This window comes from Lonchura striata, chromosome 4 (assembly GCF_046129695.1).
Source record: "Lonchura striata isolate bLonStr1 chromosome 4, bLonStr1.mat, whole genome shotgun sequence".
Lineage (NCBI taxonomy): Eukaryota > Metazoa > Chordata > Aves > Passeriformes > Estrildidae > Lonchura > Lonchura striata.
In genome coordinates, this window is record NC_134606.1 from 66,435,780 (window position 1) to 66,496,690 (window position 60,911).

General features: G+C 40.2%; 5 protein-coding genes across 6 annotated transcripts in view; 2 read left to right on the forward strand and 3 right to left on the reverse strand.

Moving 5' to 3' along the window:
- HPSE (heparanase) overlaps nucleotides 1-1,640 on the reverse strand; it is an 11,618-nt gene extending 9,978 nt beyond the window's left edge. Inside the window, exon 1 of the mRNA XM_021526521.3 lies at nucleotides 1,192-1,640. Coding sequence (XP_021382196.3) covers nucleotides 1,192-1,535 — 344 coding nt within the window. The 5' untranslated portion in view covers nucleotides 1,536-1,640. The remainder of the gene's footprint in view (nucleotides 1-1,191) is intronic.
- Nucleotides 1,641-4,864: 3,224 nt separating this feature from the next.
- On the reverse strand, nucleotides 4,865-22,186 carry HELQ (helicase, POLQ like). 2 transcript variants are annotated; one of them, XM_077783037.1, is made up of 18 exons: nucleotides 21,982-22,186; nucleotides 20,915-21,644; nucleotides 20,398-20,576; nucleotides 19,986-20,186; nucleotides 18,871-18,943; nucleotides 18,269-18,366; nucleotides 17,599-17,697; nucleotides 16,772-16,917; nucleotides 15,866-15,979; nucleotides 15,047-15,188; nucleotides 14,652-14,756; nucleotides 13,921-14,140; nucleotides 13,055-13,212; nucleotides 12,579-12,677; nucleotides 12,119-12,292; nucleotides 11,501-11,614; nucleotides 9,734-9,868; nucleotides 4,865-8,323 (listed from the first exon to the last, which is right to left on the reverse strand). In XM_077783037.1, the coding sequence occupies exons 1-18, from the start codon at nucleotides 22,123-22,125 to the stop codon at nucleotides 8,237-8,239; spliced, it is 3,018 nt and encodes a 1,005-aa protein (XP_077639163.1). In that variant the 5' UTR covers nucleotides 22,126-22,186; the 3' UTR covers nucleotides 4,865-8,236. The 2 variants fall into 2 exon arrangements, with proteins under 2 accessions (XP_077639163.1, XP_021382147.2); XM_021526472.2 differs by having other exon boundaries at nucleotides 15,866-16,105.
- Nucleotides 22,187-22,334: 148 nt separating this feature from the next.
- On the forward strand, nucleotides 22,335-24,684 carry MRPS18C (mitochondrial ribosomal protein S18C). The gene is made up of 6 exons (XM_021526471.3): nucleotides 22,335-22,408; nucleotides 22,533-22,606; nucleotides 23,596-23,679; nucleotides 24,108-24,165; nucleotides 24,425-24,484; nucleotides 24,565-24,684. The coding sequence occupies exons 1-6, from the start codon at nucleotides 22,357-22,359 to the stop codon at nucleotides 24,639-24,641; spliced, it is 405 nt and encodes a 134-aa protein (XP_021382146.1). The 5' UTR covers nucleotides 22,335-22,356; the 3' UTR covers nucleotides 24,642-24,684.
- ABRAXAS1 (abraxas 1, BRCA1 A complex subunit) lies at nucleotides 24,460-31,209 on the reverse strand. The gene is made up of 9 exons (XM_021526470.3): nucleotides 31,088-31,209; nucleotides 29,932-30,022; nucleotides 28,985-29,021; nucleotides 28,493-28,559; nucleotides 27,651-27,844; nucleotides 26,943-27,062; nucleotides 26,545-26,629; nucleotides 25,939-26,047; nucleotides 24,460-25,788 (listed from the first exon to the last, which is right to left on the reverse strand). The coding sequence occupies exons 1-9, from the start codon at nucleotides 31,172-31,174 to the stop codon at nucleotides 25,361-25,363; spliced, it is 1,218 nt and encodes a 405-aa protein (XP_021382145.1). The 5' UTR covers nucleotides 31,175-31,209; the 3' UTR covers nucleotides 24,460-25,360.
- A 412-nt stretch (nucleotides 31,210-31,621) lies between these two features.
- On the forward strand, nucleotides 31,622-51,749 carry LOC110468494 (glycerol-3-phosphate acyltransferase 3). Its single transcript, XM_021526468.3, has 14 exons — nucleotides 31,622-31,794; nucleotides 37,349-37,582; nucleotides 38,464-38,695; nucleotides 45,177-45,249; nucleotides 46,734-47,004; nucleotides 47,394-47,468; nucleotides 47,782-47,871; nucleotides 48,188-48,281; nucleotides 48,564-48,679; nucleotides 49,176-49,231; nucleotides 49,565-49,650; nucleotides 50,299-50,427; nucleotides 50,823-50,902; nucleotides 51,358-51,749. Exons 3-14 carry the CDS (start codon nucleotides 38,540-38,542, stop codon nucleotides 51,470-51,472), a joined length of 1,341 nt encoding a protein of 446 aa, XP_021382143.1. The 5' UTR covers nucleotides 31,622-31,794; nucleotides 37,349-37,582; nucleotides 38,464-38,539; the 3' UTR covers nucleotides 51,473-51,749.
- The last annotated feature ends 9,162 nt before the right edge of the window (nucleotides 51,750-60,911 follow it).

The following is a 60,911-nucleotide window of genomic DNA, read 5'->3' on the forward strand; positions in this document are numbered from 1 at the left end:
TATCATCAGGGAGCCAAATCCTGGAGGCAAAGTAAGGCAAAACTTTAAAACAATCTTGTTTTGTTTTTCACCCTAAATATCCTCCTCCCCTAGATTGTTTTGGTTTTGTTTGTGCAACACCATCATAAATGTCCTATGAGAATTTGGGCACAAAATTGACTTTACATCATCAGCCTCAACTTCCATCACAACAGCCAAAACAATTGCCTTTGTACCCAAGGGAGATTAAGAGTCCCTCCTGGGACAGGTGTTAACTCTTCCAAAGCAGGCATACAAAAGAATGTAACTGTGACTTGCTCACATCCCATGCAGGATGTGCAGCACCGACAGGCAGCCTTCTCTGGGGGAAACTGAAATGCATTGGAGGGTGGACGCTATCTGCTCTGTGGTGACAAACAGCAGATTAGAGGCCACCAAGTACTTCCTACTCCTCATGGTGGCAGGGCTGGCCTCAAGCTGAACCCCAAGGTGTGAAGGTGGGGCTGGATGTTGGACACCTGAGCACTTTCCAGTAAAGATGGTGACACCTTTCTCACCAGCTCAGTGAGGACGAAAACGTGCAGGAAAGCACGTGGGGAAGCAGGACTGGAGGAACCACATGTTTATTGAATGCTTTCATGGACGGTGATCCCACCATCTGCTTCCCTGTGCAACCTGTTCCAATGAATAATTTTTTCTTGATATCCAATCTAAAGCTCCCTTGAGGCTGTTTTCTCTCATCCAGTCTCTTGTCAGCTGTAAGAGACTGACCCACAGCTCACTACAACTTCCCTTCCAGTACTTGCGGAGGGTAATAAGGACACCCTGAAGCCTCAATTTCTCGAGGGCAATCAACCACAATTCCCTCCGTTTCCTTCTCCTTTTTTTTTCTGCTGGCAAAGCAGCTCCTCCACCAGGCTTATTTCCGAACTGAGCTTTTCCCTGCAACCCCGCAGGCCAGCTGCTCCTTCCCCGAGCACAAACGAGCCGGCGCGGCTCGCACCTGCGGAAGGTACCGCCTTCTGCCCTGGGAGGACGGAATTAGTGAACCCCGAAGCAGATGGGCTCCAGCAGCCTCTCCCCGACCCCATTTCTAGGGGTGGGGGGCTCCCCGTTGCCCCCAGCTCGCTCCACAGCGCGTTTGCTGGGATGGCCCGCCCCTTCCCCCGAAGACCCTTTCTCCTTTGCCCAGTGGGGCGAGAGGCGGCTCACCTGAGCAAGGCGACATAGCGCGGGTCCCGGGCGAGGCTGGCATCCAGGGTGAGGGAGAGGAAAGCCGAGCTCACCTCCCCTCGGGGGCTGCCCCGGAGCCCCATCCGCAGCACTGCCGCGCGGTGCCCCTCGGCCAGCGCCGGCAGCAGGAGCGGCAGGAGCGGCAGGAGCGGCAGCAGCATCCTCCACTCCCGGCCCGCCGCGCCGCCGCCGCCGGTCCCACCCCCGAGGAGGGCGGGCCGGGGCTGCAGAGCTCCGCTCCTCGCTGGGAAGAACCGCGCTGGCGTGAGCGCAGCCTTCCTCACCCTCTGGAAGAGCTCCGACAGCATCTTCGAGCCTCCCATCAGCAAGGCACCCGGCGTTACCCAGAGCGCTAACCACTGCAAAATGAACCTGTGTTTACAGCGGCTTCCTTTCCTGCTCACACCTTCGCAGCCTTGCAGCTGCTTCCTCCAGCATCCCGCCCTGCCCGAGCGGCCCTGGGCATTTCCGCGTACAAGCAGCCGGCTGGAACGTGGCTATAGGGCTGAACGCTGCCTCTCCAGGGCTGGATGTCAGCCTGGCACCCCGTCCGCGGCCTCCGCTGCGGGAAACCGGCTCCCAGCAGCGCACAGCGCTGTCAGGCTGGAACCTGACTGTCGCAACAGCCCGTGCTGCTGGAACAAGTGTTTGTCCTAATTGCAGAGGTATGAAGCTTGGAATTACTGTTACAAAATACTTTCAGGCAGGCTCTGGGGCTGTCCCCAGGTGCTCCCTGCAGAGTCCAGTCTGTATGGAAACTCCTTCGGCAGTAACTGGCCTTGCCGGGGAGGCCTGTCAGGGAAGGGCCAGCTGCAGCCACAGAGCAGGTATGGCTTAGTGACATGGAATGGCTTGGGTTGTTCCAAACCCTACACCATAGGCAGGGATGCCCCCCACTAGACCAGGTTGCTCAAAGCCCCATCCAGCCTTGCCATGAACACTTCCAGGAATGAGGTGTCCACAGCTCTGGGCAACATTTGCCAGTGTCTCACCACCCTCACAGTAAAGAGTTTCCTCCTAATATCGAGTCTAAACTGACCCTCCTTCAGCTTAAGGCCATTCCTCTCTTGTCCTACCACTCCATGCCCTTGTAAAAAGTCCTTCTCCAGCTCTCTTGTCATCCCTTCAGGTACTGGAAAGGTCACCCTGGAGCCTTCTTCTCTCCAGGTTGAACAACTCCAGATCTCTCAGCTTTTCTTCAAAGAGCTGTTCCAGCCCTCTGATCACCTTTGTGGCCTCCTAACAGGTCCACATTCTTCTTGTTTTGGGGAGCCCAGGGCTGGATGCAGTACCAGAGATGGAACAGTCTCCTCACCTAACATACTGCCCACTCTCCCTCTGACGCAGCCCAGAATACAGCTTGTTTCCTGGGCCACAAGAATGTTTCTAAGTTTCTATGCACACTACTGAAACATTTGCAGAGTTTTTAAACAACTAAATTTAACACCACCATTACATTTCCCACCTGCACCAATTCATCCTGAAGCATCCAAGTTTCTCAGGAAGTTTTGAAAATGGCTGTCTGCTGGAACAGGCTGTGAATCTGTTACTTTATTTGGGTGCAGTGCTTCCCACATGCACTGAAGTTGGGGCATTAATCTGTGGCTCAAGTGCTCGCCTGCCTGGCCCTTCCTGTTCCTGCTTGCTCTACATTTTTGTACTATTAAGTAACTCTCCACCGGAACTATAAGAACTTGACCAAATTAACTCTGGTTTTGATAAGCACATCCATGGCCCTGCCAAAAAGGAAACATCAGTGACACTTCTGACTGTCTCAGTATCTTTGTCAGGAAAATGCTTCCCATTTTGGGGGTGCAGCACCAATTATATGCCTACGCCCCAGGAAGGGCTGGGGTGACTATCTGCCAGAGGAATAACTCATCCATCAGCTGATGACTGAAGCACCAAACAAACCTCTCAGCCCCATGACTGATATCCTTATAACTAATGATATAAGAATGTAGTTCAGTGTGTGAAAAATCATCGCTGCAAATCTAGCCAAGGTTGTTACCACAGGTGCAGGAGGAAAGGTCAGAAGCTGTCAGGCAAGATGCAGCCTGTGCACAATTTCTTTCTGTTGGAATTCCCTACTTCTGCCTTTATTTCCTCCATGTTATTCTTTGAGAGGATGCATTTTGGGTAACTTGCTGCTGTGTGGTATTTCTCACAGCAAAGGCGCAAGGTGTGTATTTCAAATGGTCAAGGCTGTGTTTTGGGATCAGCTGCTGTGCACAGATATGTGTACATGAAGTCTGGCACGTGTTGTGTTTTTAGCAGCCTGTGAAGCCTTGTAGCTGGAAAACGGTGCCTTCCAGCATTAGCTTAAGGTACTAAATGAGAAGTGGCAGCTTTTGCCCGGGCATTTTTCATATGGTTTTATACATATTTTTAAATACTGCAGAGTAGGGGAGCTCAGTATAGATGAATTTGACTTATGGAAATTAGGGCAGAATTTGGGTGATGCCCTGTGAGCTACAAGGGGAACACTTAAGAACTAGGACTAGGCTTAAGTCCACTTGAGTGTTACTTGAAGCCAGCTCCAAACAAGTGTCCCATCCCTCTTCCTCACTTCAAACAAAACCTATCCCGTGCCTTGTGACATTCAAATGCTTTGGTCTTGCACTCCCTATCAGACAGTTCTGCTTCTCCCAGTAATGCCATTAGACACCCTGTGATGACTAAGGTTTTTTTAACTCAAAAGAACTAAAAATAAAACTTTCCAGGAATTTCAACTATCTAGCAGCAGCAGCAACATGCTATTGCTAGCAGGGGCACCTCTGCTGTACCTGGGCAAGCACCAACTGATACCTTTATACCTGTATCTATATATATGTCAGTGCTTTATCTTGTGTATATTGAGGGAATTCAGAAGGGAAGAGCTGCCTTTGCAAAAGGCAAACAATTCTTATGACACAGATATCTGGGCAGATGAACAGAGCTGACCTGTATCAGAATACTGTTTCTACATAAGAAGCCTCAGGAAGATGAAACGAAGGCTAAGCTGATGCCAAGAAAGCATGGAAACTGTAAAAACAGAGATGCCTGTCAGAGTGGTTTTGTGAGCTATCCTTCCTCCCTGCGCCAAGCCTGCAGCCAGACCTTGTCCTGACACAGCACACAGCTCTTGGTACTCCCTGCTGGTTTTATTTCTGAACCCAGATGGTTATGGGTGGCTGAGATGGCACACCCTGTTTATTCAGAGATGGAAATGACACCTTGGGTCTAGATTTTAGCAGCTCTCTTTGATATGCAGAGATGAAATGAAGCTTTAAAAGGAAGGACAAAGTGAAAGCTAGGAGGGATTAACTCATATGGAAATGGCTTTCCAGAACATAGGAATGCAGTAAGTTTCATTCACACAATGAAAATTAATAGCTAAATGTTATGCTAAGCCTGACTCTCTTACTAGTCCTTCCAGGGAGACAGTTTTCAGTAAGTTATGTACAGGGGTTCACGGAATCATGACTCAGAGGAAGAAAGGGAATCACACAAACACAAGAACTGGTCTATGTGGGCAAGCTGGAAAGTGGAGTGAATAGAAATAAACACTAAGAAATCTGCTCTGAGGTTTTAGGTCAGAACATTTCTCTGCACCTGAACAGACTTGCACACACAATAGCTCTCATCCAATTTACTGTGGGTTATGAAGATATTGGCAGGAACATCCAACAGAGTATATTTTTATGACCTACTTAGCTTTGAATCATCTACCATTATATCACATGGAAATAAGATAAATTCATCAATGTTGCTTCTTTTCCTTTAACACAGGCCTTAGGATACAAACATCCCATTGAAGCAAGTGAGAAATGTTTGGTTTCCAAAATATCTTGAATCCCTCCTCAGTATAAGTTTTCTCATAGCACATTCACCCATAACAGATCTTTACCAAACTAATGCATACCCATTACAACACCTGCATGTTTTATATATATATATAAGCACACTGAAGCATTGAGCATCATCTGGCAGTACAAAAATACCATGAGCAGCATCTGTTGTATTCCCTTTTTTCTCCTCTCCCATCTCCACCCAGGTGAAAAGCCCAGGTAAGAAAGCTTTATATGAAAAGCATTTAATCACACATTAATACAAGCAGTATGAAATACATGTACTGCTTTGCCTGGTAAGCTTGATTTCAGGAAAATAAGACAAGGTACATATAGGAAAGTTTCAGTGTAAATTAGTGCAGCTTCATTTAATTTCTGATCCTCTCTAAGGTCACAGAGAAAGCCTTAAGGGAATTGCACTCATCCATCAAGGCAGAGCACAGTCTGTGTGAATAGAACAGCAGAGACAACAATTGCCAATCTCTTTTTCTTTCCAGATCAGCTTTATGCAGATTTAAAACCACTGTCTTGTTTCAAACCAGGTTTTCCTACCATTTTCACAGGAGCTCTAGCATTTGTAGGGAATATTTGACTTTTTTCCTAAATGTGTATCTCATCAAAACCTAATTCCACAGCAGTGCTGGGTGTTATGTCATGTATAGTGTGAGGGTGCATTTAGCAAGTGACAGGAATAGTATTTTTCTGCTGTTCCCCTCTGGTATATAAATACATCAAATGTACACTTTAATTAGCACACAAGTACAAGTATCATGCAAAGATACCAGATGTTACTGGCTCATTAACTATTCTGTAATAAATGCAGCAATTAATGGATTATTTCCATAACATCTGGTATTGCAGTAACTCACTACTCAGAGTGAATAATTTTATAGTAACTTCCTGGGGTTCTTTTTCTTTCCCCCACCAAATCCACACAAAACTGTACCAAACTTTGGAAAAGCACCATCAAGTACCAATAAACATATAAAGTAGCTGTGTTTTCTTATGTGGGTGCTACATCTCCTGCCTAGATACGTATTCACAGTTAGGCTAGAGTGAGCATCATCTGCCTTTTGAATGTAACACAAACCAATAGAGAATTTAATGTTATCTATCATTTGGTCAAAAATAGATCTTAATTAAAAGGGCAAGGCATTAAGAGACAGACTTACATATAGCCTCAAGTCATGGCAAATATTGCTTCTACTCTTGAGGACCAACTTCACATTTTTTCATGTTTCCAAATCCAATTGTGCCTTAGGCAGTTAAATATCAGTAACAGAATTCCCTTGTGACCACTCAGTGTACCAGTGGAAATGAATCATGCTGCCTCTTAAAACTGCTGGTTTTAAATTCCTGACCGGTTTAATGCTGAATGCAGTCAAATATTGCATTTATCCAAACCATGTAAGCCAATATGAAATATTACAAGTATGGGTTTAGAGGCATGTTTATGCCAAATAAAGGCTTATAAAGAATTCAATTGCTACCTATGATTTCCCTAATGCAACAGAATGAGAAGTAGAATATTAGCATTTTCATCAGTTTTTCACCATAACCACTTTCTCTCAAGCATTCAACTCCTCACTTATTAAATTATTAAATCCTCACTGGATTTAAAAACCATTCTGTTTATTTCTAGAACCTCAACATAATTAACCTGACTATCAAGCCCCCAGTTTAACTAAGGTTTATCTTACTTTTTCTTTACTGAGAAGAGACCAAATTTTACACAGAAATGCCATGTTTAGGTGTGCCACTACCCTGGCTACCATAATTCAAAACTACTTTCATGCCCTCATGAGACCCCACCTGGAACACTGCATCCAGATCCTGCACAAGAAAGCCATGGGCGCTGTTGGAGCAGGTTCAGAAGTGGTCATGGAGATGCTCAGAGGGGTGGAGCACCTCTCCTGCTAACACAGGCCGAGAGAGCTGGGGTTGTTCAGCACAGAGAAGGCTCCAGGTGTTACAACAAATGAGGAAGAGAGACTTTTTAGAAGGGCAGGTAGTGATGGGACAAGACAGAATGGCTTTAAACTAGAAGAAGAGATATTTAGATTGGATATTAGGACGAAACTCCTTACTGTGAGGATGATGAAGCACTGGCCCTGGGTACCCAAGGAAGCTGTGGATGCCCCATGCCTTGTGTTCAAGGCCAGGCTGGGTGAGGCTTTCAACAACCTGGTCTAGAGGAAGTGTCCCTGCCCATGGCAGAGGGTTTGGAATGAGATGATCTTTAAGATTTCTTCCAATCCAAATCAGTTTATGATTCTGTAATTTAACACATCAGGCTGCCCCAGCTCTCAAGTCTGTCTTAATGTGCAGGCCATTGTCAAGTACTACACACCACCTTAGAAGTTTACTGTGTCACAGCTGAGGAAGGTTCAGGCTACTGTAAGTTCTAAAGTAGGTTCAAAGCTACTTTAATGAAGCTTAACTTTTTGCTGGAGCAAACAGTATTCAGATGCCTTTAAAAATCCCAACTAGGGTGACTGACACATGCCCATGGACTCTCAGAACTCAACAGGGCTTCTCAAATGCCAGTTCTTTAAGAATTCATCTTTATTTAGTCTTCATATTTAAGTAAGAAATTAAAAATCTTTTTTAAAAAAGGAAACTTTCTGTTTGGAAGACTGCTTCAAAGGCATCCTGTGAAAGAATTATCTCAGGGAACTGCCAGAGGCTGAATATGAATTTGATATCTGCATTTTTTAAAAAGGCTTAAACTAGGCATCCTTTACCATCTCTTGCACAATTCTGGGACAACTTCTTTGTTATGAATTCCAGCTCCTTCCATTAGCTACACTTAGAATACAGAGACTCCTGCAAGCAGGCATTTCTGGGTAGCTCACTCCAGTGCAGGTATCCTAAAGGGAATATCCAAAGATATTATTTAAGTCAGTTGTGAGCATAAGCTACTGGCAGATATACAAACAAAATAGTCAGTCCAATTCCCAAAGCACTCCTAGGGCTATGTCTAAAACCAAAAATGAAGATGATTCTGCCCTATCGCTCAAGAGAAGTTCATAATCCAAACCTTCAAATGAAGTCAACTTCTGAATTCAGAACTCACTCAAAATTGTGGTATACAAAAGACATTGCATATTAAATTACATTAAAAATTAAATTACAGCAGCTTTAAACAGGAGAGTTAAAAACTTGAAAATATCTGAATTCTGGATTCATGACAATCAGTGGGTCCCTGGGATATCTGTTGGCACTTTTAAGAGTTCTTCAACTTCTTCCTGTAAAGCCTCAGCTTTTTCACTCAGCAGCATCTACAAGAAGAAGAAACAAAGGAACAAAAATTAGAAAACAAATACAAGCATTAGCTATAATTCTTAGACAGATTAAAACACCAATGTTTCTTCCCAAACTTGCACCTGGGTCTATAAATGACCGCTGCTGCTGCTCCCAGGACCGCAGCAGCTTTGCCTCAAAGAGCCAGCATTTTTTTTGACAATTAAATTTATACCCATATAGAAAGCAGTCACACAAAAATTCATACAGCACACAGATGGTTTTCTGGATTCTGCTATCACATAATACACCAAATTTACAGAATATGAACAGTTTTGTCTGGAACTGTTAAGGAATATTTTTAACCTTAGACATTCATTTTACATGTTAGAATAATAATTTTTAAGTTGTGCCTGCCAAGCTGACAACTTTTTCCTTTATTTGAAATTTCTTACTACAGCATTTTACACCAGACATACAGGACTCCTGATATCAGCAGTTGTTTAATCCACTGCCCTGAACTGTTTGTTGCTGGCATGGAGAAGAACGGGACCCCACGCAAGCACTCTCCTAACTTCCCAGTTAGAGAAAACTCCATGAATTTAGGAGCTGAATATGAGAGTAGGGGTAGACTGCGAGATTTGTCCTTGATGTAGATAAGCAATCTGCATATATCCCTTTCTTTTGGCTCCCACAGCAGCACACTAAAAAAGCATCAAGAAACCTACAACATTATCTAAACATGACCTATTAAAGTACACAACCCCCAAAGCTGGTATGCTTACTTAATGAGAATGTGCAAACCAAAACTTTCTCATTGACTGCCTTATTTTTAAAACAACCACCCATCCTTTTATTCTAGATATTCCCTTACTTCACCAAGAGCTTGCTCTTTTAGTAGAATCAAACGTGAAGCCAATACCATTGCAGCAGCAGATCATGAATGGAGATACAGAGAGAATACCATCCCTTGATAAAGCACTTCCTGCATTTTTTGTTTAGACACAACTCAGTGTTTGTTATAAAACCCACATATTCAAAATGGAAAAGACAGGAAAGAATAAAAGGGTATGACAAAAGCAACCTAAATAGGTGAAGTCAATCCTGCACCTTGTTGGTTTCCACTTCTACAACCCTACAAATCCTATTCTTTTGTCACAATTACCACTAGAACTTCTGTAAATAAGTCCTGAGATATTGGCAGAACTGAGCATTTCAAGTATCAGATGAGCTGTCAAGCATTTTTGCCCTTTGCTTCCCCTCTGAAAAGCAGCACCACTTGGCTGTACACAACAATTGTTCTTACTACAGATCAGTATTTGGATCACAAATGTCCACTAATGCCTTTACTAGTAAACTGAATCCTTCCCTTTTAATGTTGTTCAAACATCCACTTTTGACACATTGGAGTTTTGAAGAAGTTTTTTATAGCTTTCTTTCTAACTCACCTTTGCAGATGAAATTATTTGTTTGGCTTGACGTCGTGACAAGTGCTCAATCATCCTCACCAAAGTTTCTGGATTTGCATAAGCCAAGTGTGCTAAAGTTTTGTATCCTGCATTGTAAAGCTGTTTTGCTCGTGCCTGAAAGTATAAAATTGTGTTAGATTATCAGAACAGGAAATAAGAATTACTGGTAATTACTGGTGCCAATCTCTGCACCAATCTCAAACATTTCATTCTGCATATCAATCCAATTCTCTTTTTCTAACATGAATACTCACTGAGAATTTTTATAGCCCAAAAGCACAGCTTTGTCACTAAGATTTACCACCCTAGCAATCTTATCCACCTCTTATGAATGCATTTGCCTTTATTTTCTCTGAGCCTAGATGATATGAATGCTGCTGTCTTCTCTTGTTGCCATGTTTTCTTTCATTCACTGTCACTGATAGGAATTACAGTCCCACATTCTTTGGAGGTGCCTGTCTTGTTTAGCTTCTCAGATTAAAACCGCACTGTCACTAAATTCGATGGTTTTCTGACAAACTGGTTCTACAATATGCTGGACAGGCAAGTTAAATCATTTTGCAAAGAGTAGAACCTTGGACTGAAGTCCCAGAAGAGCTTTTATTTTAACAGGAGTCTTTGATTCAGAGACTAGTTAAATTTCTTATTTAAAATACATGCAGTCCCAACATGACTTCACATGTTTCTGTAAGGATCTTCTAAATATGTAAATTCTTATTCTGCCTTACTCCCATGAACTGAAGAATCCTTACCACAAAAGAAACCTGGACTCTGTTTTCCACAGAATTCACAGAATGACTAAGTTGGAAGAGACCTTAAAGGTCATCTAGTCCAACCTATGCCCTAACACCTCAACTAAACCATGGCACTGAGTGCCACATCTAATCTTTTCTTAAACACATCTGGGGATGGTGACTCCACCACCTCCATGGGCAGGCCATTCCAGAACTTTATCACCCTTCTTGTAAAAAACTTCTTCCTAATATCCAACCTAATTTCCCTTGATGCAGCTTGAGACTGTGTCCTCTGATTCTGTCAGTTGTTGCCTGGTGAAAGAGACCAACCCCCACCTGAGTACAACCACCTTTCAAGAAGTTGTAGAGAGTGATAAGTCTCCTTTTCTCCTGGCTAAACACCCCCAGCTCCCTCAGTCGTTCCTCACAGGGTTTGTGTTCCAAGCCCCTCTCCAGCCCCGTTGCCTCCTCTGGATGCACTCAAGCATCTCAATGTCCTTCCCAAACTGAGGGGCCCAAACTGGATACAGCACTCAAGGTGTGGCCTCACCAGTGCCAAGTGCAGGGAAGAATGACCTCCCTGCCCCTGCTGGCCACACTATTCCTGATACAGGCCAGGATACCACTGATCTTCAGTACACTGCTGGCTCATGTTCAACCACCAGAACCCCCAGGTCCCTTTCTGTCCAGCCACAGCCTATAACATTGCAGGGGGTTATTGTGGCCAAAATGCAGAACTCCAACTTCCAACTGAGTATACAGCTAAATTATTGTCCAAAAATACAGTATTTTCACAGTTGCTGTGGCAGAAGCCAGAAGAAAACCATTGGCTCCAGCTCCCATTTCCTAAACAGATCACTTTTCCCCCAACCTCCAGACTGTTGTGAAATATCTGCATTATGCTGAATTCCCAGTAACAAATTACTTGGTTTTCCATATACACTTGAAAGGCACAGGAACATTTAGCACACAAGTTAATATTAAAAGGTTTCATTGAGCCACGTTTACTGACCTCTAGAACCCCTGCTACCTCCATCAGAGGGATGAGTTCTGTCTTAACACAGTATGTCAACTGCTTCGTAAGCTCTGTCAGCAAGGCTTTATAAACCCAGAATTCTTCCAATTCCTGCAGAGACAAAGATTGCTAAAAATCAGCTCCAAAGTTCTGTATTTGGGAAATATGACTGACAAAACTCTACTAAGTCAAAAAGTATCTATTTGTCTTTTAGATGGAGGAAGCACTATTATTTCTCTAAGTCATCCTTTCAGAGATCTGCAGAGGTGTATTCAGCATTCTTCAGCTAAACATCCCAAAGCTGGGGCAATTCTGAAGGATAAGCAGTGCATTATTTCAGTTGTTTCACCAACAGCACTGGCACTGATCAATGCCCTGTACAACTTGTATGTTTTCACAGTGCATAAAGCTTGCTTTTACTATCAGAAATATCATTGTATGAGCATGCTTTGCTCAACAGAAAAAATAACGTAGAACATGAAAGGTGAAGAAATATTTTTGCACAGGAAAGGTGAAATACCACACCCGTATTCAGTTCTAAAGTAAGATAACAAAACTCCAGATTTTGCAAAACCAAGCCACAAAAAAATTATTTACATTCTTTTAACACAGTACCTCACAGAAATGTAGAAGGCAGGATGCAAAGGAGGCAGCAGAATTTAGGAGATTCTGCACATATCCCCGGGACAAGTTAAATTTCTCTGAAACACTCCAAATATTGGTCTCTTTCAATAGTGTATAAAGCACAAACGTCAGGTAGAACCTGTTCACCACAGTGTGGTCCACATTCTAGGAATAAGACAAGCTAGAATTCAGAGCCAGTATAACACTGCAGATGTTCTGTTAGTACTACAAGGGAAATCTTTTCATCTCTATTCCCTTCACAACTTTAAAACATTTCTATATTACACACAAAGACATTAGAAACATTAAGAAAACTAATCAATGAGATTAAAAGAACTTTAATAATCAGAACAGAAATAAACAACACTAGCAGAAAAATAATCTCAAATTTGCAAATAATCAAATGAAATGACTAAACTGTTATCTTAGGTATGACAAATTGTCAACCTACCTTTCTGATGGTTTGACCAGAAGCCATTTTTGTAATAAAGCTTTCAGGTACTCCCACAATATCTGCTACTTTTTGCTCTGCTGCACTTAGCTGGTTGAACTAAAACAAAATTTTAAAGAATTTCCAGATATTTAGTTCTTTCAATATTATAGAAAACACAAGTACATTGTTCACAGTGCAACAGTGTTTTTCAATATCTCTATAGAATCAGTAGAGTAGTACTACAGTCACCAGTCACAGGCAGTTCTGAAGCTTCTTTGCCTACTTGTGTGAATTATCTGTAACTGTTCATCTCTGAATGCCTCATTTTAACAGAATTAAACAGATTTTAGTGCTCTCCAAGTTAAAAAAAAAAAAAAAGCATATTTACCATCAGATTGTTATCCCACTTCATGTACTATGAGTACATACCCACTGCAAATTTAATACAGAGGATTACTGAATACCCCAATGCATGTTTGCTAGCAATTTCTCACCTGTTTCAAGTATATCATCCAATCTGGGCTACAGGTAGAAGTCATATCATAGGGAGTTGACAGATATAGGAGATGAAGACTGCTCTCGAGAACCAGCCCCTCCAAACCCTTTTTCAATTCTCTGTACAGAATATTGCAGTATGCCAAGTCTATTGAACCTAGAATAGGCACACAGGGTAAGAATAAGCACAATTATAAACAGACACACAGAGTTAAATGAAGTACATTTTAACATAGAATCAGTATTGTCCTTACCTTCCACAAAAGCTAGTTATGCCATCTGAACTGGAGAGAAATATCTGTGGCCTGAATTACTGTTCTAACCTAACATGAGTAGTAAAGCAAAGCTGAGGAAAGGCAATCACCTGTTTCCATGTATGTTTATTCTGTGTGGTTTTAGAGTGCTTGCCAAATGTCTTGGCTTTACTGAAATCCCACAATGATTTTGTAAGTTGAGGGAACCCTTCAGACTCATCCCATTTCAACTACATTCCATACCCCAAAATCTTTATGATACAACAGGAAAGCAGAACATCCTGATATCTTTTTTTTAATTACAATCAGTCTACATGTCGTATGCTCCCTTTCCCTCTTCAGCTTTCCAAGAAATCCTTCTGTTTACAATAATCTGTTAATAACAATTAATTGTAAAACAAGGTCCTGAGACACTTAAATATTTAAGTGATTTTTTAAGGGTACAGCTCTGGTTTTGTTCCCAGTGGGATCAATATTATCACTCTTCATTCACATCACATTCAGTCATGTGCTACTTCACGCCCATTTTCAGTCTACATCATATAATAAAACTCTTTCTCAACAGCTTATTTTTCATTGCAGTTTAATAATAAGAATTAAAAAAGCCTTACCCTTATATGTAGCTTTACCCAAGGGTGTGATTGTCAGTGTAGATTTGGAATTGTGGTCCTTCTCAGATATTCTTCCTTTTAGGAGTCCTTTTTCTATCAGATTTTCCAGCCCATCTTTAATTATCTCTGAGAAGCTCTTCTCTTTAGACAGTAGCTGCTGCTGAACACCCAGCAGTGTACAACACATAAAATTGTCCACTTCCTCATGGGTAACTGCTATCTTCACCAGTTTGGGAAATAATTAGCATATTTAAAGTTATAACTTCACATGTTTAATAAGACATAGGAAAAAAATTACTGAACAAAGAGCAACCTTGTGTTTCTATAGAAATACATTCCAACAAATAAAATGACAGATTCTCAGTGGTGGATCTGGTGGACTGCTCTCCATCTGTTCTATTATTCTAGCTACTGCATCATGTTAACTTGTCTCCACTGTTTCTATTTGTATTTTGAATCAAGTATCAGAAATATAAATATTAATATTATATTGTATAATAAGATAGATATAATTTTGCTTTTACACATAAGGTAATTGTTGTGTTGTATGATTACTTATTGAGTTAAATGAGAAGACCTAATCAGATAAGGACAAAAATTTGATTAAAGCTTTTTTGAACTTGCAAGCCTGAATGTTTAAGCAGTTTGGTTTTTTCTACAGAATCAACAGGTGACATTTTCTTGGCATTTCTAAGCACTTAAGTTACTCACAGAGAAGAGTTAACCGATACCTTCAGTCCAACCAAAGACAACAACAGGCTCTGGATTCCCTTGGTCAACTCCAGCAGAAGATTGCTGTTGCAATTCTCCAAAGGACTGTGAACTAAATCCTGGACCTAAAAGGGGCAAGGAATATATTAGTACAGAGGACTATTCATGCATTAATTTTATACTTTCAAAAAATCAAACTGATATGCATGACTTGTCTTATAAAGAAAATAAGGGTAAACATCAAAAGCTTACAGTTCCCATCTGAAAACAAGCCACATAAAGGCAGTTTAAAGGTATTACATAAATCAAATGCTTACAACTTTAAGAGGTGAACAAAAATTAAGCTTGGCTCCTCCTGTTTATTCCACCATCTTAACCCAGCAATTTAAATTACCAACAGCTTTGTAAAAATTACCAAGTGTTTGTCTTTTTCTTGCACTATGAGAATACTTTCCCCAGCACTGTCAATGCCAGCTCGACCAGCTCTGCCCGTCATTTGTTTGTATTGGCTCTTCTTCAGGAAGTCATTGCCAACATAAGGAGCTCTGAGAATCACCCTGCAAAGAAGTCTTGAATAAGTTATGCTTTATATTCAAATTACTAAAGCAGCAATAAAATGTTACAAATTCAAATTAGGTCTTTATATGTGCCCTTTACCTCGTAACTAATAAAAATCAAATGCACCTCTTTGGACAGATGTGTAAATCAATTGTAAAGCATTAAACTATTTAAGGTGCATAAAATGTGCACACAGAAGTGGATTCTTAGCTAACAATCCTTGGTAACACAGAGTACAGCAGCCCTATAATCAGAACTTGCATATGAAAAGGTAAAACATTTTTGTTTTAAAACATTCCAACTGCAACTCCTTAGAAAAGGTTTATTTTATCATTTAAACATTATTCTTAGGAGTGTATCTAAAGAAAGCACCGTTCTTTTGAATAACACTACTAAAAACATTAAAACACTTTTCAATTTATTAAAACTTTCTTTACTCCATTTACATAAGTGCTCTTCAGTGATATACTCCGAGACACTTCCTACTGATTCACATTTCCTACATGAATACTGCAGTCTTGTGTCCCAAATTGAACACAACATCCATTATATTTCCAATTCGCTGGTAAAAGCACAAACACAGTTTAAATAGCACTGGAATTTCCAACTTATTAAAGAATTTTTTATTTTTACAAAGCAAAAATCAATGCAAAAATTAAATGCTTTGGCTCCTAACCTTCTAGCTGGTAGGTTCACTCCAGCAGCTAGAGTGGCTGTGCAAGCAAGCAGACATAGGACACCTGCAGAATAAGCTTCCTCGATGGCTTTTCGTTCATCATTTGTAAGGCCACTGTGGTGATAGGCAATACCAAAAGGGATTATTTGCTTCAAAACAGGACAGACAGTTCCATTTCCAATACTCTTTAGGTTCTTGATGAGATCTTGTTTTTCTTTCTCCTTATGAGCTCTAAATTCTCTTAGAGGAGGAAAAGCATTTCTTTAGACTTTAGACCAATCATTAAATAAAAAGAAAATAAAACCAAGAGACATGCTTACTGTCTACTTCTGTTCACCATTCATTTCTCTAACATCTAAGTTGGAGAAATAGTCATTTCCAGTAACTTTGAAACAGCAATATGCAGGAGGCTGATATAGTTGCAATAGAACTTTTCTTGTTAGGAAACACAGGAACAGAAGAGATAAAATACTAGCTGCTTTAGATTTTACAACTCAGTTTTCCCAAGTAGGAATGGGAACAGAGATATTCAACTGACTGCCAAAGTACATGACCAAATACCAGGGTACAGAGAAAAATGTTTGTTTTCTAGGCTTCCAGAAACCAGTGCCAAAGGGAAACAAAGTTAGATTAATTTAGTATGTTTCTCCTTCTTTTCTTTAGTGCTTTTCCTCTGACAATCATATTTTTCAACTGTTTTGGAATAAAAGTAAGAACTTTAAAAAAACCTTTTATTTATTAAGCCTTTTGCAATTTGCTATCACTTATGCAGTTAGCAACTTTATATGACTCCATGTTCAAAGCATTTACTTTTAATCCCCAGGGGAAAACACTTACAAACTAGATTACAATAAAGTTGTAAGCAATTATTTCATATATAATTTAAAAAAAAAAATAGAAACTTACTTCTTGAGGTATTTGCACACCATTGAAGCCACATTTTCACAATTTTTTTTAGTGGGACAAAAGATTAGGCAGGAATATTTAGGAATAACTTCAGTAACCAGTGCAATGATGTGGTCAGGATCTGCTTTCTCTAGATTACTAGAATACTGTAATAAGCACAGATTGACAAATATGTAAACCTAGGAATTAAGTTATAACCTGAATATTCAACACTTGTTCTCAACCACTGCTTGAATACTCCCATTGGATTTAATGTGACATAATTCCAAGAAGCTGTAGTATAAGCTTTTCTCCCAATCCTCACTTGAAAAACATCTAACTTAAGGGATACATGGATATGCAAATCAAATTCTTTGCTTTTTCCCTTAGTACTTCATTTTCTTTTAGCAACACCTGAGATACTGGCAGTCTACTATTAGACACATTTTCCTTTGTAAAGGTTGAAATTAATCCCTTCAAGGCAGTAGTAAGCTGGCAATATCCCCAAAAGGTGTATTTCAGTTTTGTCTGAGAGTGATGAACTGTTGAGATAATCTACCCCCGAACATAAAATATTGAGTATCTGGAATACTCAAACACATTACTTTTTGCATGTCAAAATACTGAAGAAACCTCTACCTTGAGGAGTCAAAAAGAAGTGAAAATCAAATTAAGCATTCAGTATTTTAAGGCTGTTTTTTTCATTCCCAAAGCCTAACACTTCTTTCTCATGGGTACTACAAATGAATTATCATGTTAATTTCTCTAGTAAAAGGTCTGTAAGTGAATCAGTGTAAAATAATGCATTTCACAACAGTTCTAAGAAGCTATAAGCACTTTGTTTTTACCTTGAAATTAAGGAGATGTGAAAAAGCAAATCCATTTTGTGTTTTGCTGTCCACTGTATAAATGGTGTCTCGTATCTTTATGTATTCCTTTAATTCTACCTAGCAAGACAGAAACCACAAAGAGAAATTTTAGTTAAGTTACTCAGTTTTCTCTAAAGCTATTGATGATGTATAGCTACAGCTTTTCTCTAAGCATCACAGGTCATATACATACTTGCACATAAGCACACGCCTTAGAATTTTTAAGAGAACTTAATTGTTTTAATTATTTGCCTTGATAAAGCATGGAACCATAATGAAGAATGCCAAAATTGTATCCCATGAACTATTTATAAACCATGCTGTCTTCACAGCATAGAAGAACCAGCAGTACGGATTCTAGTGGAATATAGTGATTCATCACAGTAGCTGTAATTTAGGAATTGCTTAAGTTAAAATGAAACAAATGCCTTAGCATTTGTATAATGCTAATGTATAAACATTATCGCATTTATGTATTTAGAAGTGCATGGTGCTATTTACTGGACTGTTAGCAATTAGAGAGCAATAGCAGGCCTTATATTATACTGTGCAATTAAGCACAAAAGCTGTGATACAATTCTAAACAGATTTACTATGATTTTAAAGGCAAATATCTTCTTTACTAGTTCCTGGTATCTTGTATACAGACCGGTCTAAAATTATTAGTGTAGTACTCTGCTTGCAGGAATTTCTGCAGGTCACCAACATTATTTAATGTTGCACTCATGCCAATGATCTGCGTCTTTTCTGTAAAACAAAAGTTGAGATGAATTCATTGTCACATTACCAATTTTTAACATTTCTGTTCAGTATTTAAGTCATGAGACTCCTTCTTCACCATCAATCTTTTCAAAATGCCAAAGTAGCAGGTTTGAAGGGAGATGCCACTACTAAAAAAATACTAAGAAATAATACTAAGCCACAAAATACTAACTGAGACTTAAATGTAAAACAAAAACAAAAACAAAAAAACATTTAATTGGATGCCTAAACAGCTCCTACAAAGAAATGGAAGACATCTGACAATACTCAGGATTTCACAGAGAAGTATTAGAAGAGCTTCAAAAACACCCTAACATCATTAGAGGGTCAATTAACACTTCAATGAGTAAATGCTGTTAATACATGGAGTCATGCCATGTTTTTCAAAAGCAGCCAAAACAGCACAAATCCAGAAAGTGAGCGTGTGACTTCTCTCAGAGATGCCACAACTACAAAATATTAATGACATTAACTGTAGCCATGACTTACTACTGGTGTAAAGAATTTTTGCCAGAGTAATTTCCAGTACTGCACCACGGCTTCCTGCCCCGAGCATATGCAGCTGCAGACAGAAAAGAAAAAGTAAAGGCAAGAATGCTAATGAGTTGAGAGTATTTCTAAAAAGACCTCCAAAATATATAGACATAAAGAAATACTACAGAACTGTTTGTGTTGGACTTCCTAAAGATATCCCTTGTGTAAATTTGGATTGTTAAGTTCAGATGTATTACCTTGCTTAAAAAGCATTTAAGAATCACAGAAAGGCAGGCTCATGGGCAAATGTAGAGAACAAGATTTACCTTCTATTTAGCTAGACCACAACTGACACAAACAGTTAACTCCTGACAGTAAACAGTGTGGAAATCTTTGTATTCACCAGTCTGAGGCAATTTTAAACAAAACTTGGTTTAAACAAGACTTAAAAGTAAAAACATTCCTACCAGCCAGGTTCTAGGAAAAACAGAAGTTAGTGCTTCAGCTGCCCTTTGTTTAGAAGGTACAGTGCTAAAGCATAGTCAGTCAGCCTGATGAATTCCAGGAATTAAAACCACCATTAGATGTTAGACACATTACTCAACCCCACAATCACACCTTGGTAGCACAACTCAGCCCCACCACTGCAACTGGCAATCCCCACAGCCAAATGTTACTTTGTAGTTTTCTTTTTTGTCGGTGTTTCACTGGTCATTAATACCAGACACAAAGTTGCATGGCTTCACAGCTATGAGTTAAGGTGTAGGCTTCAGAAAGTACATTCCATACAATTAAAATTATTTATGCTTCTTTTGCAACCCATTAGAGACTTCTAAGTGACAAGTAGTTACGCAGGAATTCACCATCAACCGCTACCACAGTAGATCTCTCAATATAAATCTATTACTCTGAAATAGCAATAAATGCTTCATTAAAAATAAAAAAAAAAACAAGTTTCAAAATTATAAAATTATGTGCCAATTCAGAACACAGAAAATAAAAGTAATTTTCATTATGAATACTCTAAGCAAAACCAAGCAGGCAAAGAACTGCTCCTTCCTAAATAATTGTTTATTAGAACCCTAAAAGAAACACGCATCTGATAAATCGGAGTACATCTTGTGGCCTACCTCATCTACCACAACCAGGCCGAGGTCACAGATCCTTTCTGTTTCAATTAAGGAGTTCACCAGAGCATGTCCTTTTTCTATAGTAGCAATATAAAGAGATTTTTTTACTCTCCTTTTGATTGGTGGAAATCTTCCTTTACTTCCTGCATATTCTTCAACCAGGAAACCCAATTCTATCCCAAAACTTGATAAACCCCTAACCTATAAAAGAAAAATCAATTAGAGAACAATTTCATGCTCATCGTGGATTTCAGAGCTGCCTCAACAACTCAACAGAAAACCAACCCACACCACAATCAGCTGCTGGAATTAGTGAAACATAGCTAAGAATATCTATTCCAGCTACAAAACTGAGTGTCTACACATATAATTTATATCACAGGAAGCAGTACCAGAAATACTGTATCCAGACCTTTTCCTGGACAATGGCAACATATGGCAGGATCATCAGAACATCCTTCTGCCTGCAGAGTAATTCTTGGAGAATTATTATTTCAGCTACAAGAGTTTTTCCACCACTGGTTGGCAATGAATATATCAAGTTCTTCCTTTGCTGTAGGGATTCTAACATTAAGCAATCATGCTGCCACTCTGCAAAATGAAAATGGAACTATTAGCAACCCCAGGGGTATGTTAGTTTATACAAAAATGCCTGTGTTTCATTCAGAAACTCTCAGCCTTTGAGAGTCTTTCCTCAAAAAAGCACTTAAAGCTTTCAGTGACTTCCAAAGTATTATGTAATCCAGATGAATAGATACCACCCATCCATCTAAAACACCAAAAGAGCCACTTCCTAAAACAGGACAACTACTTTCCAATGTGGTTCATGTTAAGCATTACCTTAAATATTTTTACAGTATAATGGGTGAAACAGACAATACTCCACTAGCAGCTCTTTTTTTTTTCCAACAGACCATTGATTATACTACCATAAAGTGTTTCAATCCCTCGAAGTTGTCTGAATAAATCTTTAACCTTGCTAGGTAATCCATAAAAAGGGCCTATATCAAGAGAAGATGATTCAATAGCTTTCCTAGCCACAAAAATCTCTTCAGATAAAACAGCTTCTTTAAGCTGCTTGGTCTTGGAGACCTGCAGAGTCTGGGCTCTGGCATTTCCAGTCATAGCATTTTTTAGGTGATCTTTGAGACTCTCAGATTTAAATAAAACACACTTGGAGTCTGAGGAAGTGTCAGTAGTTCTGTTCCTGTGTTCAGCACCAGCATAAAAAGACAATGGGTCTCTGATTTTGTCTGAGAAAGAATTCACACATTCATCCCTCCCTTTTGAGATTGGAGATGTTCTAGAAGCAGAAGAAAGTTCATCCATTTTTTCAAAACACAGAAGTTGTGACGATGGCAAGTCATCTAAAGTAGACTCCATTAATTCTTGATTGCCATCAGCTGGATCACTGTCACACATTTGGCAGGTGCTCTCTTTATCACTTTTGAGGACAACCACATTTGAAGCAGAGAAGTTATCTTGCTCTTTCTGGTGAACTCCTGACTGAAGGTTCCCAAGTACGATCTCTCCAGCTGTTTTCACATTTTTATCCTGCAGGTATTTGTGTTCAATATCAGCCACTTGAGCTATCAACGAATCGTTTCCATAAAAGCTATCATAGTCACCAAACATATCCTCCTCGCTATCGTTATTGCACTGCAAAAACAAAACAGGAGTTATGGACACGCTGAGGCAACACCACAGAAGGCAGAATAACTAGCAGAGCGCAAACATCAGAGCCAAGTCACCTAAGTCTGCCCCAACTTAACACAAAAGCATGTTGTGTGATGCCGACTGTGAGGAAAGCCCAGCTTAGGTTCTGAAGGAATGCCTTAACCAAGTGAAACAGATACAAGTAGGAGGATGCATGCGCAGGGAGACGACAGAGATGAATTTTTTTAAAGTTAAAGCCAAAGGGCAGCACACAAAGTCGGCCCTTCCCGACACATGCCATCCTCCCAGGCGGAGCTCCCCGGAACCCGCCATCCCCTACCGGGGCCTCCGCCGGGGGCCCCTCGCCCTCAGAACTCGGCCTCTTGCGAGCCACCGGCGAGCTGGCGGCCACGGGCTGCAATGGGGCCCGGCTCCGCTTGCTGGAGCGGCTCTTCCTGCGCACGGCCAGCTTGGTCTCCGCCATGGCGGGGGCTGCGGGCACCGTCAGGGCTGCGGGCACCGTCAGGGCCGCGGCGGGGCACGGCCGGAGCCCGCCGGGCCGGCCGCGGGCGGCGTGGCCGCCATGGCGGGAGCGGCACTGCCGGCACCGCCCCGCCGGGCAGCACGTGACCGCCTGTGGCCAATCGTCTGTCCCAGCCGGGCAGGCCGCGCTGCTATTGGCCGGCGGGCGGCAGGGAGGCGCGGCGCGGGTGTCATGGCGGCGCGGGCCGTGGCGGCGCGGAGGGGCTGGCCGCGCCTGGCTCTCGGTGCGTCCCTGCCGCTCCCCCTCTGTCTCCAGTGGCTGCGGGGTGTTCGCGTGCGTGCCGCGCCGTGCTGCCGCTAACCTTGTCTCTAATCTTGTCGCTAACCTTGACGCTCTCTCCCTTGCAGCGAAGCTGTGGGTGCGGCCGCGCCGCCTGCAGCATGAAGGACAGCCTGAGGGGCAGGCTGAGCGCTCGGACCAGGTGAGGCTTCCCTGACCTGTCCCGCCCTGCTGTCCCGCTGCTCCCCCGCCGCAGGACAGCAGCGGTGGCTGGAAACGCTTGTGCTGGTCGCTGTGGAGCTCGGGGCTCGTCAGACCCCGAGGACGGGGAGTCATCAGGCGCTGGAAGTTAAGGCCTCACGGATCTGTATTCCAACATCTTAACTAGAGCCTGTTAAACCTGATGTCTCTGTGGCTCAGACATGCAGTCAGCGACAGGACAAGGACCAGTGGCTATAAACTAGAAGCACAAGAAGTTTCACCTCAGCACGAGGAAAAACTTCTTTACACTGAGGGTGGCAGAGCTCTGGAACAGGCTGCCCACGGAGGTCATGGACTTGCCCTCTTTGGAGACATTCCAACCCCACCTGGATGTGTACCTGTGTCACCTGCTGCAGGTGACCCTGCCTTGGCAGGGGGTTGGACTGGATGATCTCCACAGGTCCCTTCAAGCCTGTTCTGTGACTCTGTGAAAAGCGAAAAATCACCTTTCATACCTTGTAAGAATTTGGTGCTGGGTGTATTCAGAAGCTTAAGCAGCCTATTCAGAAATACCTCCCAAGGAAGCTCCTTGGGAGGTATTTCTGAATCTCTTCAGAATATGTGTGAGCACACAGAAGCTTTCTTGGGCCATTTGCTTTGAAATTATTTTTTAAGAACGATTCTTGTGACTTGTCAGACAGAACTACATTTTTACCAGCTTCTGCAGATTTTGACTTCAAGTAGAAGGTGTAAGCGCTATCTTACTGAATGATTTAATAGAGTTGCTAGTGTCATTGTTACTGAAATATAAACGGCTGTTTACTTGTGAGAAGTCTTTGAAGTTGCAAGGTACAAAGAATTGAGTTAATAAAGTTATTGAAAAACTTAAGTGCAACACCAAATATCGCTTCTGGTTTCAAGGATTAAAAGTAACAAATGTTCTCTATATTCTTGAGAAGCTTACAGGTGTTAATCATTCTCTGATTTCAGCCCATACAAATGGAGAACCCCTACAAAGACCCTCCAAAGAGATGTGTCTTATGTGGAGTAAATGTGGACTATAAGAATGTGCAGGTAAGCTTTAAAATTGCTGTCCTTGGATGAAGGGAGCTGCTTTATTGTTTTTAAATGTGTGTGTAGTAAGTCAGAAACGTTTAAAAAAAACCCAATTAAAAATACATTCATATGCATAGGGGTTTAAAACTTATGAGTAGGAATGTGTGTAAGTCAAGGGACAAATAATATAGTCATGCTAAGATGCTTAATGTACTATGTGTGACAACTTTGCTGTTTAACAAATAGAGTCCTTGGTTACAATTTGGCTGCCACGAAGCATAGAAAAGCATAGAATATACTGTCTAGCTCCAAGCTGTACTTTTTTCTTCAGGTAGAACTGAATTCTGAAAAAACAGATGAAAAAATGAAAAATAGATACAAGTAGTAACACAAAGCTCAAAAAAAAAGTTCTTAAACTGACTTTGATTTTTCTTAATTTTAAATAGCTTCTTTCCCAGTTTGTTTCTCCATATACTGGCTCCATTTATGGCAGGCATATCACAGGTATGTGAAGTATTAAATTAAATCATATATGGGTTAATAATAATATTTTTGTGATTCTATGTAACTGTGCATCAGCAGTCTTTCTGGAAAGCAACTTCATACATTTTGTAACAGTATTCCTCTTAGTTGCCTGCATCAAGGAATTAAAATATCCCTTACTTGTATGCATTTTGTATTTAACAGTAAAAGTACACATGCATTTTTCTAGAAAGACTTAATCCTTGACTTGTTTAGTGTTGAAAATAATTCATCTCTTTAGGCTTGTGCAACAAGAAGCAGAAGGAAATTACAAAAGCCATTAAAAGAGCTCATGTATTTGGTAAGTATGATTTTGCTTTTGAATTTTCTAACTCAAGGCTACTTTTCCACTAAGAACACCTCCATCTATTTTTTTAACAGGATTTATGCCAGTTATGTTTAAGACCCCACAATTTCTCACAGACCCCAAGCTATGTAACATCAAGTATCCAGAGTGATATGCTGTACAGAAATAAACAATAAAGCTGTTTTTCATGTTTATATACTTGTTTGCTGGAAATGTGGTTTGCTAGCATTATGTGTGGTTGACTGAGGAGTGGATGTCAGTCATCCTTTTATTTTTCTTAATGAAGTCTCTGAAAGTCATTGTCTGAAGGAAGATTAAAGCAATATTAGAAACTGGCAGCTATATGGACTGTGGACCCCTTCCTCTGCTCAGCCGTCTTGCTAGCAGACTGGTTTTCCAGTGGCTTCAGGTGGCTGGTTTTCCCCTTGCTGGGTTGTAAGATGTGGAGAAGTAAATAAGCACTGGTTTCCTGAGGATAAATTAATGTTTTTAAACTGTGGCAGTTCACATAGACAGCTAATTCTGTAACGTGTTCATTTGATGCTCCCTGCATCAGGAGGGTAGCACTGTTTCTTCACCAGCAGCTTGAAGTTGTATCACTCTGAGGCAGTATGTGATGTGCTTATCTGACTGATAGCATCCTGTGGCATATGATTTCAGCCTTGAGAGAGACAAGACTGGTGGAACTCTGGAAGGCAAAGGGAGGGAATATCATCTTGGATTTATCTTTATGCTGAACAGGATTTGTGCACTAGGGAAAAAAAAACAACCTGCAAAAATGCCCTGTTACATACATCCTTGCAGTGCAAGAGATTGATATATCACTGGAATACACGAGCTGTAGCTTCTGGTGTGAAGTCATCTGACAGATCAGAAAGTAGGAGAGTGTGGGTATTCCTTTCCATCTCTGGTTTTTTCAAACACATCCTCATCTGTTTCAGTGCTACTCAGTATAAGCTTCCTTTCTTGGTCACTGTCCTCTTGGTCTTGAAATGGTTCTTGGTGAAGCTGCAATGATCTGGACTTCTTGGATGACTTTGAAACTGATGTGGTCCCCCTGACCTTACGCTTGTTTAGATGCCTTACTTCAGCTTCAGTGAAGTCCCTTTCCTCTACCATGAGAGTCAGTTTGTCCATGACGTTAATATGATGGTCTGTGTTACAGCAGTTCTTGGCTATTTGTTGGCCTTTGAAGGAAACAATGCATGTCTGAAGTCTGGAATTGGGGAAAAATGTTTGTAGTGCCTGGCAAAGGAGAACATTCTCCTTTGGCTCTGCTGGGTGGTTTTTGTCTTCTCCTGAGGAAAAAAAAAAAAATCAAAGTCAGTGTTGCAGAACCTCTTGCACAACTGCTGTTTTGGCTGCCTCGGGTTCAGAAGTGTTTTCTGCTTCTGCCACTTGAGTCAACTTTGGAAGGGCAAGGCTTGAATCACATTTGATTAACTTACCTGAACAATTTTGTTGCTTTTTCCTCTTTATTTCTTCTTTTAATTGGCTCACCTCTGCTAAGAGTTTCTCTACAGATCGTTCACTGACTTCTACTCTAATGCATATTTTCTGGAAGAAGAAGAGCATGTTGATCAGACTAACAGTATTCACAGTAGCTGACTTTAAAATTGTTGCAAAATCCTTGAAGGTACTCACGGTTAAATTGGACACATAGTAGTAAAAAGCTTAAGTAATGATTTGGAGGTGGATTTGTCAGATAACTTAAACCTTGTGTTGAATAAAGTGCAAGATGTTTTATTTGATCCCATCTAGGCAAAGGAGAACTAACAAACTACAGGTAGTCAGATAGTACTTCTTCAAAATAATCCTCTTGTGAGAATTTATTCATGGGCTTGAAGATTAAACATTGTACTTTAATCAAATGGGAACTTAAATCCTGAGCTTTGAGAATGTAGTGTGCAGCACAGTAAATAGAACTTTTTGACCTTTCAGTTTGTCTATGTTTTGGACAGGGCTTTGTTTTCTCATGCAGTGCAAGATGTTGTAGCCCTTGGCTGCCTTGGTTTTGTAGAACTGATGAAGGTAGGCAGGCCTTCCTGGCTTACCTTCAGTTCCTCCTGCAAGGTGGCATACATCTCATTTATCTTATGAACCTCTTGTAGGGACCCATCTTCATGGAAGAATTCTGACCTGCAACCAGGAGTAGAATGGCATAATTGGAAGCTAGTGATCCCAGTGCTTACTTAGTAGGAGTTTAGTGAGTAAAGAAGCATTTTGAACTTCAGTGCCAGATGCCTGTGTTGAGACAGACAGCTCCTGGCAAAATAAGGGACTGAATTGCCTGGTATGCTAGAATGGTAAGTAATTGTAGAAAACACGTCAACAGATGAAACAAGGTATGGCTACAGCATTTATAAAAGCACTTGTTTGCTTTTATAGAAAGGTAAGTGTAGTTGTGGTAGTGGGAAGCTACAGCTGTCAGTAAATACAACACATATTGTACCTGTGTTGTCTCACGGCTCTCACAAAACCAGAGGATACACAGGAACTGGACACTGTTCTGTAACCTTGCTGTTCTGCCATGCCCAAGTTGGTAACAACCAAAGGGACTTTCTGGAAAAGACTTAAAATGCGTAAGTGTGAAAACATGATCTATTAATATTCAAAGGTGTCTCATTGAAAGTTGAATGTTCTTGGCCATTCAGGATCTGAGGGGAGGATTACCCTTGCTAATCCTTGCTAAATGTATCATATCACATACAGATGAGGCTAAAGGCAAACTCTAAGAGCATCCAGAAGCTGATCAATGCCCGTAATTTCTCCTCTTTCTAACTACAACAAACATTAATGCAACATTTGCTTGGTAAGCCTAGCCTGTGAGCAGAATATCTCTGAAGATAAAGTTAACACCAATTTGAATATTTTGATGAACACCATATATGGTTGAAGTCCTGTACACAAAACAATTTGATCAGGAGTAGCTTATGTGTGTAAATAAACTGACAGTGTCTGCTTGGTGATGCTGGTGCTACAGATAAAAAGGGCAATCCCAGAATAGATTCCAAGGCTGTGGAATTCAACTGGGCTGTGGCAACAAAAGGAATAATCTTATTAAAAGTTTAAGTTTCAAAGGTAAAATAAACAGTGTTACTAATTCAGTTGCAACAAAGTAGAGAAACTTTCAAGTTCTAGCACATGCTGTAGACATTACCCTTCCTGAGGCCGATGTAGACCATGCTCCAATCTGTAAGTAGAACAACTTTCAGTCATCACACTAGAGGTTAAAAGGAGGAATACAAGCCCCTGATTTGATAGGTGTGACTGCAGGTTTTTATGAAGAACTCTTTCCCGGAATGTCATGGTCTGGTCTGTGTTACGTCTGAATTTGTACCATCCTATTACACTCTGCAGGCAGAAGAAAATTCACAGTTACTGTTGAATCATGGTTCCCTGTGTGTCACTGAAGCAAGTTTCATTCAGTGCAAAGTCATGTCTGAATTGTTTGCTAGTGGGTGCATAGTCAAGCAGTTAGTTACTTGAAACCTTTAAAACTTCTAAGCCTAATTCCCATCTTCTTTCCTTCAAAACCATGTGTTGAATTGGTCTGTTTCTTAGCCTGTGATCTAGTTGAAATTGCAAGCTTTCTTCTGTTTTGTTGTTTCTTTTCAGCTTCTACTTTCCCCTTGTAAAACTTTGTTCTGTGGAAAAAAGTTTATTTTCTTTTGATGAAGTGGTCCTTAACCACTTGTGAGCTGACCTCAACTGATCTTAAGGTGGAAATTGGTGTAATTCCTTTGGGATCCTTGAAGTGTTCACTTGAGAAAATGAATAATTCAAAATAAGGTTGTGACACGTATGTAGGCAAATCCTAGTCAAAGATAAGCTAAACTGTTTTTTAGGGAGGAAAAGGATGTAGCTGCCTCAACCAGCAGAATGAGGGACTATAAAAGTTTAAAATGAGAAAGGAAAAAACCTTGATGCAAGAGATAATCAGAACAGCCTCCAAAATTTGAGTGAGATCCTCAGTATGGTTTAGATATAAGAATAAAATACCTTCTTACAGCCTGATAGTATTTTCTTCAGGGCAGGTTCATTCAGTTCTCCTGCAGAGTTATAAAAGCTAGAGAAAATTAGGACAATTAGAGGGGAAGAAATTAGACTGGAAAAATAGTGTGCTGAGAATCATCTTACTTTAAAAAAAAAATTAATACTATTAAGGGTGAGGAGCTAGAATGTATGGAATACTCTTTTTTTCAGTGTGTTGACATTGTTCTGTAGTTTATATGGTATCGTAGGTCACCAGAAGGTGCAGTATGCCTTATCTCTATTTCTATATGCATAGACAAACATTAAAAAAAAAAAAAAGACATAAAGAAGCAAAATAGGAATAGCATAAGGCATTTTGCATCTGCAATTCCAAAAGGTTGATAGAGCTACTATAGTTACAGCTGGGTGATTTTCTTAGGCAATGTAAATTTAACACCTGAAGAATTCAGGTTAGGGTTAATTTTAACTTTTCAGTATCCATTTCCTTAAGATTCTTACCTGAATAACTGGTAGCATGGAATATGCTTCTGTATGTCTGGAAAGAGAAGGTAACATTACTCTGCGTTCATTAGCTCAACATGTATATTCTTCTGCATGCTATGATCAACATGAAACTGATAGAAGGACCAAGAAATAATTTTATATAATTTCTTAAAATTAAATGCATTAACATAACATTAAGTAAGGCGAAGAAAGGAAATATTTTAAAATATGTTCTAATTAATTTTGTCAAATGTAAAGGGAACCACTTATATAAACTGTATTTTTTGTATACTTTTCTATTATGTCAACTGAAAAAATCAAGCTTCATAGTTTTCTCCTTTCTGTTAGGTGAAGGAGAAATATGTAGTATGAAGAATTTCACTTGAGTTATTCAGTGCACATCCACTCCAATCACATCAAGATGATAACAGAAAATACATCTGGCATTGCTTAGTGAAATTATTAAAGAGCTTGCCTTCACACACATAATTTTATAAGCTCCAAATGAGGTAACAGATGCTAATATATTACAGTTCACATCACTAATAGACAAAGATTTTCTAGGGCAGCTGTAGTCCAGGAGAGTTTGAGATGTAGTCAAGACAAGAGTCTAAACCCTAAGTTACATTTAATGTAACAAGATATTTGGCGAAGAGTAGCCATCCAAGGAACTAGGAACTGTTATTTCTTTTAAATTACTGTGCTCTCTGCAGTAAAATGGTAATCTTTTTAGCAGTTAAAATGTTACAAAATAACCCTTCTATGTGTTTTTGGTTGTTTGGGTTTGGTGTGTGTTTTTTTTTTTTGGGTTTTTTTTTTTTTTTTTTTTTTTTTTTTTACATCGGTGAAGCATATAGGATCTTGGAGCTTTGATCTTGCTGTGGACTGCTGTCCCTCAAAACTGAAAGCTGCCATTTACTGTCCAAAACAAAGCAGGCTATGAAAAATGTGGACACACTAACCGATTGTATAAACAACTTCAACATCATCCATTTGTGAGTCTGTAATGCTGTTCTTGGCTTCACCTTTCACATCTCCAAGGAGAAAACCTTCCTTTAGAGGGGAAGAGGAAAAAAACAATCACATTAACAGTAGCATTGAACAGACACTCTTGCTCTCCTCGGTGCTGGTGTGGCCTCACCCCCTGTCCTGTGTGCAGTTTTGGGTGCCACAATGTAAGAAAAATACAAAGCTATTAGAAAGTGTCCAAAGGAGGGCTGGAAACATAGTGGAGGATCCAGTGGGGAAGCCACAGCAGGAGTGGCTGAGGCCGTTTGGTCTGTAGTTAGGGGGAGACCTCATTGTATTCTACAGCTGCCTCAAGAGGAGAAGTGGAGCGACTGACACTGGTCTCTTCCCTCCACCGACAGTGACAGGACTGGAGGGAATGGTATGTAGCCGAGTTGGGGGAGATTTAGTCTGGATATGAGAAAAAGGCTTTCCCCCAGAAAGGTGTTTGAGCAGTGGAACAGGCTCCCCAGGGAAGTGGTCACAGCACCAAAGGGTTTGGACACCACTCTCACAGGCACGTGGTGGGATTATTGGAGTGTCCTGTGTGGGGGCTAGAAATTGGACTTACATGATCCTCGTGGGTCCCTTCCAACTCAGCATATTCTATCATAATTTTCTGTAATACCAAGTGTGAGTGCTGTTTCAGGAGAGGAAAAATGCTGTCAAAACGAACTTTTTCTATTTTTTTTTTTTTTAACAGAGCGGGTTCTCACTCATTTTCTAATACTAGCCCGCAGTTAGGAAGACATCCTCAGCGAGGCAGTGCTGTGTCTTGGTGGGTTTGCGGTGGCTCCAGCGTTGGCTGAGCCCGAGCAGTCCGCGGCCGTGCGGGAGGCTGGAGCCGGGCGGCCCGGCCGGCGCTGCGCTCTGCCCGGGCGGGCACGGCGCGGCAGCCGCCGCTCGCCTGGTTCGAGCGCGGAACAGCCGCGCTTTCCCGCCGCCCGCGCACCAAGCGGCTCCGGCGCGGCGGGACAGCCCCGCGCCCGGGCGCTCTCCCGGCAGGGCCGGGCGGGGGAGGCCCGGCGGCAGCGCGGCGGGGGCGGCCCGCCCCTCCCTCCTCTCCCACCGACCCGGAGCCGCCCTCCCCCACCGTGGCTCGGCACCCACCGTGTCTGAGTCGGTGCTGAGGTGCTGGAAGGTGAGGGCGCCGAACACGAAGCCCGAGAGCAGGGCCGAGGTGCTCTCGCCCTCCATGCCAGCAATGGCGGGACGGGCCGCGGGCGGCGGGAGCCCCCAGCGGCCGCCGGCGGCAGCGCCGCGCCCGGGCCGGCCCGCCGGACCTCCCCAGCCGCAGGACGCGGAGCGTGGGAAACGTTCTCTGGTGCTTGATCTTCCTCTGCTTTCAAGCCTAGTCAGCAAGGAGGGAGATTTAATACCGTGCCCTTTGAAACGGGACATACAGCTGTATGTCTATGCACTTCGCTCTGTTGAGAATGTGGGGAGAATCTTCCGAGTTAATGGCCTAATAAAATGTGATAAGGAGGTAATGATAATGCTAAATAATGATCTGACAGCAGTAAATTGTACCACTTCCTCCTCAGGTGTAGACTGTTTGCAGAATGCATGTTTTGTATTTTTTGAGTTGTCGCATTTTACTTATTTTTAATACTTGTATTAACATTTTTTCCCCATTATAGCAGGTATTCCTGACATAAGCCAGAAGAAAGTCCTAGAAAACAATTTCAGGAAGAGAGAGTTACAAGCGACAACATTCTTTGAAATGTGATCAGATATCTGATCTAAAGGCCACAGAGGTTTTACTCCTTTACTTCAGGAGAGCAAGTGTTTGATTTTGTCATTCATCAGGAATATAGGTAAGTACAATCTTATCCGTAGATGTTAATTTCCTGACTCTTGAAATAGAATGTATGGACCTGTGGTCTTTCAAGAGGTATTTCCATGCTTTTTAGGTCTCACACATAGTTTTTTAGGTTGCATATAAAATTATTATTTTCAGTACAGTTTCTTTTCCCTTAATTTTTTTTTTTTTTGCAAGATCTAGAAGGAGTTCTGGCATATTTATATTTAAATAAAATTCTTTAAGTGCTATTTGAAATATATGTGTATGATGCTAGTATTTAGAAGGGAAAACTGTTGTGATTCTTAATTATTGTTACAGTAGAGAGGGGGACCAGGTAAGACTTCCAATTCTCAATGCACTCATAAATTATCTAGATCTCTGAATAAGGGGATGATAAGTCTCTGGATAGTACAGAATGATGGACAAGGTTGATGGGAAAGAGTTACCATGCATTTCTTGCAATGCAGTAGTGTTAAATGGGTAACAAGTACAACACATCTAAAGGGATATATTACTACAAATGATTCCATTATGGACTATGTTGCTGTGGTAGAGACAACAAGAACAGATGATATGACAAGCTTCTTTAGCTGTTTGGGGAGGACACGTTGAAAGTGGAACTAAATGGTCCTTCAGTTCGGGAATTCCCCCAGAAGACCCTGTGTTGTGCTTGCAGTCATTCCTAAGCCAGACCTGGGAGAAAATTGTATGCATTTAATCAATGCAGTAAGTGTTAGGCATTGACAAATTAATTTATTGCATTCAGCGTCAACGATACACAAACAAGATTTATATGGACAATATATGAGATAAATACTGACAGCCGTGCAATGCCTACACATCTGTGGGTATTTATACATTGCTGAGACAAACAAATGTAATCAGAACAGTAGTGGATTTCCCTGTTTTGAGATACAAAGACTCAAGCCTGTTGTTAGCCACAGGATACAATAAATAACTTTCTGTAATTGTTGAATTTATCTTGTGTAGAAACAATAATGCTTCTGTAGTCAGAGCTGAATGTGTTACAGGCATCCTAATGAGTGTTACAGTAGTTAAAGATACTTCTTCAGTGTTTTTTTCTTCAGTCATAATTCATCTGTTGATGGCCAAAGATAAAAGCGTAACTAGCACAATCTTACTGTGGTCAGATATAAACATGCTCCTGTTTGCTGGCATAGATGGATTCTATAAAGACCTAAAGAGTAGCAGACATAACTCCGAGTGAGAATGCAGAGAAGCACATATTTGCACTTCAGTGCATGAAGACAGTGTGTTTTTCATAAATAAATATTGCACCTGACACTGCTTACTATGCAATAGGTGACCTCTAAGGTTATTCTGGCCTTTTGGAGAATTTTCCACATGTAAAGCATGAACCTCAGTCTTGATAGATATCAAAACAAATCTACCAGAGATTGTTTCACCCTTGAGTAGCAATCATGTAAGGAATTTGATAAATGTGGGGTTGAAACATTGAGAAGACATAAGCAAAACTAAAAAAGGCTTTTTGTTGTTGTTGTAGCTGGTTAAAGTTTAGTTGAAAAAAGAGATGGTCTTAGTAGTTTTCATTCTGAGTACACTCAGCAGAATTACTGGGGTGTAGAATGTTCTGATCAGTCCTGTTGGAACATTTTCTTGTCCTGAAAAACATGATCCTGGTATCCTTGGACATTAAATGATGCTGGCAAATCAGCCCTGTCTGACTCTGTGTCATCAATTTACAAGGCTTTTCTAAAAAGATCAGTCTGCTTTGTAGCATGGCAAAGCTCACAGACAAATACCAGGGAGCCCTACAACTGGTGTCAGAAGAATAATTTTAACAATAATTACATCTTCCCATGCCTAATGACAATGTCAGGATGTATTTCTGTATACTGGCTGCAAGCAGCTTTGGACAATGTTGCTACTCCAAACAGGTAAAAATTATACTCTGTATATTTCCTAAAAAAAGGATCAAATGATAGAAGGCTGACCTTCGCTGACAGTCACAATCACTGTATGTTGTATCGCGGGCTGCTCCTCACGCCGTGATACCCCGAGCGGTGCCGTGCTTGGCGGCGAGGGAAGAGAACGGGCGGCCGCTCCCCCTGTGAGCTCTGCAGTCCCAGTTCTTGGTGTGGGGACAGACAAAGGCAACATGGGACCTCGAGATGAACAGGATGGTTTTATTCAGTGAGCCCCAACACCCTCCAGGGAGGGCAAACAAAGGTTTTATACAGGAACTCAAGAGGCGGGGTATAGGAACAGCAACCAATGAGGGTAGGGCTGGGGAGGAGTCTAAGGAGGGACTAACATAGCACAAACCTATCAGGGGAAACAGGGGAGTGGAGTAACACAAAATAAGCAATAGGGTGTTGAGCCTCACTAAATAGACAGGGAAGGCTCTGGAAGCAGGGGAGGGGACTAGGAGGAATGACAGGGAATGTTCTGGGGAAAGAAGCAGGGAAAGGGAGGATTGACAACTTGGAGAGGAGGGAGTTAGGGAAGAGCTAGGGAAGATTGACAACAGGGGAGGGGAGTAGGTTAGGGAGAGGGAGGGTGAACAGACGCTGAACAAATATCAAATTAAAGAAAAAACACACTACAACTGTAATTTGCCTCAGGTTGAAATATCCCTTTGTTAATCCTTAGGGAGTGTGTTACTTCAGCATCTGAAGCACCACCTGGCTGAAACTAATGTGCCAGTATCTGCTGGGGACATGTGATGTTTGAGTGGTCTGATAAGAAAGGCGGTACAAGAAATGGAGGCTGCAGACTCTCTCCTGACATCCCTTTGGAGTCACTGGAATGGTTACTGTTGGACAGGAAGGAAGCATACCTGGAAAGAGTGGTTGCCAAAATTTCTGTGACTGTGTGATTCCTTCTTTTTGATGACCTTGGCAAGTGCTATTTCCAGGCTGGGTTCCCCTTGTGTATCAAAGGGAATGCAAAACCATAGTAGCACTCCTTGAAAGCTATCACCTCCCACTGCAGCTGTTTATCTGTTCACAGTGTATTTGAACCTGCTTAAGAGCTGACTGCGCTGCAGGAAAGGGCTGTTTATACCTGATTTAACCCTTCCATGTGAGGCAGTACAAATAGACACAGGTCCGTGCTGTGTTTGCTTCTTCTTGCACTGGAAAAATAAATGGGTTGTAATTCCAGTTCCCTCCGACAATTGGCAATTAGGCAATAGACAATGTTTTGCAATATGAAATTACCAGAACGACCTCAAAGGATCTAGAACCTAGAGTAGGCAGCTGATATCCATTCCATCTCCTTGTCATTTTCCTAGGAGACCAGAAGTTGTTTCAAGTGAATTTATTATACTTGTAGGTGTAATTTGAGATTCATTGAACTAAAGAAGCTTTGCTCTTGGATTCCTCCTGTCACCCACATCACTTCCTTCTAAGTTGGGTTCCATTTTTCCAAATGGACAGAGAGTTTTGCACATTTTCTGGTGGCTTTTCCTGATATATGGGTACTTCATAATAAAAAAGTGGTTATTTGGTATAAATTCATCACTTGTTATTTACTGGACCTTACAAAAAAAAAAAAAAAAAGAATGCTACATTTTGTTGCTGCATGTTTATTTGCATTATTTGTAATACTTTCCCTCTTCTGGATAAGCTCTCTCACATCTTCTTAACAGATGTGATGCAGCAGGTTGGCTCTTGGTAATACGAACAAAAAGGGCAGGAGAATGACATGCATAATCTTTGTTTAGTCAGTGGATGGCAGAAATAATTCTGAAAGAAATTATTTTGCTGAGGAAATTTATGTAGTCACATTACAAACTGTAGTTATTCAGCTTAGTGTTGGATGCATATCTATTCACATTGGAATTTGACAAAAATTACATTTTATGGCTCTTCTGAAATAATAATAATTACTATTATATCATCATCAATTATTGTGTTATGGTGCAAAAAGCTATGCCAAATTTATGACCAAAATAGGAAGCATTTTATGAATTGCTTGAAGAAATAAAGAATTTCCTTTCTTCTTCACATCATGAGCAAATTCATTACCTTCATTCAGGGCAGAGATAAAATTTAAATCCATATTCACTTCTGTAGCAATCTCAAATGCTTTGGAGTTGACATACAGTGCTTAGACCACCAGGTCTCAGTTGTTTTTATGCTTATGGTCTCAAGAGCAGAAGGATGCTTTAGAAGCTTAAGCAGATATTTGTGGCAGAAATTTAACAAGATTAAACTCCTTGGTCATAATTGGACAAGTTCCAGTACTCAGGTTTATTCCTTTGATAGTTTTGGGACAATTTTCCATCTAATTACAATGTTTTTCCATATTGTTAATAGGTAGATGTGCAGAATCTCCTTGAATTTGGTGTCATTCCCAGTTTGGGTGGTTGAGGTGCGGGCTTTTTGTTTGTGTATTTGCTTCTTTTTCTCTCCAAACCATGTGACATCAGTGGTAACACAGTAGTAAGAAATCAAAATGGTTTTCATTATTTCAGGAGGTACAAAATGGATAAAGCAAAGAATAATTGTAAGGAGAGCCTTGGCCATATGGATCTTGTAGTACCTTTGGGCCGGATGACTTGACCACCTCAATAGAGAGGCTACTAGAAACTCTTCAGCTCTTTCTTTATATGGTTTCACAGGATGAAAAACAACTCTCCCTTATCCAGGAGAGGAAACTTCTTTCTCCCACCCAGGCTAGGCAAGTCTGTCTTTCCCTCTGTGCTTTTAAGAAATGATCTGTCTTGTTTGTGCCTAAACTTGCTGCTGAGGCATCCCACCAAGTGAGTCACCACATCTTCCTGTTCCTTGCAATACTTCATTTTGCCCACCTTTCCTGTCTCAAATCAGGTCCCAGAAATTACCTCCACCCTCCCGCCCACGGGGCTTTTAGCACTTAAGACTCTGTGCATACCGATCCCCTGTGCCGAGGCTGATGGCAGCTATTCACAGGTGCTGCCAGGTGGATCAACACCCTCTCCTCCAGCTCTCCACCACAGGCCCTGCTAGGGAATGTGTGTTAGCTGTGCAAGCCCCACTAAGGAATGGGTGTTAGCTTGAGGAAGAGACCAGAAAGGAGAATAAGGAATAGTAGCTAAAGAGAAATGAGTGAGCAAAGCTGTTTTACAATGGAGTGTTTTTCCTAGAGGAGTCTTTTGGCAGGGCAGATGAGAAATAGTGGTTAATGGTGTATCTGGCAGCAGTGGGGTGAGAGAGCTTAAGGTTGTCACTGAGAGCAAGAGCATTGGGAAGGCAGAAACACTTAAAAACTGAACCAGTGAGGTTTTGTAGAGGATGCAGAAGGCTCGGAAGGTGGCCAGCAAGGGAAGAGAGAAAGGTGAGGAAGCTAAGTAATGTAAAGATGCAAAAGAGAAGTCATATTGCTGGATAAGATTGCAATGTAATTTGAAAGACCTGAGGGATGTCATGCAGCAGCAAATTTGGATGTACAGAAGCTACTGGATTCACTATGTGGCACAAGAAGCGTGCCATGGATTCGCATGGGCTTGTGAGTGTCAGGAGTCTGCGTGCTGGAGCCTGGGTGTGTGGTGTTAATTAGAAGTGGTGCAGCCCCCTCTGACATCTGTGCTTCTCTTACAGCCTGGACGGTGTTGGATGCACATTTTACACAGGATCTTTGCAGCTTCTTCCATTTATAAGGCATCTAGTTGCTTCGCAACGCAAACCAAGCAATGGTACTTGAGGATGGGAATATTTTAAAAGGACAGCCCTGGCTGCAGACAAGCATACCAGTGTATTGGCAAAAGGAAGATCTTTTGTGGATGAGCATGTCATTGTCTTGGAAGTTGTGCCCTAAATCCTCCTTCCACCAAGGTTGGTTAATTTGTTCTGTGGGAAGGTTTTAAACAAGTAGCTGGTGGGCTCCCCTGAGGTTCTAGAGTAAATCACCTTTATATCATCTCTGATGCATGCAAAAAGACAGAAGGGTTGATGTAAGGGGTTGAGCTGGGTATTTTCTAAAAAATACTGAATTAAATTATTGAAATTTGATAGGCTAGAAGGAAAAACAGGATTATCTATTGCATTTCAATTCTGTAGTTGAATATGTGTGAAGATAGATGGCTTGTTACTTCATCACAGTGTATTTTGTAACCCTGTAATACAGGCCTTTTTGGCAAATTTGCGATAGAGTGGAGGGAGCAGGTTAATTGCCTCGTTAGTCCTTGCCTGCTGAAACTTGCATCTTCATTTCATATGTGCTATTAAAAAATAAAATAAAATAGAAAAAGCCTGACTTGCACTTCAAGCTTCTGTTTCACTCATTTGTTCAAATACCAAAACAAGACAATTATCTTACCATGAAATAGAAAATCTGAGTGAATAAGTCACAGATTTGTTCAAACATTCATGTGTATTAATAAGAGAAGTTTTTAGGCGATCTGAAAAACACACCCACCTACTTCTGTACTGTAATTTATTGGCAGGACACCTTGTGAAAACCAGTTGTCTCATTGACAAGGTTTCCTTATTGGCAGCATCTAATTATCTAGCATATATTATTACTTATCATGTCTTTTCTTTCTTCTCCCCTGGTGACCAAATGCTTATCAATTACAAGGAAGTGGGTGGAGTTAGGGTGGGACAAACGGTAAGAAATTACTTTATCACTAAGAGTATCAGTAGTGTCAGTCTTCAGTGAGCAACAGCCTTCTCCCTTAGAATGTGTAATTTTTCTTTGCCTCTGTCTCTTGAAGCGTGTTAGAGATTCTACACTACAGATGAGCATATATCCTCAGAAAGGCAGCTGGTTGGCATTTTGGAGGGGCAAACATGGAAGAAAGTAGAGAAGGTCGTGGCCTTACAGAAGACAAGATTTTGTCTATCTGGATGATTTTGTTTGTGGCATTAGTTTTGTTTCCTTCGATATTTCGAGTGTCACTGGGGATTTCTCATTTCTATATGAAAATTGTAATTGAAATGTTAGAGGTAAGTTGAGAAATTAGTTCAAAGGTATGTGTTTGCTACAGAACATGTCTAATAAAAAAATAAAAATCTGTACATTTGATAGAAATGCCATAAAAGTCAGCAGAAAAAAAAATCCATTAACTTGCATGTGTTATTTGCAACTTTATTTTATATTATAATATTTTGAGGAGTGTCTTTAATGATATTTAGTTATGTGCTGTCTTATAATCTGTTACTGGTTTGAGGGTTTTGGAGCTAAAGTAGAGATTCCATGGTATTTTCTTCTAGTTCATGCTTGTTAGAATGCTTCAGGCAAGTAGAATACTCTTGACAAGTATAAAGAAAAAGATATATTAGTTTGTGGGAGTCGGTAAGTAATAAAAACATGTACTTTAGATGTATATAAATTTCAGTGGTTTTATTTGGATTGTTTTAATTACATGGAATTAATATTCCAGGCAAGAACACTGATTCTGTGTGTTTGCTTCACCCAGTTAAATCTGGGGGATCCAGCAGTTACAAGTTCTGCTGTACAGACTTAAAGGAATCTGTGTGCAACCTTCTAAAAGTGCAATTTTTCTAGAGATAAACAGATCATGGATAAGATTCTGATCCTGCTTCTGTCAATAAAAGGTTGCTGGAGCTTTTTATAAGCCAGAATCCCATTTAGTTTTTCAAGATTGGCTTTTGATATCCATTACTAGCCAGAAGTAGGTGCTGTGAATTCATCATATTGAACAGTAAAGCATTTCCATTTTCTGGTAGATTGACTTTGTGCTTCTGGCATAAACCTGCTTTCTGTGAATATACTTTCTACTTGTGGCAGAAAACATTACTATTATTGTTGCTCTTATTATTAAGCACTTGGAGTGATCTGTTTTGCAGTAGAGCATGTCTATAACAGTGTGATCCTGTTAATATCATAACCATCTTACCTTGCCAACTGTCTTTTATCCTTCTTATGTTCTCTTTTGTTTGTTGTTGTTTCAGGCGGGGGGAGTTTTTGTTGATTTGTTTTAATAGTGATTAGGAGCTCTTGGGCAGTATCTGTCTTCAGCTGTATGAACATCATTTTGCAGATGACTGCAAAATTTTGGGGTTATATTTTTCAGATACTGATGTCAGTGGGCAGTGACTGCCTGCTGTGGTTGTATGTAATATTAGCCTTTATATGTGAAATATTTTTTAATCAGACAGTGGTATGCTAATTAGATGCTTACTTGTACCCTAATTAAGAGCTACTCTTCTATCAAACCTGTCTTTGGACAGCTTCACTGCTTTAGTTGGTGGGCATCAAAATAATTTCTGTTTTTTTTTTTTTTTTTCCTCCTGTGCATTTCCCAACTTCAAGAGATGTTTTGACCCACTCAGTGTGTGTTTTATGTAGGAAGGTAAAGCACATGAAGTATTTTTCTCTCCACAATTTTTGTAACAGGTTATGAGTGTGATAATTTCGTACTCACAATGTGGATGATCAACATACTGAAAAGGAAATAAGTTAATTGTTATGTGATCAGCTATAGCCTTTTGTGTCTAATTCCCTGTTGCCACAGCAGCTAATAACAGGAACAGCACAACTCCATGTGGAGTGTTATGTTTTGCTTGTAATGTGGCTCACTAGGCTCTTTGGAGGAAAGGGTAGGACTGGAAAACTCTGGGATAAAGCTTGTGTATGGAATTGCTGGGCCTGTTCTTGGAGTCTTGGGGGTTTTCACCAGAATAGAGCCAACACTGAAGCTTGGGATAAGTCAGCTTTAAAGCAGTCTTGTTTGAGATATGAACAACCTGACATTGAAACCCTGGCGAGCTGTTGGCTGGTTTCTAGCTGTGGTGTTGTGTTCCTACGATATTGCTAATGGGATAATGCCCAGAGACCGTGTGTGGGTCCTGCTGTCTCTGGAGTGGTGAAACAGGATGCCTTCCCGGAGAGCTGAGCTGGAAATGCTGAAGATGCTTAGACATGTATTAGCACACTACTGACTGTACTGAAGAAATATCACTGCTTGAGGAAGTGCCAAACAACTGCATGATGCTTCAGCAAAAATCCAACCTTTAGCACTATGGCTGGTCTCTCCACTGGGTTGCATTTGACTTAGTCTGTTATGTAGACCAGCAAAAATAATAGAAAACTTCTCACCCAAGGAGTTTCTTTCTATCTGTTTCTTACAACTGAGAAGAGGAAAAGCATGTTTTATTTTCTTCCATGTTCAGCAGCTTGAGAAAAATATTAGAGTGGAGCCTGAAATCAAGAACTTCAAAGTAAAAAGAAATATTTTTTAAAGTTTTGTTTTCAAAGGAAATGTATGATTTATTTTCTTTCTAAAATAACAAGTATCTAGATTCCTTGACAGAAAAGCAGCAGAAGGTAAAAATTATTTCCATGCATGATTTCATCTTTTCCAGTTATTCTAATCACTATTCACAGTGCTATAACACTTCAGTGAAGTCAAGAAATCAAAGTGACTTATCATATGCCACCATTACTCATTACTTAGTGATGGGTCTGAAAACTTGAGTTTTATTCTGAAACACTTTTTTTGTTCCCAACAAATTAAGTGAGGTCTAAAGATACACTTAATTTATCCTTCAAATATTTCTGGAAATTATAAAGGTGAACATGGTTTGGGTTTTGTTAGGGTTATTCTTTCACATATGCTTGTAAACTTTATTTGTAAATAATGTCTTTTCTCTGAGCTTTGTCCATCCTGGGGTTTGTTGGATCTTAGGATAGTAGCAAAGCTGTTTCAGGAATGTTACTCCAGTGATTGCAAAAAAAGACGCATTTGCTAGGATGAAATCTATGCCATGCTCTCAGAGCCCTGTGAAGAGTCAAAGAAACACATTTAATGGCTGCAGCTCTCTATTTGCTAAGAAATGTTCTGGAGTTCTACAAGATCTGAACTTCTGTATGAAATTGGAACATTGTTGCTTCTAGAGAAAAAGAAATCAGCCAACTAAAAATTGCAAGTAGTTTTTGCATTTTGTATTACAAGGATATGGAAGAATATGTATGCTGTGACCTCCTGCTGGAGTATGGCAGATTTTGCAGGCACTTCAGCTGGTGAAAAATTGCACTGCTGTGCTTTTAAATACATGGCTATCCTTAGCTGGCCTCTCCATCAAAACCCAAACAAATTATACCTGTGCTTTTATCCCAAACAAACTCTTCTCAACCCATTTCATCAGTCCACATGGAGCAGCCAGGAGATTTGTGAGTCCTTTTCACAGCCTGAGGGTGGACACTCGCATCTTCTCAGACACTGAGTGTAACACACCATTTAATCTGGGTTCATGTTTGTGATGGGCAGGGGGAAATAAGGCAGAAACCATTGTTGGGTGAGGAGGTCACAAGTGCTTGACCTTAGATGGTAATTTCAGTTCATGCTAAAAACCTACCAACCTTCTCTGTGGAAGACTTTACATGGAGAATTGCCCCAAAGCCTTTGTCACACATGAGGAAAAGATTGAGAAAAGTTAATGAAATGCGTGATTAGAAAAACCTTTTGTGAGAATATGGGAGAAGTAGTAAAATATGGGAAGAGAAGCAAAACTGAATTATTACTTAGCATGGAAAGATGGAGTATTGAGGTGTACTTGAAAGAGAAAAGGGAGGAAAAATCCTGCAAGAAATGAGATTTCAGGAAATGAACATTCCACATGTCATATCCTGTGAAGACAGTAATTAACATAAAGAAGTATTGGGTACCCTCATTTTGTTTAGAATGTAATTAAAGGAAGCTCAAACAACTGGACTGGTGGAATTAAGCTGTCAAGTATTCAGTAATCCAGCTCAGATCAACCGTTGGGTGTTAGGACTTCTTGTGTCCTCATCACTTCAGAAATTGGAGTGAGGGAAAACACAACATGAGTTCTCATTCAGTCAGCAGATGTAGGAATGAAGTTGCTACATTTAATACTTAAATTCTGTGTTAGTTGCAACATCTGTGGGTTTTTTTTGTAAGGTATTTAAAACATCCTTTCATTACTGTTTTGCAACAAGGACCAGCGTGACAGCTCTGTCTCAATACTGTGCAATACAAAGGCGATCACAAAGCCTTATTTCATTTTGGAAAACAAATTATACATACAGATGCGACCTACCAAAGGCAGAACAATACAGTAGCCACTGCAGAGTTAGTTAGTCCAGAGTAGGACCCAGACAGATGGCTTTGACAGGTATCAATTCAATGGCTGGACTGAAAGCCTAAGACCTGGATGACTCTACAGCTGTATTCCCTCCTCACTGTTTGTTCTTCAGCCTCCTATGCCAAGCCATGAGTTAGGAGAATTTAATGTCCCATGATGGTTTGTGGAAATGTATTGCCTTTTTTCTTGCTCAGACACTGCCCAAAACTTTCCTATGGTAAACCTCAGTTCTTGTAGTAGAAGAGAAAGTGGATAGCTGTTCCTTAAGCACCTCCTCTGTGCTAGTCCAGACTTTGTAGATGCCTTTCTTAACCCATCTCAGACAGCTCTTTTCCAAGCTAACGAGCCCTGTGTAACTGTTCAGCCTTTGAAAGCTCTTCCTCATCTTCCTTGGACACTGCCTTTGTAGTCTTGACTATTTAGTTTGTCAGTCACTTTTGCCTCACTCTTTCTCTGTGCTAGGAGGAAAGATTTTATAATTTACTAGTAAGCTTTATAAATTTTTGTGGGCTTTGACTTGTCTTGCTCATTTAGATTAGTTAACATGTATTTTTGGAATCAGCCTGGTCAGTGACTATCACCCTTTTTCTATCTGCAAATCAAAAGTCAGCCTCCTGGAGGTATTCCAGATCCTTTAGGACAGTATGAGCAAGCTCATTTTTGGCAGTCCTGGCCAGCTGGCAGGTGCTTTTTTTATGTAGGAGGACAATGATAGGCAAGATAAGGGTGGTAGACAGGAGATAGGAAAGCAAAGACTAAGGCAGAAGGCTTTATCAATCTCAAATATTTTATGTTTTATACTTTTTCCTCCTTGTGCCGCGCAACTGTCCTGAAGGATGTTGGGGAAGGGATGAGGACCAGCAGTATTTTCTGAAGAGGTTAAATTTGCCACATCTGCCTTTACTCTCTTTTGCAATGCTCCTGTACCTGTTCTGTATGTTCTTTCATTTCTCAGTGTGTGGGTTGCTGTTTTCATGACATCCCCTGGCTCCACCATTCTGAATGACTCTCTATGTGTTGCAAAAGATTGAGAGATTATGTACCTGTTGACCTTTTCAGGAGAATAAGTGGGAAGTATAGACAAAATGATGCTCTGTGGTGCAGTATTTTTAATTTCTTTTTTGGGGGGGTCGTTTGCTTTATGGTGTTATTAAAGATGGTTTGTATGGAGTTTAAAATATCATATAAAAGCCTATTCTGCCTTCACTTTTTTCTTTTCTTTTATGATGGCTGGTAAAAAAAAAAAAAGGTCAGCTAAGGGTAACTAAAATATCCTAGTTATGTCAAGGCAAAGTGTCCATTTTGCTACTGACTTAACTTTGATAGCTACAGAAAGGGCATGCAAAACTTTAGGGTGGCAAAAAGCTGGTTGATGTTTGCACATGAGACATGTTGTAATGTAGTGAAGACTATTTGAGATCAGTTTGTGGTGACTTGTGTGGCTGCACATGTCAGCTAGAGGGAAATACAGTGTTTAGCATGAGTTTATATGAAGCAGATGGATTATCCTTATCTATTGTAGATGGGAACCCTTAATAGCAGGTGAAGGCATAAACTGAGTGGGTCACTGAGCCTTTAATAATGAGCAGAGCCTACTCTCAAGCATCCTATGCCCTTTGTTAGGGCAGGTACCTTGACATAAATAACAGCCAGATTTTAGTACTCATGAGAGCTACATGTCTATGTATTTATGATGAAAACATTCAAAACTAGGATAACTTAAAAAATCAGGCATATTTTTATATTTTATTTTGCTAATGGAGAGTTTTATGATGTTCTATACAAGGAGAAGAAATGGTTTAGCTCAAAAAATGAATACAGGAAAGGGCGCAAGCTAATTACCAAAGGGTCTACCTTCTGGAATGCTATTGACACAAAATGTTGCCTGCTCAGTTTTCTGTCAGAGAACCACTTGAATGACCTCAAAATGAGTTAGTATATTTTATTCTTTAAAATAATTCTTTTAGTTCCATTTTTCTGGCATGTCTCTAATGTCAGTGATATTATTTTGTATAATCCTATTGCCTGAAGCTAACTGTAGAAGAGTGTATTTTGGACACATTGGATCTTATAGAGTCTCATAGGTAGCTCAGTAATTTGTTGGACCCCCCAAAAAAAACCCTGTGTCCTGAAAAGAAGTTTAAGCCAAGCAATTTTTCCTGGAAATGGCAAAAGGTAGTCTATGTAACAAATGAAACAGGAGGTGTGCAGGGCACCCTTCAGGCTAAATTTGAAAAATGAAAATCCTAGACCTGGCAAGGGTAAAAGAGCCTCAGACAATTCACCTGAAGTAATTGCAGAATGTAAATGATGAAATGAAAACCATCAACATCTACTTTTCTTGTTTTGGGAACAGTGGGCCACCCTGCAGATTGAGGAGGGAGTAAAAAAGCAGAAGGCGATGGCACCTGAAAATTTAATCTCCACTGGTAAGATCTCTGGATGAAGGGGACATAGCACTATTTATCATGTAAAAAGGCAGCTATTTAACAATCTTATTTAGAAAGGAGTTTGATGAGCAAATATCAATTGAAATTATAAACATACATAACCATGTTATAAAAAAAATATAATCTCTCAGTTTTGTGAATAAAAGGAATTAGAGACTAGTGTGGGTAGAGAAAGATATTGCTGATAAGGATTTGGGAAGCATCCTAGTTTTCATAAATGTTTTTTGCTTTCTGGCTCCATCAGCTCTCTCTTTACAGGTTTGAGAGGAATTAGTGTTCTTTGTGCTTGACATGGCTCTGCATAGTTATCTTTTGTTTCTTCTAACTCCTAATATGCAAAAAATCCAGGCTCTCAAATAAAAGAGTTACAGCATCCCATGGATCACAGATATAATTTGCACGCTTTTCTGGACATGAGGATAAAATCCAAATATTTTTTTTCCCCCAAGTATTTTTCCTTCCTTCTTTGACCAAAGAGGAGTGGGTTAAATTCTCATAGTTATCCTTTTACTTGTAGTACCATTTTTAGTGATTAGTCATGTACACTGCTTGGTTTGTCAGCTAATAATTTTCTGGTCTGATGATTTCCTGGGAGATGAAGGTTTTACTGAAGAGCAGATAGGGAAAGTTTTGTGATTCTGATCAGGGGGAGGTAGGTTGATCAAGATAAATTAAGTGTATTTTTATAATGTATACTTAATGTCATCCAATACACCCCGTCAAAAAAAAAAAAAAAAAAAAAAGGTGGGGGGCCAAACAAAAAAGCCAAGTGTCAGCTGGTATGAACCAAGAGAATTTTAGTCACTGTAATCAGCCAGATAAAAATCTGGTCTCAGAGTGACCTCAGCAGATATCTGAGACTTGCTGCTTGGCTGTCCTATGGGGTGTAGTTTTACAAATATCAGACCAAGTATGTGTTGTCATTCTTCCTGCACAATGTGTCTGTGTAATGCTTCATATGTCTGGAGGGAGAAATCCAGGCACTTTCAAGTTTCTTGATAGAGAAGTGACTCTTAACGAAGAAGGTATAGGGGAAGATAGAAGGTTCCAAGGGAAAAAAATGCAGAAGGAGGTGTTTTTTATGGCTGGGAAACAATAAAGCTAATCAACAGCAGCAAGAACAATCATACAAACTCTGCCTGAATTTGAGTCAAGGCACCAGGAAGGATCTGCTATCTTGGTAGTGTATAGGTGACATTTCTAGGTGTGAGTGGCATTGTTATTTGGTAAACAATAATGAAGTAGGTGTTGTGCTCAAGGTTATATGGTGTTATATAGCATAAGATTAGAGAAGTTCCTTGTGGAATGAACTTGTCAGTACAGAAATGAGGCATAGCAATACCATTATTGTGCTTGAGTAGGAGAAGAGCTGTTCTAAAAAGCATATGTATTTCTTGATATTCTCTTTGGAATCCATGTTATTCATTTCACCATGTGGAAGGAAGGCTCATTTCCTCATGCAGGGATCATCCAGAGAGATGAGACTCCCATGGAAAAGGAGGTTGTTGGCCGCTGCCGAGGATGTTTCAGCCTTGCTGATGTCATGTACTTCTCCAAGAAGGGCTGTGAGGCAGTTGCGGAAGATGAAGTCACTCGACGGTTCTCCTCTGAGGAGCTGCTGTCCTGGAATCTCCTCAGCAGAACCAATGCCAACCTGCACCATGTCAGCTGGAAACTGGCTGCTGTGTGGGTCACTGGCATCCTAATTCGGTATTGCCTCCTGCTGCCTTTCCGGTGAGCCACATAGGGTTTGCTGGCATCATATTTCATGGTACTTTTTACAGAAGTTGTGAAATAATATACTATTGGCTAGCAGAGGAAGGAGAACCTGACATGACCTTTCCAAGAAGCCATCTAAACTCAAATATCACTTAAAAAAAAAAAAAAGCAAATTTCTCACATTCCATATATTTTATTAGTAATTAATTTGCCTTTAAAATCCAGCAAAGCTGGATTAAGGGGTTTGTGTGCTGATTAGCTAGTAGTTTGTTGCTAGTTAGATGCTATTAATACTGGAAGGAAGCATTGTGAATCAAAGATCAAAAAGCCAAGTAAGAATACCTTCTTGCTTACTCCTCCAGTTTTGCTTCTTGCCATATAATTAAGATTATTTTACTTTGTAGCATCTGCTTGTCTGTTTTCAGCATCCTGTTGCTGATGTTGGCCACTACTGTAGTAGGACAGTTTCCAAATGGCAGGTATGTGTTTGCTGAGGGTTCTTTCAATTTCTTCTGTATTTCTTTAAGAATTTGAACTAGTAGTTGGAACACTCTGCTGAAGTCCAGAGGATAGATGTGGACTATCATGGGGTGACTTTCTCTCCTGTAAAATTATAGACTGTTGTGCGAGAGAGTTATGGCAATAGCATCTGAAAGCAGACATGCAGTGTGAGCCTTAGTATGCTCTTTGTAGTAACAGCAACTGGGGATAACTCAGACAGTTTACATTACATTGTTTACATTGTGTGACTCCATAGAACTAGAAATGTACCCATGGCTTCATTTCTTTTAGAGTGAAAGGCTGGCTGAGCAACCAGGTCCAGATGATATGTGCCACCTTAGGTGTTCGATGTCTGAGTGGCCCTGTTCATTTCCACAACAGGTGAGTGCTGCCACCTTGCCCTTTATTAGTCTAGAATGTGTTTCTTGCAGTATTTAACATCTCAAGTTTTGGAGAAGGATTTTTATTCCATTACTGCCTGGATACTTGGTGATGGTACAACTTGACCCAAAAAGCTGTTTGGATCATCCAGACTCTGTCAGGATGTTCACATGCCCTGCTGTGTATTGGCAGGGTGTGTGTAGATGGTGTAGTACTGTCTTCACACATTTAGATATTTTTCAGTGCTTGCCACCTGATTTGGCTTGTAGTCTGGAGAATAAACATTAATGAATTACTTTTATGGTTGTTGTTGCAGGGAAAACAAACCACAGGAAGGAGGTATCTGTGTAGCCAACCACACATCTCCATTGGATGTCCTAATCCTGGCCAGTGATGGATGCTATTCCTTGGTATGAACAAGACAGTTGGTAAATATAAGTAATGTTGAGATGCCCATAGATGTAGTATTGGGTAAGAGGATAAACTATCTCATAGAACAGTTGACAGCATTCACACTCACATTCTGAACTGTAAAACACTAGATGTAGGCAGGCATGTGCATATTTATGACCAAGCTGATTGGTATAATTTGTCAATAAGCTTAGAAATGGTTGCATCTCTGTTTAGAATTTAATCATTTAAGTGTGTGTGTGTGTCTTTGCTTTGTAACAAGTTTCTTTTGGGCTTTGCAGGTTGGCCAGGTACATGGAGGGCTTATGGGACTTATTCAAAAATCCTGCATGCAAACCTCTCAGCATGTCTTGTTTGAACGCTCGGAAATGAAAGACCGTCACCTGGTGAGGAAAAAGTAAGGTAGTGAGGTGATTGCTTTATTGTCTGGTCAGGTGTAGTAGTTTGTCATCAGTGGTGATATTTGTGGTTTTAAGTGATGCAGCAAATGTAGTAAGATAGTGACCTGTCATTTAACTAAATGTGGAGAATCATTAGATACATGTAAAACTGATGTTGTGAACCTAGAAAGCATGAAAACTATAAATTTGGAATATATTTCAGTCTAAAGAGAAGTTTGACTGCATTCATAGCTGGAATCTGGGAAGTTATTTTCACATGCTTCAAGTACCACCATTCTGTGGTTAAAATGCATCTTCATACAGCTTTGTAGAAAATCTACTTTTTTAGCAAGAGATACTGAGATAAAGGCCTGAAACCAGAACATATTGCAGCTGAGGCAACAGACTGTGCAAAAGGCAATTGCACAAGGGCTTGTGAGAGGTAATGAATGTTTAGATTCTTGGACAAGATAAATATGAAGTATACGCTGAAACTTTATTTTCTCTCCACAGAATTAGAGAACACATTGCAGATAAGGCCAAGTTACCCATTTTAATTTTCCCAGAAGGTAAGAAGCAACTGTATTGGTTTTTTTTTTGCTCTTCTCACTTCTTGCCACTGAGTGCAGTTTATTATGCCCAGTCTTTAGAATTGAGGTGTTTGTTTTTAGTTTGTAGAATTAATTAGCTCTTGTGAGATATTAAAAGCCAGGTTCTAGTATTTTACAACAGTTTTATGACAGTTTATTTGCTTTATCATATAAAAGAATGAAGACATATACGGCTCTGGGATTATGTTCCAGAGCTAAAGCAACTTAGTATCCTTAAGACAGTTTAGGATTAATTTCCTGATACTTTTCTCAGAGTGGATTAATCCCTTCATCTATTTTACTTCTGACCAGGCACCTGCATTAACAACACATCAGTAATGATGTTTAAGAAGGGAAGCTTTGAGGTAGGAGGAACCATCCATCCAGTAGCAATCAAGGTACTGTAACTGCAGTTTTCCAAACACGGAAGGATTGATTGAAAATGCTTCTCATGTCAGAGAAGCTGTTCATGTGTAAGCCTTAAAAAGGGATATGTTTGGTGTGCATAAAGTACTGAATAAGCCCTGAGAGACAGAAACTTGTGGTGTTAAGCAGTATGGGAAACATGTAATTTCTGTCCTTGCTCCTACGTGCTCTGAGGATAAGGACAGTTTTCTTGGCAATTTCAAGTCTTTCTGAGTAGCTTTAGCCAGGTCACTCTAGATCTGGAAATATTAGTTACTTTTCCTAGCACTATAATGTTGCCTGATCTTATGGAAGTTGTTAAAACTGGTGTGAGCATTGTCAAGGAAGCCTTTGTAGTCAGCATTTATGTAGATGACAAGTTTTTAAGTTTTGAATAAATCTTTTGCTATAGTTGTGTTGCAACAGGTCTGTCACAGTTTGAGGCCAGGCATTGCTTGTAAAGATTAACTATTAGAAACTTGTAATAAATCTTGGAACTTTACTCTCAATTTACTGATGCTTTCAGGAGGTGTGATTAGATTTTCCCTTTATTTAATAAGTTGAATTGTGACTTTGTGGCCAAAAAAAAGAGGCATTTTATATGATTTAAACTAAGGCAGCTTATTCTTCTTGTCTTCCAGTATGACCCCCGCTTTGGAGATGCCTTCTGGAACAGCACAAAGCATTCCATCATGACCTATGCTTTTAATGTGTTAACCAGCTGGGCTATTGTCTGCAATGTGTGGTACCTGCCACCGATGGTCAAAGAGGTTCTTACACTTTTGTATATTTTAAAAGTGCTTGTAAAGTGTTGTCTGGAAGAAGTCTGCATTACTACAGAAGGTGTTCTGAATCCTTATTGGTAACCTAATGGACAAAGCCCAGGAAGCAACACTGCAGTCTTGGATTTATGTAGTATACATCCCCTGCTCTGGTCAGACCTGGGACTTCAGGCTGTGTATTGTCTGAGGTTGTCCCAGAAACCAGAGAGCCTCCCATGTAGTTCTTTTTGGAGGTGAACCAGGATCAGCTGGAACTGCTCACATTTGGCTTATGGGTCTGGCATAAACCCTACTGCCTGCTGTCTGACAAAACCTGAGTTTTTAAGTGAGGCACAGAGAAAATGTCTGTGTTGTAAAGCAATTAATTAATATCTTTTTTTCAGGAAGAAGAAGATGCTGTTCACTTTGCTGACAGAGTCAAGGCTGTCATCGCTGCTCGGGCAGGAATGTCTGTGCTTCCTTGGTAAGAAGCAACACCTCTGGAATTGTTTTTAAAGGTGTATTCTGTATATATTCTGTATTCTGAAATATTAACATGGAATCTTTTAAAACTTGCTTTGTTTGCACTGTAGTCCACCACCCATACTGACTCTGATTCAGAAAATGTTACTTTATTACTTGAACAATTACATTAGAATAATTAGAATAATATAGTAGATAGAGAGAAACAGAGCTGACAGGTGGATCTAGACAGCAGGCACTTTTAGGTGAAAATTAATTACTTGCCTGTTAGATGCTGGGTTAAAAGAAGGGCATTGTGGTGTTGAAAGTCTTGGCAGTATAAATCACTTAGCATTGTCTTACAGATGTCTACATTAAGAGTGGAAACTGCTTTGACTGCATTGTCTAAATATAGTAATGTTTTCCTGCCTTGGCCCTGAAGTGAGTTTAAGGCTGTTTCTTCTCTTTATCTTTCAGGGATGGGGGACTGAAAAGGAAAAAGGTCAAAGAGTCTTTCAAGGAAGAGCAACAGAAAAGATATTGCCAGATAGTAATAGAAAATGGATCTGTGGGAAACGGAAATGTTTGCTAAATCCTATTTATTTTATCTCATTTTTCCATGACTTATCTCTACCAGAAAATAGACTGGCTTTATATTAAACCAAACATGTTTTTCTTCTGTCCCTGTAAGATATTTTACATGTGACACAACAGGGAAACCATGAAGAGATATCCTTATTTAAAGCAAAGTACTATAATTTTATAAATAAGAAAACATAAAATATGCTAATAAAATTCTCCTGATGCTGAGAAGAATCTACAGTAAAATTAATTATGTTCATTAAAATATGACTTTAAAATATTTGCAATACCTTGAGGACTTGAATGGTTACTTATAATAAATCACGTCTGTACTGCTAGACTCTCTCTCAGTGACTTAGACTAGCAATGCTCCTGTGAGCCACAGTAACCATGTTGCTCTAGAGATAGATCTCCTGATGTCAGAAGACATGAAGCCTTTCACCAAAATATGTTTTCTGAAATGTTAGAGACGAAGTGTTGCATATCAGAGGGAAAAAGCAGATGCTGGCTTTCTCCTCCGTGTCACAAGACCAGGGATGGCATTGTAGAAAGTTTTCTGCTGTGACAAAGAGCAGAACAGTGCCCAGGGCATCATGTCCCTGATGTCTGGGTGTGTGAAGCTGAGGCAAATTAGTCACAGCCAAGGACAATGTCACAGAAAATATCCTGTGTTTTTAAATCATATCTTGTGGTTTTGTTTTTTGTTTGATCCCTTTTTGAGTCTGTTTGTATGCATTGCACAAATTAAGGAAAACCTATGATGTGATATCCACTGTCCTCTGCTGCTGTTATTTCTGGATAGCTGCTTGCTTCTGCTACCACTGGATGTGAAGGCTGAGGATTTGGCCTCTGACAAGCCCATCCTCCAGGAACAGAGCAAGTATGCAATGGGAATATTTCCATCTCCTATAGCATTTGTTGGTATAAAATATTTGCTCTCTTGGTGAGTAGCTCTCATATCAAAGGATCAGGCTTCTTCAACTATCTGAATGTCCCTAATGAAACACACAAATAGCTGCTGTTTTGGCCAAGGTGCTCTTAAAACAGACCTTGGTAAGAACAGTTAATAATGTTTACATGACAGCAGTCCATTGGCTGAAGTCTCAGAAAAGACAGAGGATCAGTCTTGAGAGCACAAATACATCCTACAGAGGGACAGATGCACAGATACGACTGCCCAGCCCTGGAGACTCTAGAAAAACAATATCCAGTGGAGGGGCTAACAGAAGTGATAATTGCCCTAGAGCTACATGGCACAGAGGTAGCACAGAACTGAGCTCTCCTCTTCTGTGGCCAGGCCTGGCATTGCAACACGTATGTGAATTTCTTTCAGTGTTTCATTCACATGTATGTGAATTTCAGTCAGTGTTGCTGTCATGAGTAAGCAGTAGGAGAATCTGCCCTTTTGCACAACTTTTAGCAAACCCAGGTTAAAAAGAAAGCCACCAAGCAGTAAAGAAAATTGCCTCAGGCTCTCCTGATTTAGAACAGGTCTGCTTACTCTCAACTATAGTAGATGTGCTTCCATGGCTGTTTAAGCTGTTGATTTATTTTTTAGGTATAAAAATGTGAAGAAATGTGATTGAAAGTCTTGACAACTCTCAAATGTTTTTGGTGTGCCAGTGTTTAAAACTGGGAGATTGTCTTTCTGTGTGACTGATTTCTGAGAGTTGCTAACAGAGACTGCAGTAAGAGAAGTTTTGAGAGCATTCTTATGCACTGCTGTGTACTTTCTTTGTTCTCAGAAGTAAAATGGGAGACTGAATAGGGAAAAAGAGGGGCCAGACACAGGAAAATATGGGGAGATAAAGAACAACTGCTGGGTGAGAAATTTTCTGCTTCTGTAAGAAATTAGGAGATTTATGTGCCTTTTTTTCCTGTCCTGCAACACTTCTCCAGCTCATCAAGAGGAGTCTTGGAATGTGTGATCCTCATTGTGGTTATGACTCCAAGTTGTGTAAAAGTAAAGCTCAGACCTCTGAATGTATGAGTATTACGTGTCATTTGTGAGAGTATGGTGGGATTGTCAGTATTTTCTCAGCCATTTTTTAGCTGTCTTAGCAAAGAAAGCTGAAAACTCTGTGAAGTGGGTACTTGCATATAGAATGGGGTAATATAAAGCAAGTGATGAACCCATGAACTTGTCAAATACAAGTGGCATTTATTTTGTTAGCAGTTGGTAAAAATGCCAATCTGACTTGAAATAGAGAATACTTTGTCTTGCCCTGCTTTAAAGAAGTGTTTCTGTTTTTTGGTGTTAATTTCTTTACTTACCTTCCACCTCCTCCTTTCTTTTCTCTTGAAATGCAAATGAAATACAGAATATATCAGCAGAGGCCTTGGCAATTGCTTTTACCTGAAATTGTATATTGCCCTTAGACTGCCAAGGTTATGGGGGAATTGATTATTATCCAAAAGGTCTCCACAGATAAGTGTGTTTTTCTCCTCCACCAGGAGGGTATAGTAACAGTAAAAGAGAACATGTTCTTATGACAACAACATGAGTGGGAAGCTGACAAACAGCTTATTTTTCACAATCAAGGATCTTGCAGTCGTGTTGCTCCTCCTCTTTACTCATCTTTCACTGGTCTTGTAGGAGCCAGGTTTCAAAACTGTTAGAGTTCCTCTTTTTTACCATGTACCTTTACAGGATCAAATGCAGCATGGTCTTGTGCTCATTTGTGACAAATGATAGGCTAAAATGGAAGCAAGTGGAGTATTTGGATGGACCAGGCAATTAATGCCCAAAACGAAACCAAATAAGGAAAAAAAACCCAAACCCTGTCAGTGTAAGTAATGTTTTTGCTTGTTATATTTTTTAATGTATTTATTATCTGATAGCTGTGCAAACAACATAGACAAGATGTGTCATGTCATCATCTTGGACAAGCCTGTGAATGCTATATGCCTCCAGAACACAAATTTCCTCTATTGCTTACCATTATTTGCCCTTAATCAAAGAGCCTTATTCTTTTAATTGACTGGATGACCTAATCTCCAAATTAAATATGATACAGCTAATAAGTGCAGGGAAGACCTACATTCTAGGTAGCCTTGCTTTTTAATTTGGTGCTGCTAGCTGGTACCTATGTATGAAGCACATGAGGGATGCCAGCTGTTGCTGTGGCACTAATACATCAGGAAACTGAAACAAACCACAGTGGTCTAGGGTGCATTCATCCCAAACTTGAGCTGCCTGAGGAAATGAGACACAAGTTGAAAGTAAGTGTAGGTTGGAATGAGTGAATAAAGTAACTCCCTCCTGCTATGTGGGTGGGGTAGAGAGCAAAAATAGCTGCTGCTTCTAATTCTTGAAGATATCACTGTTTTAACGGCTGTATGGATGGAAAACCTGATATATTTTAAGAAGTTCTCCTTTAGGACCATAATGAAGCTTGGGCAGTGTGCTCATTTTTATAAGGATCTTTCCCTGTAACAAGACTGGTGTAGCTCAAGTCCTTTATTCCTTTGGCTTCGAATGGCTTTTTCTACTGCTGTCTTACATTTGGGAACGTTTTAAATGCTCATCCCTGCCTTTTCCCGTCTGGCTGCCTGTTCAAGGTGCATGGCTGAGCGTTAGAAATATGCAACGAGGGCCATCTGGTGGTGTCCAGCCACTGGCAGCAAACTGCCTGGCACTGCGGTGGCGTGGGTCCCCGCGGGGATATAATTAGCATTGACTTCGTGATTCCAGAAGGCTGATCAATCGCTTAATTATACTATATTATACTTATTAACAAGCCCATCGCCCTTCCCGACACTCTGATACGGTTTTGCCTAACTTAACTGGTCCTTGATTCCAAACACCATCACCACTGGCCAATTAAGAAATCACCCTTTGGTAAACAAATCTCCGTAACACATTCCACCTGCTCACAACAACAGGCGCAGCAAGTGACGATAAGAGTTGTTTATCATTCTTTTCTCTGATCTTCTCAGAGCCTTCCCCAGGACAATGCCCGGGAAAGTTGTGCATTGCTCTCTGTGGCCAGAGGGCGGCTGCCACATTGCACAACCTGCCCTCCCATTTCCAGGAAACCATGAAAACGTAGAAATAACGTTGCATGCTCTGGGCACTGCATTTTCGAGCACTGATCGTGGTTTACTCCCTGCGAAACTTGTGCTTGCTTGAAGTTTCAGCAGCCTTTGCTGTGTGGGGTTTCTCCAGGCCATCTATTCCCTGTCACAAATCAAAATCAGAACTACTTCTGTCCTTTAGTTCATTCAAAATCAGGTAGGGGTTTAACCCCTGAGCTTTTTTTTTTTTAATTTAATTTAATTTTATTTTAACACTCAGTAGAGGTGACAAACCTGGGATGTGGAGGCAGTACAGTACTTACATTTGCTGGAATTAGTTTCTTCAGTAGCTTGATGCTGTTTGATCTTCATCTGGGGCTGGGGATACTTTCAGAATAAGTTTTCAGGATAATGAAGATGTTCGGAACTTGTTTTCTACCAGCATGCATTTCCTTGAGCTGTAGTGAGAACTGTTAGTGCCAAATTTAATAACACAGTGTTTCACTCAAACTCTTCCATATGCAGCTTGCCGTGAACAAAACCAAGAAAAGCAGCCTGGGCAGCTCCTCACTCTAAGGAGCAAATTTTGGTTACACGTGCAGTCTGAGTCCTGATTTCAAGCAGACCACTGGAGGTTGGTCACATGTGTCACAGATGAGACTTCTGGGGTTTCTGGCCTCTTCTGTGATTTTCTTTTGGAAATGTTTCTTCTGAGGTGTTGTTCAGACTCTTTTGAGCAGGTTTCCCAGCTGTGGCACAGATTGTGGAGATGACCTGTGAGGAGCTGACAGGTTCATTTGGTGTTTGAAAAGGAGGCTTGGAAGTTAGTGGACATCCAGCATACAGAAGCCTTCCTGGTTCTTTGGTTTTTTATTGTTTTGCTGCACAGAAAGGCAGCACCTTAGCCATTTCTCCTCTCCCCTCCTCCTCTATTTATTATTCTGTTTAAGGATGGCTCCTCAATTAGTGTACCAGACTCCTCTGTGAGCAGAGTTCATTGTGATCAATTGTCATCAAGGCTCACGTTTAGTACATCCGATCAATGCTATTCTATATAATGGCTGCGGCATTGACTGATTTCTAATTTTACAGTATGTTGAGCTCTGTTGAACTCTTTTAATATGATAATTGCTTTACTAATCAGTAGTCATGATTTGTGTGCAATTGTGGATTATTTATATCAGTTGATGTCCCCTAGTATTTCTATTTGACAGTATAAAAGATACGTGTGGTGAAAGACGTGTAATATCTAAACTGTGGCTATAAATCAGAGTAATATTGGGAAAAGTACTATATCCTTGCATCTCAAACTTTCAAAAAGTAGTTTATTAAATAATTTGAAAAAGCATATTTCCTTTAATAAGGGAAGGTTATTAATAACTATATTTTAAGTTTATACAGACATCTGTCAAACAGCCTTTTTTGTAAGCATTCATTAATTAATACATGAAATATTACATTTATCAATTATATAGTATTTTTTTTCCTAAAATGCTCATTATATGTGGCTATGGACAGCTCTTCCTTTTCTCATATAATTTATGACTTTTAATAAGATGCATGTACATGCATTCAATGAAATAATAATTGAAGTTTGTTACACTTCAAATAGCCACTCTGTCCAGTGTTTTATTAATAAAATTTTCTGAAATCCACCTACAAGGGATTAGAAGGAGAGAGATTGATATAAAAATTACATTCTGGTTAGATTTGAGCTGAGGCTGATTTTTATCCAGATGCTGTCTTAAGACATTTGGGGTTTTAGGTTATTCTTTGCATGTTGCAGTGTCCATGTGACATGAGGATCTGGTGGGTGCATTGAGCTCAAGGATTATACTGTGCAGCAGCACCAGGAAGTGGCACCTCTGTCTGTGTGCCATGAGGGCTACAACTTCATTAATGGTCCTTTGGAAAGTGCAAGCTTTAATATCACTCAAGGAAAAAAAAAAACAAAAACAAAAACAAGAAAACAAACAATCCAAGATGTAAAAATAAATTAATTTAGTGGCTATCAGCATGTCTTGTCCTTCCTTAAAATCCTGCTGTGAATGGAAAAAAGTTTCTTTTTAAGTGGTTAATTATATTGACCTGGAACTTTCGGTCATTAAGGAGACCATGGAGTTCTGGAATAATACTTCCATGTTTTTTCCTTCCCTGTTTCCTCTCTCCCAATGCAGTAGAAATCCAGGCTGCCAGATCATGGTCAACAGCCAAAGGAGGTGCCATCCTTGTGGCCTGCTCCTTGTATTGGTGTCACAAATTCTAGCACGTCTGCTGGGTTGGTTGGTTTTAATTGAGCTGGATTGATTAATTCCTAGAAACCTAAACTTCTAAAGTCTGTAAATTAAATTGTTTGAGGTGGGGCATGCCTGGGTGCTGTGTTTATGAAGTGCACAGTGCTTATAAGCCCTTGCTGCTGCTGGAGACAACACACAAGGCTGCAGCTCCGTCAGTGCACATTGCCAGGCTCAAAGGCTGTGTGGAAGCCAAACTACTTTTATTTATTTTCAGTGTAATAAGAATTAGAAGTCCATGACAGCAGACAGTAAAATTCCACTTAGGATACAAAGTGAAGCTGAAAACATCTGACTCCTTGTATAAAACGTACCAATTTTTACAGTGAGTTATAGCAAATACAGTGGTAGAGAGAAAGCATACCCTGCCTGCAGCCAGAAGACAGATGACAGAATGCAGAATTCCCCTGAATGGTTTGCTGGCTACCTGCCATTCCTCAACAGCACAAGATAAAAATGAGCACTGGGATAACCACCCTGACCCTATTTACTTGCAATAATACACTGATATTTACATGAAATGGAACTGTTTGATATTCTGAAGCTGCCCAGCTCCAGTGACAGGAGACAAATGAAATGCTACTTTTTATTAAATCTGACCTACCATAAGCCAGTAACATATGCAGTAACTTAGCAAAGGGAGACTGGGGCTGTCTCATGAGGTCCAGGCTCTCTTCCTGGATTGGTTAACAAGATTTCCCCCATCCTGCAAACCAAGTTTGCAGCCGTGTTCCATACCACCAAATCTTGAGTGGTGCTGATAATTAGGAGGGATAAAGTAAGCATGGTCAAACAAACAAAAAACAAACAACAACAAAACCAAACCAAACAAAAAAACCCCAAAAAACAAAACCAAAAAAACCCAACCCAACCCAAAACACCCCCCTACCCCCAAACAAACAAACAAACAAAAAACACCCCAAAAAATTTAGGAAAGCATTGTGGTAAGACTGATCCTTTTCCTCTGTCTTTGATTCAATCCAACTTCCATTAAAAAAATGTGTTACATCACAGAGTCATGTTTATTTGGACAATAAACATATTCTTGGTAGTGACTAAAAATACACTGTTGCTAGTATTAATATGTCAAAAATTAAGAATCTCAGCAACTTCTTGCAAAGTTAAAGAAAAAAACCCAAACATTTTCTCATTGGATTTTCTGGATCCATTTGGATTTTCGCATCCATTTGGAACATATGATTTAGATAAACTTGAAGCATATCACTTCAACCACAACTTTTTTGGTATGCACTGTAATTTGTGAAATAAATTGAAAAATAAGGATATATGAAAATGTTTTCTTCCAAGTATGGCAATACTGGTATATTCTCATGGGATTTTTCTTTTTGAAAAGTACTCTATTAGAAACATGACTAACTGTAGTCTTTCTACATTAAATAGGCCTTGAAAAAATTAAAGTATGGAAAATATTTTAAACTGACACTTTTTCTGTATCTTCAATGTATATCATACTGTCTTACCCATACTGAAAGTAAGGTCTTAGTGCTTGAACAAAAAAAAAAATCCTCCTCTCTTAGGAGAACAGGCTCATTGGTCAAAGTAAGGCAGAGAAATTTTATGCCCTCACAGATTAGAGTGCAAACAAATAAAATGTAATGATGTAATCAATTTGAAACTAAATTTTCAGTAGATAGATGATCAGCAGTCAGCAGTTTATAACAGCTTTATCTTTAAAAGGCAAAGGTCACTCGGTAAGGAGAGCAAGTAGATTTGTTGGGTTTTTTTTAATAAGTCTACAGTTTTTGCAGTTAACAGCCAACTATTCTTCAATGGGAGTGCAAGATCTGTGCAAAGGCTGAACTTCAGCACAGTCATGAGAGGACTTTGGTAGCAGCTCTGTCACCAGGAGGCTGTTGGACGAGCAGGCATGTTTCCTTCCTGCTGTCCCAGGCAGACAAGGTGGTTTTTCAAGTAACTCAATAACAGAATTGATTTTTTTTTCTTCCCATTTAACATTAATAGCTTTGTGAATTATTCATGCAAGCATGGAGGGGAAGCCTGGATGCAATAAATAAGAGTATGTGTTTATGTGCAAATCTTGCCTCTGTCCTGGTCTGTTTAGCTCACACAGCATGGCTGCCTGTGCCTAAACTGCCTCCTGTCATGACACATTTTCACAGTGTTTTTCCCCACTGTTGCATAGTGAGAGCAGGGCTCAACCCAGCCACCTTCCTCTCCTCTTAAAACACCAATGCTGGTAGAGGCTGTTCCCTTCCTGCTCTTTGTTTATGGAGCCTGAGGACAGTGCCAGCAGGTCTGATAGCCAGGCTATTGAAGCAAAAAAAAAGCAATGCCTTAATTCCATGTGATGAATATTACAAGGAGAGGTCTCCAAAATCTTCTTTTGTTACTCCAGGTAGACTGATGGATTCCAGCCTTCTGAGACTCAGGAATTTGCCACACGCCATCAAATTTGACATATGGTGTGCCATTTCACTAAAGAAGAGGTTAACAAGCACATGGACTAAGTCAAATTATTTTCAGTTTTTAAGATTTTTTTTCTCAACAAACCTACAAGGCAACACTTTGCCTCGTACAGGATTATCTGTATTGCAATTAGATGCCATTAGTTGCTGTTTAAGGTACTGAAGGTACTGAAATTTCAGGTAGATAGATAGTATGACCCATTACTGTAAACACTGCACTGTTTTCCTCAGGATCTAGACAGCATCTACTGTTGCTGCTTGGGCTACATCTGTCCTTTGGATGAAGCATTTTGTTCCTTAACGTCAGATGAAAACAAAATAACCAAGCCTTTGGCCTCTGCCATTTACACCCCAGATGAAAATTCACAAGCAAGTACTAAAAAACCTGTATCACTTTCTGCTTGGGAAGCAACAAAATACAAAATTAAAATATCTTAGCCATATCTGTGTTACAAATATCAGCCAGTCTGGAAAGCAATATTCTTTTGATTTGTTTCTGTTCTGGGCTCTGGGCACTTTTCATTTACTTGAATCTACACATCTTTGTAATATTTTAAAACCACTTGTAGCGCAGATAGTAAGAACTCTTTTTTACCCTGTGTATGGCACTTACAGGTTATGGCCTTGATCCTAACTGGGTCTTATGGGCATGATCGTAACTAAACACTTAGAAGAATAAAGACACTGAAGT

Coding starts and splice junctions, on each gene's coding strand:
- HELQ (XM_021526472.2), bottom strand. CDS start 22,125: ATGGCGGAGACCAAGCTGGCCGTGCGCAGGAAGAGCCGCTCCAGCAAG. Junction 17,698..18,268: donor ACACTAATAATTTTAGACCG/GTCTGTATACAA, acceptor CTGTCTTGCTAG/GTAGAATTAAAGGAATACAT. Junction 14,757..15,046: donor AAGAAAAAGACAAACACTTG/GTAATTTTTACA, acceptor TGCCCCTTTTAG/GTCCAGGATTTAGTTCACAG.
- MRPS18C (XM_021526471.3), top strand. CDS start 22,357: ATGGCGGCGCGGGCCGTGGCGGCGCGGAGGGGCTGGCCGCGCCTGGCT. Junction 22,607..23,595: donor AGGCTGAGCGCTCGGACCAG/GTGAGGCTTCCC, acceptor CTCTGATTTCAG/CCCATACAAATGGAGAACCC. Junction 24,485..24,564: donor TAAAAGAGCTCATGTATTTG/GTAAGTATGATT, acceptor TTTTTTTAACAG/GATTTATGCCAGTTATGTTT.
- ABRAXAS1 (XM_021526470.3), bottom strand. CDS start 31,174: ATGGAGGGCGAGAGCACCTCGGCCCTGCTCTCGGGCTTCGTGTTCGGC. Junction 29,022..29,931: donor TGAAGTTGTTTATACAATCG/GTTAGTGTGTCC, acceptor TTCTCTTTCCAG/ACATACAGAAGCATATTCCA. Junction 28,560..28,984: donor CCATGCTACCAGTTATTCAG/GTAAGAATCTTA, acceptor AATTTTCTCTAG/CTTTTATAACTCTGCAGGAG.
- LOC110468494 (XM_021526468.3), top strand. CDS start 38,540: ATGGAAGAAAGTAGAGAAGGTCGTGGCCTTACAGAAGACAAGATTTTG. Junction 49,651..50,298: donor TCCATCCAGTAGCAATCAAG/GTACTGTAACTG, acceptor CTTGTCTTCCAG/TATGACCCCCGCTTTGGAGA. Junction 50,428..50,822: donor TGCCACCGATGGTCAAAGAG/GTTCTTACACTT, acceptor TCTTTTTTTCAG/GAAGAAGAAGATGCTGTTCA.